The sequence below is a fragment of the Labeo rohita genome, chromosome 11 (assembly GCF_022985175.1).
Source record: "Labeo rohita strain BAU-BD-2019 chromosome 11, IGBB_LRoh.1.0, whole genome shotgun sequence".
In the NCBI taxonomy this organism is placed as follows: Eukaryota; Metazoa; Chordata; class Actinopteri; order Cypriniformes; family Cyprinidae; genus Labeo; species Labeo rohita.
The window spans coordinates 8,277,526-8,349,614 of record NC_066879.1 but is presented as its reverse complement, the minus strand read 5'-3'; the positions used below and the strand labels follow the sequence as shown (position 1 = coordinate 8,349,614).

The following is a 72,089-nucleotide window of genomic DNA, read 5'->3' as shown; positions in this document are numbered from 1 at the left end:
TAAAAGTATAAAATGTAAGCTTTCATAAACAGACCATATATGTGACCCTGGACCACAAAACCAGTCTTAAGTCGCTGGGGTATATTTGTAGCAATAGCAAAAAATACATTGTATGGGTCAAAATTATAAATTTTTCTTTTATGCCAAAAATCATTAGGAAATTAAGTAAAGATCATGTTCCATGAAGATATTTTGTAAATTTCCTACTGTAAATATATCAAAACTTAATTTTTGATGAGTAATATGCATTGCAAAGAACTTAATTTGGACAACTTTAAAGGCGATTTTCTCAATATTTGGATTTATTTCCACCCTCAGTTTCCATATACTGAAATAGTTGTATCTCGGCCAAATATTGTTCTATCCTAACAAACCATACATCGATGGAAAGCTTATTTATTCAGCTTTCAGATGATGTATAAAGCTCAATTTCGAAAAATTGACTGGTTTTGTGGTCCATGGTCATATATATGTTTAGACCCTGCTTTACATTTAAGTTTACAATTAGATCATTTTGATCTGAACTTAAGAATTACTGAAATCTGCTTAATATCAATAAAAAATAAAGTGCTTACAGGATTCCTAAAAAAAACAAAAGAATTCTAAAACAATAAAATAAATACAGATATTGGACATTCTAAGAACCTTTTTGTTCTGAGAATTTCGCATGTTTTGGATTTTGCAAGTTTTTCAGTTTATAATTATGCTCCGCGTGGAATCGCCTCAACTGCACAATACAGCCCCACCACGAGAGAAAGCGGCAGGCAGACGCACGGCTACTCCACCGCGCCTGGCGCCAAGGCCCTTTCACAGGGCGCGGGCGCCGCCTCGACTGCATGGAGCACTTCTGCTGCACAGACAGGTGGCGGCCGTGCTGCAGTTCCGCTGCTTGCCACGTGCTGGAGCAAATGTTACATTAAAAGCCGAAATGACGCCACACTTTACACTGAGGCGGGAGCAGGAACTATTCTTTCATCCTCCAATAGGGCTAACATTAGCCGCATGCCCTTATGCTAGTATTTCCTGTCACTGTTTAAGTTCAGAAATAAGAAGACTGCAATCTAGTGGTCAGCATATAAGCTCAAAACGAAGCAACTGTCATGAACCTTGCATGATTTTTTTAAATATCAATATTCCATTTTTGAGAATCGTTACGCCAAACAAAATATTGCGATACAAACGTGTATGGATATTTTCTTACACCCCTAGTTAGCAAGCTGGCTAACATCACTTACAGCATCTTTAAATGACATGATTTCCACTAGCAGCAGCCATCCTGATGAAAAATGTCACAGAAAATGATATGGAATGCATCATGTAGGATGAACGGCCAATGTGTGCCACATGATTCATATAATCAGCATATGTACTGGATTAACAAAAGGGTTCTTTTTACATAAAACCATATAATATAAAATTTCCACCATTTTTGTCAACACTCTTCAATCTGGTCCTGCAGGAAGCATGCGTTTTCCAGCATAAAAGTTCACTAAATTACTTTAATGTGTGACCTTCAGAGTCATTTACTGTTTACTGCCACCATAACTTTCAGTTCCACAAAATGCATTAGTGGCATCAAGATAAGGCCATTAGCTGCAGGAAGCGCAATTTCTCATGTTCCTTCATTCCAGTCAATGTTGTCATCAGCCGAGCAGCCTAAAACATATTCAGGCTGACCCGACAGGTATTTACACGTCAAACCCAAAGCAGAATTAATGGAGCAAATCAAAACAGACGCGAGCCATGTTGTTAGCGGAAGCCAGTTTCGACAGGTATTGATTATTGTGACCTTGATGGGGTATGTGCTGTTTTAGTACTGAGCGTTCTACACTTTGTGCTGAAATATCCCCCCAAGTGCATGAGTCGAACTTCATTGAACTTTTGCGTAACAAATGTGCATTTTGCTGACCTAAAAGCTAACCAGAACGTTAAATATGCATGACTGTACAAATAGGGCTGCCACCGTCTGGCAGTTTGTATATTCTCACTGCAACGGATAGCAACAAGCGCTCTAGAAGTGTGAAGATGTTGTCATGGTGAAGAGAGAAAACTGGAGACGACCCAACTGTGAATACTACCCCCCTGCGCTCAACAATCTGATGTTATGCCGCTTTCAACCATTCGCCTTCAGACTACGCAGTGTTTGATAAAACGCTTTGTATCTTCTTATAAATATGATGCAGTGCGTTTGCAACCTAAAGCTGAAAATCCTTATAAATCAGCAGTAATCCTCAATCATATTCGGAGGTGCTTTTGCTAAAGGAAGGCTCCGGATATTGGCTCCTACACACTGGGATTGGAAATGTAGTGGGCTGTGGGGTCGGCTATATTCACTCCATGCTCAGAGTGGGAGGACAGGGTTGGAAAGCCGCAGTGATCATGTTGAAGTCAGGCAGAAGCAAGTGTCAGAAAAGCAGGAAAACATTGCGAGAATGATACGGATGCAATAAGGAGAGTGTCAGAACACTCAGACTTAAAAGCTCAGCTCATAGTACGATCCTGAAAGTGTGATTAGAGAGTTCACTCAGTAGAAAGCACATCCGCAAACCCCTAAAGTATTAAACTGTAGTGTGAAGCAACATGATGTGCAATTATTCCAATAAAAGGACATTTCGCAGTAAGATACTGTGGTGAAGACAATATTGGCTAGTATCGAATGGCAAACCATGTACAGCCCTGTTAAATTTTCAGTAAAAAGAGTTATTTTTGGAAAAAAAAAATTACAATAAAATACAAGTGGGCCTATCCATAAACCTCTTAGGGTGTTTGTGTACTTTCATGAACTAAACAACATAAAACGCAATGTATAAGAAAACTAGAACAGAATTAAATGTGAAGCATAATGCATCACAACTTTTACTGTTTTTCCGTTGTAAATTAAAAAGCGACTTATATCAGTACTTTACTGTAAAACTACATGTATTTTGTTAAATATAATAAGGTAATTAATTACATTTTACAGTATTTTGTACAGTAAAATTACATGCAAAATGCTCTTAAATTTCTTTTGTAAAATTATACAGTTAACCAGTTAACAGTTATACTGTAGCATTCTTTTAACATAAAAATTTCCATCATTTTCTACATATAAATAGAAGCACAATAAAGTATGGTAACAACAAGTGTCTATAGACCTATCTGTAATCTGCCAATATTTGTACAGACGGTATGCAAACACTATTAAGATAACACATATGAAACTAAAACAATGCAATAAACATTAACTAAACAACATAAAACGTAAATAACCCTACTAAAAAATAAGACGTAAAATAAAACAAATATAACACATCCCAACTTTTACTGTTTTTCCAATATAAATTGCAAGGCGGTTTTTTTCTTACAAATTTATTTTAACAATATTTTACAGTAAAAGTGCATGTATTTCCTTTTTTTTTTTTTTAGGTATTTTTACAGTATTAAAATCTATTGAAATGTTTCTTTGTAAAGATTATACTGTACCATTATTTTAACATGAAATTTTCCTTCATTTTCCACATATAGTGTATTCTACTAAACACAGGCTGTTGTTATTACCGCATGGCATTTAACTAAATGAGATTCATTTTAGGTTTTAAGGTTTAAGAACATTACTCTATGGTTGGGCAGTACTTATGAAAGGTTGTTTCTTGTCACAAAATGATCTATTTAATCCATAACGATGTATTTTAGCCTTTACTGTTACACATTTAACGCTAAACCAGTGTGTCCCCTATACAGCATTTTCTTCCGTACAGCAAACACTTTGTGAATGAGATGGCGCGGTACCGACACTTCGTTAGTTATTGTTAGCTGTTTAGTTTACATCAGTATCAACCATAAAACACACAGGAATTGAAGAGAAGTGAATAAACGATGGGATTCTTTCGTAAAATTTCGTCGCTGTCGTTGTAGTCTGGTCTCTCGCAACTCACCAGTTCCGAGGGGTTTCCCCAGTCGCGAGTAAATAATTCATCACCAACATTTGAATAACGAAAAAAATATTTGAGCTTACTCCAAAGTGAGGGAGGGGATTTTCAGCTTGTCTCTCCTCTTCATCTTTAAGAAGCCCGTGAAGCACGATCAGGTGAAAACAAGCAGCTTGTTTCAGATCTCACGCGAGACAGCACAAAGTGCCCACTGTTTACACATCGTCGTTTAACATCTGCCAAACGACAGCGTGAGGTTTTCTGCTGCACGAGTGCAGACACTTCCTTAAAATAGACAAATTCTCAAGGAATACTTTTAGTTAAAGTGATGTCATGTTTCTAAGCGAAAGTGACTCTGGTAGGCAGAGCGAGTGAGAGATGATAGAGATTGAACGGTGCGGTCACATCTCCCATGTGATTGCTCAGGGGAGGTGAGCTTCAACACACAGGTGGAAAAAAACAGCACCACCAAAAAGCCCCGAGAGATCACTGGAAACTGTCATTTCAATATCTCTCCGACATTTTACTTTGATAACATAGCATGTAATTACAATTTTCATATCATCTGGGCAGCTTTTGTCCAATGAGCTGCTTGTGTGGCAAGCCGTTTTAACATTTATTCATTAGAACTCGTATCTGTTTCTTATACTTAGGGCCTGATTTACTATCAACCCTCATTTGGCGTCAAGATTTACTAAAGACATGCAGTGGTAAATTAGCGCGCACCTTATTGAATTTGCATTTGTAGAAGATTACTTTTCCATCTGTAAGTTTATGGCAGTAGAGTATTTCAATAAATCATGCAACGCGATTTACTAAGATTTGCGCTCGTCAATTCACTGGTGTTTGCGACATTATTTAACACACAAAAAAGCATGTCCTAAAGCAGGTGGCAATTTGCGCTGCTCTTGGTAGATTGCGATGGTCATTATGGAAATGATCTGGCTATGTCTGTGTTCTTTAATGTGCACCTTGTCTGTAAATCATCCGCAAAATTTTCCCCTCCCATCGGCGCTCTTATGGAATTGCGCTTTAATGCTAATTTGCCCTGTTTAGTAAATCTGGCCCTAATTCTAATTTTGTTTTATATTCTACTGTTGTTTAATACTCAATGCTGTGCTAGTCACCAGAGCTGGGTCTAATTATTTATTAGCTTTTCAATAAACTCACAAACCCTCTGCAGGTCTTTTACGAAATCGCGGTTTGGGAAACCTTGACATAATTTAACGTTTAATGCACTGTTGTTAATAACAAGGAATGGAATATATTTTCTGACTTTTTGTATTTTTATATTAATGTGGTACAAGATTATCCTATTTAAATTAATGTGAAAAACCAGTTATGTCACAAGTAATCTAAAAGTACTCAAAAAGTAGTCTGAATATATCAACTAAAATGTGTAATGTAAATAGTCACTTTCTTATAACTGTATTTAAGTTTTTAACTTTAAAAAATAAGTTTTAACATTTAAATATCACAAAGATCTGTTTTGGTATTATATAAGTTTGATGAACGAATACGAAATGTTTTTTTACGGCAGCAATATACTATGTATAATATGTGATATTCAAATTCAATTCAATTCAAATTTATTTGTATAGCGCTTTTCACGATACATATCGTCGCAAAGCAACTTTACACCAAACTGACATTTTTACAATATATGTAGTAGTAGCTTGATGTACATATGGTAGAGATGTGTGGTAAAGATCAATTCATGACGTAATCAAACAGACAAAGAACACTATAAATTAGTAGCAGAATTCGGTAGTGCTGTATGATGTTTCAGGGTTGGTATCATCTGAAGTCCTCTGTGGGGTTGGCATCATCTCTTCTTAAGTGTTCTGGATTAACACTGGAGTTTGTGAATTCCTAGTTACCAAAACAGGAACAGGCAAAAACAGAGAACAAATAGGAACATAATTAGTGTAGCTGATATGTTCAAACTAAGAAAAGAAAGATTTGTTAAACCAGAGCTAAAAGATTAATAATGAGCATTTCATCAGATATAACTGCAGGAAAAGTTTATGAGATACATTATTTGAATGCTTGGCTAAAAAGATGTGTCTTTAATCTAGATTTAAAAAGAGAGAGTGTTTCTGAACCCCGAACGTTATCAGGAAGGCTGTTCCAGAGTTTAGGAGCCAAATGCGAAAAAGCTCTACCTCCTTTAGTGGACTTTGCTATCCTAGGTACTACCAACAGTCCAGAGTTTTGTGACCTTAGGGAGTGTGATGGACTGTAGCGTGGTAGAAGACTAGTTAGGTACGCAGGAGCTAAACCGTTAAGTGCCTTATAGGTAAGAAGTACTATTTTATAGCTGATGCGGAACCTAATAGGTAGCCAGTGCAGAGACTTTAAAATTGGGGTAATATGATCATATTTTCTTGACCTGGTAAGGACTCTAGCAGCTGCATTTTGGACTATCTGTAGCTTGTTTATTGAAGATGCAGGACAACCACCTAATAGTGCATTACAATAGCCCAGTCTAGAGGTCATGAATGTGTGAACTAGCTTTTCTGCATCAGAAACAGGTAACATGTTTCGCAGCTTAGCAATGTTTCTAAGATGGAAGAATGCTGTTTTTGTAACATGAGAAATATGATTGTCAAAAGACAAGTTGCTGTCTAATATAACACCCAGGCTTTTGACTGTAGTGGAAGTAACAGTACATCTGTCTAGTTGTAAATTGTAAGTCAAAAGATTCTGTGTATTGTTTTTAGGTCCAATAAGTAATATCTCTGTCTTATCTGAATTTAATAGTAGAAAATTATTGGTCATCCAGTCTTTTACATTTTTAACACACTCTGTTAACTTCGATAATTCAGAAGTTTCATCTGGTCGTGTTGAGATATATAGTTGAGTATCATCAGCATAACAATGGAAACTAATCCCGTGTTTTCTAATAATATTACCAAGGGGCAGCATGTATATTGAAAATAGTAGAGGACCTAGAACAGATCCTTGTGGCACTCCATACTTTACTGGTGATAACTGAGATGACTCCCCATTTAAATAAACAAAGTGGTAGCGATCGGACAGGTAGGATCTAAACCATCTTAAAGCCTGCCCTTGGATACCTGCATAATTTTGTAGTCGATCTATTAGTATGTCATGATCTATAGTGTCGAACGCAGCACTAAGATCAAGTAAAACTAGCAATGAGATGCAGCCTTGGTCTGACGCAAGAAGCAAGTCATTAGTGATTTTAACAAGTGCAATTTCTGTGCTGTGATGGGGCCTGAAACCTGACTGAAATTCTTCATAGATATAATTTTTTTGCAAGAATGAGCACAGTTGAGCAGATACAACTTTCTCTAAAATTTTAGACATAAATGGAAGATTAGAAATGGGTCTGTAGTTTGCCATATAATATGTAATATATCTTACAACAGTGAATTACACTCACTGTACTGTAGGGGCTCCAAAGTTGCAAAAGTATACAGAACTACAAACAGTTGCTTTACACAGTTGTGAATCTCATATTAAGATATCAATTATTGACTTACAACTAGTCAATGAGGCACTAGTTTCATGTCAGCTGTTAATGTTATTTTTTTTTTTTATCTCAATATTTGCTTTTTTATTTGAACTTGTCTCATGTAATGACTAGTCAGAAAGCCAACTTTATAGTTAAAGCTATTAGATTAAAATTGTTACTAGTATCTGACTAGTAATAGATACTACAAGTAACGGAATTAATACATAGTATCTAATGAATTTTTACTACAGTTGAAGTTGAAGATAGTTGAAGTTGAAGAAGTCAATAAAATAACCAAAACAAATGTTATTAAGGAGCTGGTAGAGAACATCCATGCCAAACAGCGATGGAATTTACACTGATAAGACCAAGATTTCCAGTGACAATAAACTAGGGGTTGACCGAATATTTATGGTTATCGGTATTGGTCATTTTCACAACCAATTTGGCCATTAAATAATTTAAAAACATTTAAAGAAAGTTTTTGTCAGAGACCTTGTTATTCATTTGTTATTAATTTTCGATATTTTCGGTTCAAAATATCGTTTTTTGGTGTACTTGATGAGCCACTGGTGAGTCAACAATCAAACTTGAACCGATGATTGGTAATAGATACTGGATTTATTTAGTTATAAGCAGTGTTGGGGAGTAACTAGTTACATGTAACGGAATTACGTAATTTAATTACAAAATAAATGTAATTGTAATTCGTTACAGTTACTGAGAAAAAATATGTAATTAAATTACAGTTACTTTTGAAAAATGCCAGTGATTACAAAGGGGATTACATCTGAATTTTTTCACACAGCCACCTCCACTTACAGATTTAATTGACTTCTTTCATAAATTGCATTGACTGCTCTAAAATGGGACACCATTGTTTCAGGAGTTTAGGACACAGAATAGGACACATGCTTGTTCGATAATGGTTTTATTTCCGATTTGGGTTTATGCATAAACTTTATTTTTTAAGATTGTTTTTTCCAAGGCATTGTTAGATGCTAGTGTTTTCTGTCATAACTATGCAAACATTTGATTTCAAACCCTGATTGGTTCAAAATCTGATTGCTCATTCGGGGCAACTTAAGTCAGTGCTATATGCTTGATAATTTTTTCTTGGCGGAAGCTTTGTGTTTGCTTAGCTAATAAAATATTAAAGCTTAATTCAATATTAATTTCTTAATTCTGTCATCCTGGTATCGTGGACTCGCTCTATTGTTTCATTCAAACGCAGCTGCTGCCATTTTTTCTTTCTTTTTTTTTTTTTTTTGTACATTGTAATGGATTATAAGATAACTAACAAACTAGTACTACTTCCTTAATTATTTATGTGGTGAAATGTTGTGTAAGAAAAGTGGTATGACTGCACTGTGTCCCTAAAATGTCTAGTTTGAACTTGCCATTTGCTAGCAACTGATTTCTTCATGGAAGCTTTGCGTTCAAATATTTCAACTCAGATCAGTGTTTCGTGTCTAATTATTTTGACATGAAACATCTAAATAATCTATCAAGCAGTTGTGTAATAAGTTGGATAACGTTGTTGATAATGTAGCCAGTTGTTATCGCAAAATAAAGATGTATGTTATCCCTTACTTATAATTTTAATTCAAGTGATGAAGGATTTTGAAAGTCTGACAGTAATGAGTGTTGAGTGCTACTGTAAGGTTAACTCTGCCTGGTTTAAATGTTTCAAAATGATTAACAGTTGAAAATATTAGAAATTTAGAAAAGTAATCAAAAAGTAATTCAAAGTAATAAGTTACATTACTTTTATAAAGTAACTGAAAAGTTACACTACTTATTACATTTTAAATCAAGCAACTTGTAATCTGTAACATAAAAGACAAGACTTAGGCTATGTTCACACTTGGCGTCTTTTTTTAAACTGCCAGAGTCTGTTTTACATTATAATCCTATGGAGTAAACCATGTTTTCACAAAAGTCATGAGCGCTTTTTTAAATGCCACCACCGGCATCTTTTTCTGCAGCTCAGAGTGTCTTTTCAAGTTGAAAAAAGTTCAACTTTTCTGAAAAAAACGCCCTACACGAACCTCTTTTTGACAGCTGACCAATGACAAGTCAGTAGAGAGACCTCTCATTTCCATAACAACAAGAACAACAAGAAAAAATGGAGAAGGTGCGGGTAGATAGACTTTTATGTTACTGTTGTGACTGGCATTCTCCTCCCCGTTAACTTCAAATACTGACATGCGGTGCCGATAACCTAGTCGACATGTAGCATTGTTGCGCTTCCGGATTGGCCGTCTGTTTTTTGAGTCCCGGCTCGCAGACCCTTCCCGATCCCGTCCCCACTCTCTCTCTCCCACCTCGCTTCCTGTCTAAATACTGTTCTATCAAATAAAGGCAAAAGTGGCAAAAAATAAAAAAGCACCCTTGTCAACTTTTTCTTTTTAAAAAAGACACCAAGTGTGAACATATCCTTACTCCGGAATCCTGACAGTTTGGTTCATTACTAGTGATTAAATTTATGAGTACTAGTAACATAACAATAGATTTTAGTACATTTAGGGAATAAATGTTAAAATGGCTTGCCATAGCATACTTCAACAATGTGCCTCAACTCTGCCGTTTGATCACAGGAGGAAAAACAAACAACATTAGAAACCCTCAAAAGAGGGCACTAGAAACTGTCCCTACTGCTGGGGTCTGCCATTTGAATATCTATAAGACATTTTATCTCAATGCCTTGGCCTGTTATTAATGATTACAGTTTTCATGGTCAGGGCAGCTCTTGACCAATCAGCTGATTGCATCTCCTGGTTGCAAAAGCAGGCTTGCAGACATGCATTTGCACATACCAGAAGTATTGCTTCCTGGTTGCAAATGCTTACATCAATGCACTGAACTATTTTAACACTTGTACGTCCTTAAAAGGGTGCATGCAGTTTAAATCCTCCGACAAATATGTAATTGAAGTAGGTAGTTGAGTAGTTGAAGTAATATATACTTGGCTTTGATATTTCCATAAGCAGGAATTATGGTAAACATTTTGGGGCTTTCCTTTCTGTTCTCTTTCTCTTTGTGTTGAGGACTTGAACACTGCAAAATAAGAGAGAGCTGAGGTCTCTCAGTTACCATGGAGATGAGGACCTACCTTCTCCTCTCCCTCTCTTTTTTGCTGATTATAAATCGGTGATAAACAGAAGTGAACTCAGCAAAACACATAGAATGACTAACTGTCACAAGCACTTCTGTTTTTTTGTTTTTTTTTAAATAAAAAATAATATATTGGTGGTGCAATACAGCAACAGTAGGTTCTGATTCATTGCAGCATGACTACAGATTTGTATGCATGCATCATCATTTATAGACATGCTTTTAATAACAATAGAATTTTGATTATTATTGTGCTGGAATGAGAACGTTTTGAGCTCTCAGCACCTACTAAATGTCAATCAAAATACACATCACTGTCATGTTTTAATATTTTTGCTTGTGACGTAAGAAAATCACATTGTGAGTATTCAGAATATGATACTAGTAACTTATAGATGGTTAACCTATAGCAGGCGTTAATGTATTTTTAATATATTTTAACAGAGGTAGACATAATGTCAATACAAATTCTGACCACAAGATGGCGACAACATGTGACATATGGCTGAAAATCACACGCATCTTAATTTTTCCTTAACTTATGATAAATATGATATATTGACATCTTTATTTAATTATTTTATCTTATTAATAAATAAATCCAGAGTTACTTATTCAAGTTATGCATTTTCAGTCTTTATATGTGCAAAAACAGGAAGGTACTACAGATTTTGTTTTAGTTTAAAAAAAAAAAACAGATAACATAATTTGTAATGCATGTGTTTGTGTTAAACATTTCCAAGATTTAAGAATATTTAGAATTTTAATGTGAAATCAATCATTTTCTGCCATAAACGCTGTAAACAAAACATAAAACAAACAAATTATTGAAAATGTAAAGAAAATGTATATATGTAATAACTGGGAAATTAAGTACTGTAAATGTGAATTGGAATTCATTTAATTACTTTAATTCATTTTCTCTCTCAGTCAGAAAAAGAACAAAATTGATGGCAGTGCTTGCATGGGAACCTTAGTTTTAGAAATACACTATAAATGATTTTTTAATAATGTTTTTTTTCTTCTTCTTTTAACATAGGAACATTTTGCAAGTCAGTTGCGTTTATATTTTTTTATTTATTTTTTGACATTTGAATGAGTCAGCATCAAAGGAAGTGAATGTCACCATTTCCAGAAAAGCTTTCCATTGACCTTTTTAACAAACGTGCAGTCATCATAAACAAGACATAAAAGCATGTTTTTTGTGATCTACTTTCATTCTAATTTTGCATAAGCTTTGAAGAAACTTCAGAGAAGTTGGAAAGCTCTCCTCTCAGATGAGCACTCAGCGTACCTTCACTGCTTAGCTACACCGTTACTATTAATAACTCCAGGAAGCATTTAATATATCAGTAAGAGTAGCCACAATGTGTGGTTAAATAGAAGCCTTCCTATTCACCTCACCCACAAACACACCTATTAGAAGTGAAACCTAATTGCGCTAATCATTTGACAGAAACCTGGATGGTCAACTGTAAACCAATATGGTAAAATACAGATACATACAGCAGTCTAAAGAAGTACAGACGGAGTTGAAATGACTGTTATTTTAGCATCACCGAAATACTATAGCTACCAGTTTTGTGTAATTACGATACTATGATGTTTTTATGAATAATCAGTTTTTATTTGTATATTTTACATTTAAATATTAGTCATTTCATTGTGTTTTTGTCATTTTAGTAGTCTTTATCTTTATATAGAGAATAATCTTTATAAAGAGAAATGCTTTACACACACACACACACACACACTTATTTATTTCAATTAACATTTATTTTATTTCAAGTAATGAAAGTGTTTTTTTTTTAATGGTTTTAATTTTAGTTCAGGTGTAGTTTACTATAAAGAGAACAGGCACACAACAAACAAAGCAAAACAAGCAAAACAACAAAAAACAAGGAATTAAAATAACAATACAATATTGTATGTTTTCCATTTTAATGTAAAATAAAATAAGAATACAATAGTGTATATTTTCCATTTTAATTTTAGTTATTTATTTTAGTAATTTCACTGTTTTTATATTTTTAGTAGTTTTTTGTATATCTATCTATCTATCTATCTATCTATCTATCTATCTATCTATCTATATCTATCTATATCTATATAAATCTATATCTATACACACACACACACACACACACACACACACATATATATATATATATATATATATATATACAAATTATTATAGCAGTTTTAGTTTTAGTAAATGAAGTTAGACTACATTAAAAAAAAAGATAAATTTTGCTTTGGCAACTAGCTAAAAATGTTTTTGTTTGTTTGTTTGTTTAAACTATATTTTATTTCAAGTAATGTAAGAGTTTTTTTTTAATAGTTTTATTTTTTAGTTTAATTTTAGTTTAATTTTAGTTTAATTTAGCTGTAGTTTCCTATAAATAAGCCTGGAATTTCAGAAAACAGGCATACAATAAACAAAACAAAACAAAAAAGCAAAACAAAACAAAAAAGTGAAGCAAAGCGAAGCAAAACAAAACAAAAAAGTGAAGTAAAGCAAAACAAAACAAGCAAAGCAAAACAAATCAAAAAAGCAAAGCAAAACAAAACGCAAAACAAACAAAACAAAAAAGTGAAGCAAAGGTGAACAAAACAAGCAAAGCAAAACAAAACAAAAAAAGTGAAGCTAAACAAAACAAAAAAAGCAAAGCAAAACAATAAAAAGTGAAGTAAAACAAAACAGAAGTGAAGCAAAACAAAACAAAACAAAAAAGCGAAGCAAAACAAAACAAACAAAAATAAAAAGTGAAGCAAAGCTGGGGGTCTACCAAATAAGCCATGCTTATTTCAGTTAGTCTGACTTATTGTCACTTGATTTGGCTTAGAATAAGTCAGACTTACTGAAAAATGCCTGGCGTATTTGGTAAATCGTTTTATGAGACAACCCTCTGAGCAAAACAAAACAGAACAAAACAAAAAAGTGAAGCAAAACAAACAAAAAAGAGCAAAGCAAAACAATACAAAAAGTGAAGTAAAATGAAACAAAAGTGAAGCAAAACAAAGTGAAGCAAAACAAAACAAAAAGGAAAGCAAAACAAAACAAAACAAAAGAAGGCATTAGTAAAATAGCATTATAAAAGTAGGTTCAACTGGTGGTAGATGATGCATTATGAGGCATCATTACAGGTATTACTCCTGTGATGATTGAATGAAAGGGCATTTTTGCCATTGGTTTTTTAAGTCAAGTGTAAAGTATTTATAAAGTTCTAAGTTTTTTATTTGTTTTGAAGGGTTTGTATGTTTAGGAAGAGGGAGATACTAACAAATGAAAAGAGGATGTAGAAATGTTTCAGGGGTCAAATCCTGATTACTCTAAAGCACCACTTTACTGAAAGCCGCCTACGTCAGGTTAATGATAATTTAGTTGGAAAGCATTCTCAACAGGCTCCCACAATTAGGTTTATGATCTGTAAACAAGCCATGTCGCGTCTCAGTTCTGCATGTTCACATTTGAAGGTGAAGGCACAACATTTGGAGTGTAGCAGGTAACCAAATGTGCTTTTTCTCATGAAGTGAGAGAAGCTTCCCCTGCTGCTCTCGTGTTGTGGTTTGTGGTGTTGCAGTAGTTAGCACCTCATTCTGTCCCAGAAACACACATGACTAGTACGTACAAACTAAACACCTTCAGCTTACTTGAGTCTAGACGACTTCAGACCCAACGACTCTTAACATAGCGCTTTTCTGGCTACAATGGTCGTCTTCAACCACCTGTGTACTGGTCACGACTTATGAGTGAGGAGCTTTCTGAACACTAGAAGCGATGAGGATGATAGTGGCTGTGCTGGTGCTTCTTGTTTCTGTCAGTCTGACTGAAGGTATGTATGTCATTCACTTTTGTCTGTCATGGCTGATAGCACATATGCAACACCACAGAGGGAGATGATATTGAGATTAGATTGATAGAGTTTTACGGAAGTAAAGATATAGATTTCAGGCGACTGTAATCGTGCTTTCCTGTCAGATGGTGTGTAGATTTTATCAGAGCTGTGAACCTGTAAGTGCGCGTTTAACTAAACCACCATTAAACAACTAAAAAACCACAGGATGTAAACAAATTAAAGGAACGGCTTTTTTTTGCCAATGTTTTTATCATTACATCAGACCCATTTAAAAAGTCACATGCTTATTGACATGACTTCGAATGGTTATACGCTACTGGTCGAAAGTTTGGAATAAGTGAGAGGTTTTTTTTGTGCTGTTGAAAGAAGATTCTAATAGCTGCATTCATCTGATCAAAAATACAGTAAATTGTACAATATTATTACCATATAAAATAAGTGTTTTCTATTTGAAAATATTTTAAATTGCAATTTATTCCTGTGATGCAAAGCTGAATTTTCAGTATGATTAATCCAGTCTTTAATTATCCTTTACATGATTCTTCAGAAATCATTTTAATATGGTGATCTAGTGCATATTAATATTAATGGTTCTTATTATGTTGACAGTTTTTACTGCTTGAAAAACAGAATTCAATATATAATTCAAAAGAACAGCATTTATTTTAAGTAAAAATATTTTGTAACATTAAAATGTCTTTACTGTCACTTCAGATTTCTCACAAAAAACTACCCAGACTTACACCAAAAACTGTTTTCAACATTAATAATAATAATTATATTAGAATTATTTTTATCACGTGACACCGAAGACTAGAGTAATGGCTACTGAAAATTCAGCTTTGCACCACAGGAATTAATTAAATTTGACAAAGTATTAAAAAAATCTTTCAAACTGTAATAATATTACTGATTTTACTATATTTTTGATAACATATATACAGCATTGGGGAGTAATGAGACTTCCAAAAACTAAATAAATAAATATAATAAATAAAAAACGTACTTATTCAAAAATTTTACCAGTAGTGTATATATATAGTGTATATATATTTATATTTAAATGTAATTGTCTTTTTTTATTATTGTACTTATTTATATATATTGTATTGTGTTACACATTTTGGGTAATGTATTCTGACTACTTTTTAGATTACATTTAGATTACTTTTTTTAAATCAAACTTGTTTTAAACTCACCATCAAACGTACCATAATAATATAAAAAATATGTGAAAAAAAAAGAGAAATATATTCCATTTTTTAATATATATCAACATCATAAAATGCACTGAAATTATATTAAACCAAAGTGGGCTTAATGTAAGAACTGCAGTGGGTTTGTGAATTGCTAAAATGCTTATAATTAATTAAATCATAAAAATGTAAAATAAAAATGATTTCAACCCTTCAACAGTAAATATAGAAATATTTTATTTCTTTACCTGCATGTTAATGTGACCACTATTAATCATATAACTGTTAACATGCAAATAATTAAAATATTAACTTCCTCAGATATATTTCAAGGAAAAAGGGGTTTGGCTGACAAAAAACGAATTTGGGAATCCCAGCATTATGAGCAAATATTAATAAACATAAAAACAATGACATGACATGGTTAAAATCTTCCAGATTTGAAATATTTTATGGCCAGACTTGGTACTTGGTCTAATTGCATAAGACATGCTATTTTCCATCAAATTCATGAGCAGGGTTTGCAAATTTCAACATCTGTGAATATATGTCAGAACTAAATGGTATGACACAGTAGGATTTTTTAGAAAGGAAAATTTAAAAGAGAGAAAAATGAAAAATTATGAACAATTCACTGCCATTGTGTGAATAATATGTATAAAAAGTAACATTCTGATTACCAGCATTTTAAAATGTAATGTACTCTAAGTACAAGTACTTAATCTTTGGAATCTGATACCTAATCCAGCGCTGTCCTTATGTGTGTATATACTGAGTTACAGTTAAATTTACACAATAAACTTATATATGTTGTTTTTCTTTTCATCCTGTAAATGTTCTTAAAGCAGCAGGATGTGTGTCTACAAGTAGTCCACGCTGTTACAAAAAATCAACTAGAGGAGAAGAGGACTTCACTTGTGAATGGGACAAGAGAAACCCTGAGAAGAATCAAATACACACTGTTTATGTATGGTGAGTTCAACTCACATATTCAGCAAAGTCATGAAAGTAACACAAGCAAATCATGTTGTCATTATAGTTGCAGTAAGTAAACATTTGAAAGGCTGTGCTTTTTATTGTGCATAAAAAACCTAAGTATACTTTGGGTTTAACAGGTACTGAGGCTTAATAATGCATGTCAGTTATCAGAAATCTAACAGGGTTTCTGCAGGTTTTATGAGGGTAAAGACTTTTCAAAGGCCTTTTTAAGACCAACTAAAGAAAATTTAAGAGAAAAAAAAATCAAAAGGAAAACAATACAGCAATATGTTCTTTTAAGTATAGTTCGAGTTTTACTTTCACTTTCAAATTAGCAGCAGTTCAGCTCTAGCAATTGTTTGTTTTTAGTTAGTTTCCGTTTTCTCTCTTTTCCACGCTTTCCTTCAGTAAAAGCGGTGTGCACATTTTACTTTCACTTTCAAATTAGCAGCAATTTGGTGTCAAGCAATTGTTTGTTTTTAGTTTGTTTGAGTTTTCCCTCTTTTCTTCACTTTCCTTTGGTTTTAAGTAGCTTGTAAAAGCATTGGGCCTCATTCATGAAACACGAGCAAAGCGTCACTGTCACTATTTACCCAGCCTAAATAGAGGAGTAGTCAATACTGGTTAGTGCTTTTCATATTTAGTAAAATTCTTAAAAATGAAATGCTAGTAATATGTTGTCGCCGTGGATATCCTAAATCATAGCAACCAAAGCACCTCAGCTGTTCTCAATTGCACCACCGGCTGGCTGTTTTCAGAAGAGCGTCTGACATTTTTTGCATCTGGCTAAAACTCTTTGGTCGACACCAAGCGGCAACCTCCTGCTCCCTCCATTGAAACCAACACGGAAGTGACTTAAACTGCAATTCATCGACTGGCCGCTAGAGACTGGCTCCAAAAGGGAGTCAATCCCATAGAGTCCCCATGTTAAAATGCCTAATTTTACAGCAGAAAAAAATATGTTCACAGCCTGGTACAAAAAGTGGTTTTGGTCTATATAGCTAATTGTGCCCTTTATGTCAACTGTGAGGGGAGTGATTTTTTATAACGCATCCGTTTAAATTATATTAAGCCTATATTAAGTCTTGCATAATTTAGGGTGCGGCCACTTGAGTGACAAGTGAATTGCCACTGCTGTCACCACCGTCACGCTAGGCGGGCGTGGTTTCAGCAACCAGCTCAGCCCACGTCCCGCCTCTTTGCCCATTTTCGATTATCTGGGAGTGACGTGCAATTCCAAGATGGCGACAGCCGATTCCCGCTCACTAAGAGCTTCAGAAATGCTCTTCAGAAACCTACGGGTGACGTCACGGACACCACGTCCATATTTTTACAGTCTATGGTGGATACAGGTTATGGTGGATCTATATATATATATATATATATATAAATATAATATTTATGAAAGTGATTTTTACTACTATAAAAAAAAATTCTCTGATTTAGGTACTTTTGAAGGCTTTAATACACAGAAAAGCGATTTAAGACTTTTTTAAGACCCGTGGAAACCCTGTCTAACTCTTAATTTCTGGTGTGCACAGGAACAGTGAAAAGAAAAATCTTCTTACACGTGTGAATGCTGGCAATCAATCACAAACAAACATTCTCTTGGAGGAACTAGGAATCGTAACAAGAAAGACAGACATATGGGTACAGACACAATTGGGCAACCTCACCTGCAATTCTAGCAAAATCTCAGTCATCCTTGAATGCATGGGTAAGTTTATGCCGGTGCTTAAAAATATATTGGATATATGATAATCAGGATGACATTTTGCTAACGTATACTCATGTTGTCAACAGTCAAATACAGTAAACCTCAGATTATCAGAATGAATAGGTCAGCTGGAATCCTGGATCTCACACTGGACAAACCACAGGATGGGAAAAGTGCTACATATGAGATCAGATGGAGGGAAAGAGACTCTGAATGGCAGAATGTAAGACATTTCAGAAAATCTGATATTTTAAAATCTTGAAATTAATCTGGTACTTTGCTAATATGGTGTGTTCTCCGATTGTAGGCAACATTTGAAACTGAGCACTGGAGAATCCCAGGTTAGAGTCCTTATTCTGTTAATACAAATTATACATGTGCCGAAGAAGGTAGTCTGAACAGTCTGAACAGTGATTTGTCCTTGTGTTTATATATAAAAAAATTACTTAAAATGCATCATTCAAATAATGGTTTAAAGGGGTCAAATCAAATTCTGTGTCTCTCTTCTTTTAAAATCTTTTTAAATAAAAGAATTCAATATACTATGAAAACACTGTAATTTCCACAACTCACATTTTATATTTTTATAAAATATAATCTTATTAATAGGGTTTGGTATCATCAGAATTTTATCGATTCTGATTCTGCTTATCGATTCCGATTCTTAACGATTCCTAGTTTCGATTCCAATAACAAAAAAATTAAACATTTTTATTCTGTATTTTTACAAAGCTTTCTGTTCCAGCTGAATACCATGAGTAAAAATCAGCAGCCTACAGAACACTTAAGCCTAAGAAGAAATTTTGCCTATGGTTTTAACAAAGGATAACACAGCAAAAACTAGACTAATATAAGTTTCAAACATTAAATTGTTAAAGACAACTAAATGGTCAGTAATAAAATAGGAATAAGCAAATAACTTAGCAATAGCATCAATAAATACAACTGAACAAACTGCAGGTACAGAAATTTAAAGTTTAAAAAGACTGCATACACTGTCAACTTAAAATAATTTGTAACCTGGCTGCCTTAAAATTTTAAGTTCAGTTAACTCAAAAAAAGTTTATTCAACCTGAAATGTTAAATTATACTAAGTGACAACTTAGATATATGAGTTGAATCAACGTAAAATTTTAAGGCAACTGGGTTACTTACCCATCTGTTAAGTTTAGCAAACACAAATATCTAAGTTGTTACTTAGTACAACTTAACATTTCAAGTTGACTGAACTTATTTTAGTTGACTGAACTTAAAATTCTAAGGCAGCAGGGTAACAAATTATTTTAAGCTGACTCAACAAATTGTGTTTTTTATTTCTTACAGTGTAGTTCTCTTTTCATAAATAAAATATAGATTAATCCTCATTGACGTTGCAGAAATATTCAGTCAAGATCAGTGAATGATTTTTGTTCTTGTATTAACATCAGTGACAGGCAGCATGTTTATTAGGCTGCTGTCTCTTCAACACCGAACGCGCGCGGATCTAAAAATACTGTTACACATGCGTTTTCTTTCTCGTCTGTTTACTTTCACTTTCACTTTCGACAAAAAATGGCTGTGTTTATGATGATATGCTGACATACTTTTGTGCATATTGTCGGTAAATGTGAAAGTGAAGTCAGATCCATCCCGGAACGACCTTTTATGCAGTGGAAATGCACAGAACGGTTCGAGAACGGACACCGGGATCCTGCATCGGGACCGCTGTTCACTGTGCTGACACTTCAGATGTGCGCGTTGCACAAAAACAGTGCGCAAGTTCTTACATCGTTTGATTTCAAACTTTAAAATCACATTAAAATGTTATCCTTTTCCACATTTTCTGGGTTGGAGATGCACTGGGAACCCAATTATAGCACATAACAGAAAAAAAATCTGATTTTCATGATATGTCACCTTTAAATTATTAAATTAAATTAAAAAATACTTTAAAAAAAGAGATTGTTTCTGCAAATTCATACTCCACACTGCAAAGGTCAAGTCAAGTGCATCATGGGATACTCGTGATTTCAAAATAAAAGCTCAAACACTCACTCTGAGTTTACACGTTTTGATGTCCACATATTTAAGAAATTACAGTGGCTGTAGCTTTTCTATCATGCAGAAATGGCCAAATATTAAAGATTAGGTGGAATTAAATGTTGGTGAGTCAATAATAAACACTATAAGATTGCACAGTAAAGTGTAAAAACAATCGTCAGGCCGTTGGCGCCCTCTGCAGACATTTGTTACAATGCGAAACATACATTAGCTTTATTGTTTATACTAAATTACGTATTTTAATAGTTATGTTCAATAAAACCATATTACTTGCTTTTGAACAAATTAATATTGCCTAATTGCTATTATATATACTTTAAGTCATTTTTAAGGCTATTGTTCACTTATGTCTATACTTATTACTACAAAAAATTATCTAATTATAATTATCCGATAACTAGATGGATCGTCAGAATAATCAACAGATTACTTGATTACTAAAATAATCATAAACGACAGCCCTAATAAAAAAAGGTATGTCACTGTAGTTTCCAGGTGAAATGAACACTACAGGCAACTTTTCTTCCTTTTCACAGAAATTATGATTACAGGGACAGATTTGATTTATTACTGATTTAATGTTTATTTTTTCCCATAATGTAGAGAGAGCATTTGCTCACGGTTGCCAGGTTTGGAGGATTAAGTAAAGTCCAATTGGGGTATTTAAACTCTTGAAATCTGGCAACCTCAGCTATGAAAACTTCACATATTACTAATAAGGGTGAAATTTTGTATCCATCCATCCTAAAATATAAAAAAACCTGATTGAGATGAATGTGTTTGTAGTTTTCAACAGTTCCTACCAGATCCAACTGAGGCGGCAGGCCAAAGTGCAGTCACCTCTATGTAAGGACTCACTACATGCTCTCTGGAGTGACTGGAGCCCAGTGGTGGATGTTCCCTTAGGTTCGATTTCAGCTATATCTGTCAATGAATGCTGCAGTTTCACAGAGCAAATCTATTTTAATTGTAAAAGCATCTGAAAATATTCAAGTAACAGATGTAATACCTCTCTACAGAAATCAGGAACCGTCCTGTAATACGCTGGGTACAAACAAATCAGGCAAATGGTACCAGGCACATTAAACTTTCCTGGGATGTAAGTATGAAAGAAACAGCTGGTTAAAGATGAATAAAATATGATTTAAATGACATTAAAATGTAGTTTTCTTTAGGCACCACCTGCTAATGAGTCTGTAGGGGGTGTAAGTTACACTCTAAACCTCACAGTTTGGCCCTGTAAAAAACACAACAGAATAAAACACTCAACTGTGAATCAAACCTACAATACATCAATAACATATTCAAAGGCCAGGATTTCCCTTATTACAACTAACAAGGTTGGAAGTTCACCACAAGGGAAGCTCTTCATTCCTGCTGTGAAACATCTGAACTGTAAGTGTTAGCTTGGGTTTTCAGGTAGAGTATGTGTGTTAGAGTGCATGCACTTAAGTTGTGGGGTTTTTGGTGACTGAGAGTCTAAAAGTGATGTTAAAAATTACTCATATTCAAAAAATGTGTCACTGTTTTTTTTTTTTTTTTTTTTGAAAACAGTAAAGTGGAAACTCATATGAATTTTTGACTATTTTCAGACTGTGACTATGACATGCCCTCACATGTCACCAAGGCTAATAAGAAAACCTGCTTAGAATGGTACAAGCTGGAAGACGGTGAGACCCGACCAGAGACAGTAAACCACTCGTCCAATTATTCATTCAAGGACATTAAAAATAGTAATGATCAAAGTCATTCATCCAATTTAAAGCATCATATTCTTGTGTCGTATTAGCATGTGCTAACTTGTGTCTCTGGTTTTAATTACAGCGGTGGATAAATTTGTACGTCATTATTACTTTCTTCACACCAAGAGAAAGGGCCATTATCAAACTGCCATTATGTGTCCTTTTTACTCAAAACAGAAAGGTAATGAATGCTTTGGAATACATACCTAAGGATAGTCTCCTAAAGAAGACAGTCAGCAGATTTCATGCTGAAGTTAAAATATTTCTGTAAAGAAAATGTACTGTACTAAAATCATATCAAATCAAAGCCATAAGCCTAACACCATGTCCCAACCAGACGTGATGTGACAAGATTCCAGTGGCAAGCAATTGGGCTGTCCACTACAGTATGGAAGGCCAAATGGTTCAAAATGATATGCGTAAGATTATATAATATTACGCATATATAAATTATATGCGTATTTCACGTGTGAAATAAGTGTTGTTTGCACATAAAATAACAGCGCATTAAATACGGGTAAACAACACGTATTTAACACGTGTCATTTGCCATTTGACCTTCCATACACAACCAACAATTTACAAATAATTTACTCACCTCCTTGTCATCCAAGATGTTCATGTTTTTCTGTTTTCAGTCATAAAGAAACTATGGTTTTTGAAGAAAGCATTTCAGGATTTTTCTTCATATAATGGATTTGATTGGTGCCCCGATTTTGAACTTCCAAAATGCAGTTTAAATGCAGCTTCAACGGGCTCTAAACGATCCCATCTGAGGAAGAAGGGTCTTATCTCGTGGAACGATTGGTCATTTTTTTCAGAGAAAAAAAATTTGTATACTTTTTAAGCACAAAAGCTCGTTTAGCACAGGCTCTGGGATGCGCGTTCACGATGCTACGAATTAGTGATGGGTCGTTCTTGGACAAATTTTTTGAACACATTTTTAATGTGACTCGGGAAGAACGAGTCGTCTCAGGGAGTGATCGTTCAGTCGTGCATGCACAACATCCTGTTAGGTTCTGTACTGGAATTAGTTCACCTGTTTCGAGTCTTCTGGTTTTTCAAGTCGTTCGTTCATCTTATGGGGCTGTCACGTGATGAACGAACGACTCGAACCCAAAGACTCGAGAGATGAACTAATCAATTGTTTTTCCAGCTCACACTGCATTGGTTGAGCTCATGGGGCTGTCACTTTATGAACGAACGACTCAAACCCAAAAAATTGTCAGATAAGAGGTGAGGTGAGCTAATCATAGACTATAGACCCAGGTAAACAATGAATTAATCTTTTCTGTTTCTTATAGCTTTATAGTTTTGTCTTGTTTGTAGTGTGATCAACGTTTGTGTAAGCAGTAGATGTGTTAGGGAAGTAACATGTAACATTTTAATTATATTTTGCTAAAATGAACGAAATGACTCGAAAAAAGATTTGTTCATTTTGCTGAACGAGACTCAAAGGTCAGAGTCGGTAAAATGATCCGAACTTCCCATCACTACTACGAATCATGTCTAAGTTCATTGTCTGTGTACTCCAGCTCAAAAAGGTAGAGTATGGTGAAAAACTCCATCTTAATTTCTCCTACAACTCCAACATCGTTGTACCTTTTTGGTTGTAAACAGCATTTGACTTACTTGCACTTTCTTAGTCTTTGCTCGTTTGCTTTGTAAACACTGGGTCTGTAATTCCGTGTGACCTTTCAACGTGATTCAATAGTACGTTGTGAACGTGCATCCCAGAGCCTGTGCTACACAAGCTTTTGTGTTTAAAGAGTATACCAATTTTCATTTTCCGAAAAAAATTACAGATCGTTTCGCTAGATAAGACCCTTCTTCCTCGGCTGGGATCGTTTAGAGCCCTTTGAAACTGCATTTAAACTACATTTTGGAAGTACAAATTTAGGGCACCAATGAAGTCCATTATATGAAGAAAAAAAAAAAAGCATAATTTCTTTACGACTGAAGACAGAAAGACATGAACATCTTGTATGGACATACAGAGAAATAAAATTGCGTTACTCTCAGACCCTTGGTGCATAACAGATAATATCAAATACAAAAGGTAGAATTTTAATTACGAATAAATAGTTATACATATAAAAATACAATATACAAATAAGGGCACATGGCAAAGAGTGCAAACCAAACAGAGTAGTGCAGATGCGAACAGTATAGTGCAAATGGAGCTTCTAAATATAATTAAGGGACAGAGAGCAGTCTTATAACAGACAGAGAAGTAGGCATGAGGTAGCTAGCAGACCAATGCTGGACAAAGCGACTGGTGCAGGTCTGTGAGTGTGTGTGCATGTTTGCGTGCATGTGTCTGAGTTCAAAAAGTGCATGGGGAGGAAGAGGGGAGTGGGGGCAGAACCGGAAGAGAGTTGAGCTTCCTGACAGCCTGATGGATAAAGCTGTCTTTCAGTCTGCTGGTCCTGGTCTGGAAACTCCGCAGCCTCCTCACTGATGACAGCAGGCTGAAGAAGCTCTGCATTGGGTGGGTGGTATCAGCTGCTATGCAGAGGGGTTTTCGGGTGAGACGTGCTACGTGCATTTTGGTTGCATACAGCATAGGAGTGGAAGGCAACCCCCTAGGCCTACAGTAATGCTCAGCAGCCAATCACACTCACCTGTTCAAACTGGTCAAGTGGCCAGATGGATCAAAATCATGCGAATTGATGCCTGAGATCACAGGTCAAATATTGATTACATTTATTTGGATTACATGACATAAACAACAGGTAAACAACACGTATTTTATGCGTAAAACAACACGCAAACTATGTGTCCTCAACATGTTTTTTACCTGTTGTTTACGCATTAAAAATTGACACGTAATCCATGACAAATAGATGTAATCGATATTTGACACGTGATCTCAGACATCAGTTTGTGTGATTTTGATTCACCCGGCCACTTAACCACTTTGAATGGGTGAGCGTGATTGGCTGCTGAGCGTTAGGGTTAGACCATTTCTGTAGGCCCAGGGGGTTGCCTTCTATCGCCACTATCACTGTTGCATAACAAGTGTCTTTTTAGTTAGTTAGTGTGCATAGCCTCTGCCAACTAGACAGGCTCTTTGCACTTAGTGCAAATAGACACTCTGTTATTTTATTTATAAGTATTTTGTTTTATACTCTACACAAGGAGGAAGAAAAGCACAGATTAATAAGTGGATCCTTAGCACGTTACATGCGTTTTGGTGGCATAGAGTTTAGGAGTGGAAGGCCTAAAGTAATGGTTTAACCCTAATGTTCAGAAGCCAATCACGCTTACCTGTTCAAACTGGTCAAGTGGCCAGATGGATCAAAATCACGTGAATTGGCGTCTGAGATCACACGTCAAATATGTGTTGCTTGCGTGTTGTGCGGATCAAATACAATTACGTGTTGATTTTTTCAGACGCAAACAACGCGTCCTTGACGTCGTGTGTAGTTATGACACGGTGACAGGTTGAAGTTTAACTTCAAGCGTGTGTTAGATGACACATAAATATAAAATTATTGGAAATTACACTATTAAATATTCAATATTGTCTAACATTGATCAATTAAAAATATAAGCGATATAGTAGCAAGTTTAGACTATTTAGAGTAGGTTACTAAAAAAAATGAAGACCTCAGTATAGATATAGTCCATAATGATCTCTAATTTTCTCAGTGGAACATTTACATTTGTTTCAGCGCCTAAGAATGGTCCAGACAATGAACATTTGAATATTTCTGATATAACACATGAATCAGCTGTTGTAAGTTGGCTTCCCATTCCTGTGGTGGAGCAGCAAGGATTTCTACAGCATTATGTCATTTGGATATCACGACAGGGAAACACAAGTAAGCCAAAGGTTTACAGTATTACTAATAATTTATTTGCTATGTTAGTCACAGCTGTAGATATTTTTTTACTTGTATGATGAACAGCCTAACCCATTACAACATATCAACACTAAGGAGAATAAGAGGAGTAACATCTCTTGCTTTCTGTTCCTCTTGTTTTAGAATTCCATAAAGTTCCAGCAAATACAACCAGCTTCCTGATCAAGGAGCTCCAACCAGGGGCTTCTTACACCGTCTCTATAGCCGGAAGTACAGAAGCTGGTAATGGGCCGAACTCAACGGTGAACTTTGAAACAAACTCTAAAGGAAAGGGTACTGAAACACAATCATTGCAAAATGAGAAATGATTATGCAGAACTGAAACGTTTTTTTGAATGGTGGGCTTTTTGTTAAAGAAACACAATGAGGTGTGAGAATATACCCGCCTACAGCAAATATGTTCTGCCATTTCATTCAGGCTTATCATGGCAGGACCGCACCATCCTGGCCGTCTGTGTGCTTGCCCTCTTGGGTACTTTAGTCTGCTCCGTAGCTGCCAGGAGGTGAGATCACCATAACCCACAACAACTGATTGAGGAGCAAGATATGTTATATTGTACATAACCTGAAGCTTTACTAAGGTCATGGTTTCGATTACCAGGGAATACATGCACTAAAAAAAATCTGGCTTTATTCTAATTATATTATCGTATTGCTGAATCTTTTTTCTAATCATTTTGACTTTATTCTCAAAATATTATCAGAAATATATGAACAATACAATTTTGACTTTCTTAAAATGTTAAATCTTCAGTCGTGTATTGGTGGTAATTTTAAATTTACTCTCAAAATATTACAACTTTATTCTTGTAAATTTGAATTTATTCTTAAAATATTACAACTTTAATCTCAAATTGGTCATAATTTGGACTTCATTCTCATAATTTTGACGTTATTTTTAAAATGTTAAAACTCTTTATTCTTGTAATTTTGACTTTATATTACGTATTACGATTTCATTCTCATATTACTGCAAGTTTATCTCATCATTTAGACCTTATTCTCAAAATATTACAAGTTCAATCTTGAAATATTACAAATTTAATCTTGTATTTGTAGTAATTTTATTTTATATATTTTTTTAAAAATAGTACAACTTTAGTCTCATATTGGTCGTAATTTGGTCTTCTCAAAATTTTGACTTTATTTTTTAAATATTACAGTTGTATTACTGTAATTTTATTTTGTTTTTTTATTTAAAACTCATTCTCATAATTTTGACTTTATTCTTAAAATATTACAGTTGTATTACTGTAATTTTGTTTTTTTTAATTTAAAACTTATTATTCTCATAATTTTGACTTTATTTTTAAAATATTACAGTTGTATTACTGTAAATTTGAATTTATTCTTAAAATATTACAGTTGTATTACTGTAATTTTGTTTTTGATGTTTTATTTAAAACTCATTATTCTCATAATTTTGACTTTATTCTTAAAATATTCTTAAAATATTATTATTATAATTTCACATTACTGCAGCTTTATCTCAATTACAAAATATATTAAAATATTACAAATGTAATCTTGTGTTGGTTGTAATTTTGAGTTTATTTTCAAAATATGACATCATTTTTGTAATATGATGACTTTGTTCTTAAAATATTACAACTTTAATTTTGTATTTGTAGTAATTGTTGTACTGGTTGTAAATTTTGACATTATTTTCAAAATATTACAACTCTATTCTTGTAATACTATGACTTTATTCTCATGCTTTTGACTTTATTACAACTTTAATCTTGAATTGATAGTAATTTTGGCTATTCTTAAAATATGAAATATATATTTACACTTCTGTTAAATGTAAATGTATTTACCAGTAAAATTTCTTTAACTGTGTCTTTGTTTTGCAGAGTGAAGCTGTTACCTGAGGTACCCAGTCCTGTGATTGATACAACAGAATTCAGATGTCCGGAAGAGCAGGTTAGCAAAAACAAACTGCTGGAGAATCGAAACCTATAGGATTTCCAGTGAAACAGCGTCAATATTTTAAAAAGGCATGACTATTTGTGCTGAACATTATAATGACCCAAATTCTGAAATCTTCCTTCACTGTTGTGGTGAGGTCAAACTACCAACCACAACACGTCACGTCAGCACAACTGCAGTGATGTACTTTAAAAGTAGCTATCAGACAGAGAAAAAGAGTGAAGAAAAGCTAAACTGCAAAATCATCTCGCAGAACTCTGATGTGATTTACATAAATTACAGACTTAACCTACTAATGAAAGTGAAGCAAAATAAACGGAGGGTGTAATTAAATCAATCTCATTGTGCATGAGTCATCAGCGCATGCTATTCCAAATGAGAAAATGTTTGTGTTGCAGGACCTGAGCCAGGTGATGGAGGAGGTGCATGAATTCGTTCTCCTGCTGCGTCAAGATCTCAGCAAACCCAGGGAGAACATGACCCCTGAGCAGAGCACTTTACTGCAAGACTTTGGGCTTGTCGTCTTTGACGAGGAAGATGAGGAAGATGAAGAGGGTGAAGTTACTGACTTCAGCTCTGTGAAATCCTGTTTCTATCCAAATCCTAGTTACAGAGGACAGACGCTACATCTGCCAGAGCCTTTCCACATGACAGACAGCACTTCAAAGGACAATGTGGACACAGAGTCCACATACAAAAATGGCCTGTTCTTTGAAACAAGAGTCCTGGAGTGTGACAAAATGTCACTACAGTCGTAAACAAGCCTGAACAAACCTCCTCTATCTGCTGCATGTGTCTTCAGTACAAGCAGGTGCAGTCAGTTAGGGCATCTTCAGCTTTTCTTTAAAGTGCACCTGAGACATAATACTGGAAATAACCCAGTTCTGAGAACACTGTGCGATTCTCAGCAGTTACTGAGGTTGCAAACGCATCCTCACATTAAAGCTTTGTTGTGGTCAGTGACATCACACTCTGGATTCTCACTATGTCTATGTATGAAGCCAACCGCTTATTAGTGTTTTTACTAATAAAATTACGGTAATGTGCTCATTACATGCAGGTACCTTACTGTTCAAAAGTTTAGGGCTAGTAAGACTTCTTCAAAGAAATGAATATGTTTATTCAGCAAGAATGCATTAAATTGATCAAAAGTGACAGTAAAGACTTTTATAATGTTACAAAAGATTACCATTTCAAATAAATGCTGTTCTTTTGATCTTTCTTTTCATCAAAGAATCCAGGGAAAATTCCCCTCAGAAATGTATCACAGTTTCCACAAAACATTAAACAGCACAACTCTCTAAAACATTAATAATAAAAAGAAATGTTTCTTGAGCACCAAATTATCACAATACTTGACTTATGGGCACATTACAAGTATTTATTTTTTATAATAATATATAATAATAATCATTTATAGTATATAAGTAATACACAGCTGAGTGGTTATATATCCTGTTTCCTCTGAGGAAGCAAGGGAGGCAGTGTCTCAGAATATTGATACCATTTACCAAAATAAAACCATGCCAATATTACAAAATATAACATTAAAAAAAGTGTATAAATCACCAATTTTTCTAAAGAAACATTGTTACAATGTACCCCACATACAGGGCATGTTGTCACTTTTCACTTCCTTTCTTTTGAGGTAAATAACGAAAAACGTATGCAGTGTAATTATGAAACTAAGCTGTGAAAAATGTGAAATTAACGTGGATAAAAAATCATACTCTGAACCTCACATGGATTTACAGAAACTGAGAGATTCAAAAAGTGTTAGGTTGTGCCCCGCACTCCCCTAAATCACAGTGTCTGTGAGCAATATTTACCCAGCTTTGATTCCTGATGATTCGTAAATTTTCACCCCCTTGTCATCCAAAATGTTCATGTCTTTTTTTCTTCAGTCGTAAAGAAATTATGTTTTTTGAGGAAAACATTTCAGCATTTTTCTCCAATAAGTCCCATAAGAACTGAAATGGTGCCCTGATTTTGAACTTCCAAAATGCAGTTTAAATGCGGCTTCAAACGATCCCAAATGCGGTTGTAAACAATCCCAGCCGAGAAAGAAGGGTCTTGTGTAGTGTAACAATCGGTTATTTTAATAAAAAGAATACAATTTATATACTTTTTAATGCCAAACGCTCATCTTGTCTTACTCTGCCTGGACTGTTTTTGTTCCGGTTCATGACAGTTAGGGTATGTTGAAAAACTCCCATCTCATGTTCTGCCTCAACTTCAAAATTGTCCTATATCGCTGTTTTACTTTTTTGTTAAGTGTGTTTGATCTTCTTTGCATGTTCACATTGCAAAGACTGGGTCAGAACTTCTGCAGTGATGTAGGATGATTTTGAAATTATTTTTGAAGTTAAGGGAGAAAATACGATTAGAGTTTTTCAACATACCCTAACTGTCTTCAGCCAGAATACACAGAGTTCATGGAGAGAGAGGCAAGACGAGCGTTTGAGATTAAAAAGTATTTAAATTTAATTTTTTAAAATGAAAATAACCAATCATTTCGCTAGATAACACCCTTCTTCCTCGGCTGGGATCGTTTACAACCGCATTTGGGATTGTTTGAAGCCGCATTTAAACTGCATTTTGCAAGTTCAAAATCGGGGCACCAAAGCAGTCCATTATATGGAGAAAAATGCTGAAATGTTTTCCTCAAAAAACATAATTTCTTTACGACTGAAGAAAGAAAGACATGAACCTCTTGGATGACAAGGGGGTGAGTAAATTATATGTGAATCTTTGTTTTGGAAGTGGACTTCCCCTTTAATAAGAAAAGCTGATAAAACAACTTTGAGGACTTTGCCTCCTCATATTAGAACACCACACATACCACTGATACCTGTCCTGGAGGCCCCCCTGCACATTTTGTATGTCTCCCTCATCTAACACACCTGATTCAGATCATCAGCTTATCAGTAGAGACTGCAAGACCTGATTTGGGTGTATCTAATAAGGGAGACATACAAAATGTGCAGGGCAGGGTGGCCACGAGGACAGGTTTGAAAACCCCTGCACCGATACACACACACACACACACACACACACACGTCTGGTTTATTATCCTTGTGGGGACTCTCCATAGGCGCAATAGTTTTTATACTGTCCACGCTGTATTTTCCCCTAAACCTAACCCTTACAGAAAACTGTAGGGTTTCATGTTTCCTCATGGGGACCTAAAAATGTCCCCACAAGGTCAAAATTTACTGGTATTACTATTCTTGTGCAGACATATGGTCCCCATAATGTGATAAATACCAGGTACACACATCACACACACACACACACATACATTTACAGTTTTGTCCACTAGGGAGAGCAGTTCAGTCTATCTGAAAGGAGACATGACAATCTGAGAGTCTTGGGTTTTACCATAATAACCATAGTTACTAGAGGTAATGATGCTACTGTAAAACCATTATATATCTGTATGGAATGTACATATATGGTGCAATAAGCTGATTATGAATTAACTTTGTTTTCCTTTCTTTTTTTTTCTTTTTTTCTTTCTTTCTTTTTAAACATTTTTAAATACTGACAACTAATTTTGGTACTTATTATTTATTTAAAAATATTATCAATATTATATTAAAGGAGTAGCTGACTTCCAGAATAAAAATTTACAGTACTCACCCCCTGTCATCTAAGATGCACATGTCTTTCTTTCTTCAGTTGTAAAGAAATTATGTTTTTGGAGGAAGAAAATCAGGATTTTTCTCCATATAGTGGACTTCTATGGTGCCCCTAAGTTTAAACTTCCAAAATGCAGTTTAATTGCAGTTTCAAAGGGCTCTAAACAGTTCCAGCTGAGGAAGAAGGGTCTAGTGAAACGATTGGTCATCGCAGAGCTAGACAAGATGAGCATTTGAGGTTAAAAAGTAGATACATTTTTATTGTAAAATTCAAACTCACAGGCACCATATAAGTCCATTATATGGAGAAATATCCTGAAATGTTTTCCTCAAAAAACATAGTTTCTTTAAGACTGAAGAAAGAAAGACATGAACATCTGTTGAGTATATTATCTGTAAATGTTTGTTCTGGAAGTGAACTACTTTTTCTGTGGCGTGACAAACTCAGAGCACATATTTAATATTGCTTTACACAGACTTATTATTTTATAAATCACTTTATTTTGTATTGCTACAGACATTACTTTAGGTGTTGATGACATAATATGAAATGTGTTTAGAACAGCATGCTGCCGTGGCTACACATTCTCTCTCCCAAAGTGATGTGCTGCTGCCCTCTGTCTTCACAAAAGTACTTTTGTTTGTGATTGTGTGCAGTTGCTGCCTGCTACCTGTCTGTACTCCATCCAGATGACTGTTCAAATATACAGGAATTAAGATCTCCACCTCCTCAGAATCCAGGATTAAAAAAAGAAAAAGTACTTGCAGGTATGAGTGTGGGATAAAACATTTAACAAAAACAGAAATAAACCATTTAACTTAAAATAGTGCACAACAAATTGATCAAAATAGCATAAGATCAAGCTTTCACATTAGTAGTAGAGTGACAACCCTTAAAGAGTTACCATGGAAATAATCATTTCCACCAACATAACCATTACTACAGTTATTGTATTCTGTATTATGTACATTTTAATAGTAAACTTGATATTGGCCACCACTATAAACACATTTTTAGAAAAATGACATTTACTAAATGATAAGATTACTTATTTAGTAACAAGTATGAATGTTACACTTCAAGTAAAAAGATAATAACACATTTTCCTCACAGCTAGTATGGCTGGACAGACAGACAGACAGACAGACAGATAGATAGATAGATAGATAGACAGATAGATAGACATACAGACAGATAGATGGAAAGAAAGAGATAGATAGATAGATAGATAGATAGATAGATAGATAGATAGATAGACGTACAGACGGATAGATGGAAAGAAAGAGATAGATAGATAGATAGATAGATAGATAGATAGATAGATCAACATACTGACGGACAGACAGACAGATAGATAGATAGATAGACATAAAGATGGATAGATAGAAAGAGATAGATGATAGATAGATAGATAGATAGATAGATAGATAGATAGATAGATTAACATACAGATGGATAGATAGATGATAGATATATAGATAGATCAACATACGGACGGACAGATAGATAGATAGATAGATAGATAGATAGATAGATAGATAGATAGACACAGATGGATAGATAGACAGAAAGACAGAGATAGATAGATAGATAGATAGATAGATAGATAGATAGATAGATAGATAGATAGACAGATAGATGGATAGACAGATAGACAGACAGACACACAGACGGATAAATAGAAAGACAGAAAAAGATAGATAGATTAGATAGATAGATAGATAGATAGATAGATAGATAGATAGATCAACATACAGATAGGTAGATAGATAGATAGATAGATAGATAGATAGATAGATCAACATACAGACGGACAGATAGATAGATAGATAGATCAACATACAGACGGATAGATAGACAGATAGGTAGATAGATAGATAGATAGATAGATAGATAGATAGATAGATAGATAGATAGATAGATAGATAGATAGATAGATCAACATACAGACGGACAGATAGATAGATAGATCAACATACAGACGGATAGATAGACAGATAGATAGATAGATAGATAGATAGATCAACATACAGACGACAGATAGATAGATAGATAGATAGATAGATAGATAGATAGATCAGCATACAGACGGACAGATAGATAGATAGATAGATAGACAGATAGATAGATCAACATACAGACGGATAGATAGATAGACAGATAGATGGCTTTATAAACACACCATTTTGTTTCTCTCATGGAAAGATGGAGTCCATGAGGAAGAGGTTGTTCTGTGGACATAAGCGCTACCAGCTCAATCTCTCCAATTTCTCCACTGTCTCCTGCGTCCCGTGGCCGGTAGGGGGCAACAGATTACATTAGCATGAAGGAGTGGGGTAGGTCAATATGAGTGAACGCTGTAGTATTCAGGGGGTGCAGATTACTTGTGAAATTTGACTATGAGGACTCCACGAAAGGTAACAGCAGAAATGCACGCTCATTTTGTGCTTTTCAACAGCGTGGAAATAGCGAGGCCGTTGAAGAAAAACTAACAGGACTATGAGGACGAGAAACCGAGAGCCAACAGATACACTAGACAAAGGAGAGCTCCATTTCCATAAAAACACTCCATAACGGAGCAAACAAAGCACAACAACTGTTTTGACACTTACACTGCTGTATGGTTATCGCCATTTAAACAGGACAGACTGGACTGAAACCGAGCCTGCGTGGATCAGTTGGGAAAGAAAGCTGGAGTGGTTGAAATTCACTGATTTACTTCTGTGAAAATGGGGTGAGTTCACTCTCCTTTTACTACAAATGTCAGAAAAGCGACGACGATTGGTCTCAAACAGCTTAGCTAACCTCTTTCTGAACATGTAGAGTTAACACTTACCAGTGTGTGACAGTTGTACATTGAGTGTAACTTTAGTTCGGATCCGTATTTTTTGGACGGCGTAAGTTTGGAAAAGACGACTGCGAGCTCACATTCCTGCTGTGTTTCAAAATCTACTGCGCTGTCTAAGTAGACAGCATATTTAGTCATCTTTGTCCATTTCGAGCCAGCAGAAAATATCCAAAGTCAAATACCCAAAAAATTCTGCACGTGTCTGCAATTTTCCAAAATGTTGTCTACTAGTTAGGCAACTCGATGGATTTTGAGTCCGTCTCACAGCTCTGTTTAGTTGAAGAATTTCTATATTATATCCCACTAAAATTGCTGTATAAATATTTAATTTTGTGTAGTGCTTTCTGTTTCATTATTGTTAAATAATGCATTATTAATGCATTTCTGTGACTAAATTGACGCATGTGACATTGTACATGTCATCATATCCAAATTTTACTTTTCTTAAAAGCTTTGCATTCGTTCAAAATTCAACTATGGAACTACATGAACGCCACAATCACGTTCCCTGTTCAACAATCATGTGTGTTAACCTGTTTGCAAAACTGAGAAGAATAACTAGAAGGTCTGAGACAGCTTATCTAACACCTCTGGCATCTTTAAGTTTATATGTTTTTAACAAATGGTCAGTGAATGGTTGTGTTCAGAAAATGTTTCAAAAAATTTAAGGTGAACATAACATGAAATTTTAAATGCATCTTGATGACTGTATATGTTCAAGTTCTTGCCTTTTTTTTTAAATCAAAATCATCTGATCTTCTGGTGACGTATGCCAGAGCTCTCCAGTAATAGAGTGCTGCAGCCGTGACGTCAGAACTCAGAAGGCTAATTCGCCTTGAGATTTTCCTATGGGTTTTTATAATTTGTTTTCTCAAGTCATGAGTGTGATAAGGTCTGTGGTTAATATAACTTGATGATACTTGGATGTTTTGTTGCACAAGGCAGACGCACTCACATCCCAGACGTTCTCATGTAGTTGCTTATTGCAAACATATTTTTTTAAAAAATAAATATAACCACCTTGCTGTGTAATTTATGTAATTTAATTTATGTTATAAAGTGAAACATCCTTTTCAAAACCATCCAAGTTTTGTCAATTCATATTGACCACAGACCTCATTTCACTCATAAAATTGAAAAAAAGAAGGAAAAAAAACAAAAAAAGAAGAAGAAACCATAGGAAAATCTTGAGGGAACCCATGGTGAGTTAGTTTTGCGGGTTTTGATGTCACCTCTGCTGCAGTCTGTTTAGTCCACTTAAACTCTGCCCCTTTCTTAAAATTGACACTAAGCTCTCATTCAGATCTGCCTCCATCCAGTCAACGTCTGATGGATAAAACCTTTTTCAATAATCCGTTTCACTAGGATGTGCATCACAATACAGAAGAAATGATCTGTCACTACTTCCGTTATGGAATATGGAAGAAACGATATGTCACTCACTACTGTTATTTTCTATTCATTTTCTGTGTTTTGCAACTTTTCAACCCTGTTACCAGTATATTTTAGCAATAAATATTAGATAAACACCAAAACTTTCGACAGTCTGATTCAGATGCACATCACAGTACAGAAATAATGATCTGTCACTGCTTCCATTTCATTGCAACTTTTTTCTTCAGGTTTTGCAACCTTGTTATCAATATATTGTAGCAATAAATATTAAATGAACCAGAATTTCGATAATCCTTTTCAATCAGATGTACGGCACAATATGGAAGAAACGATATGTCACTACTGTTATTTTCTATTCATTTTCTGTGTTTTGCAACTTTTCAACCCTGTTACCAGTATATTGTAGCAATAAATATTAGATAAACACCAAAACTTTCGATAATCTGATTCACTCGGATGCACATCACAATACAGAAGGAATGATCTGTCACTACTTTCATTTCATTGCAACTTTTTTCTTCAGGTTTTGCAACCTTGTTATCAATATATTGTAGCAATAAATATTAAATAAACCAGAATTTCGATAATCCTTTTCAATCAGATGTACGGCACAATATGGGAGAAATGATATGTCACTACTGTTATTTTCTATTCATTTTCTGTGTGTTTTGCAATTTTTTAACCCTGTTACCAATATGTTGTAGCAATAAATATTAGATAAACACCAAAACTTTCGATAATCTGTTTCAGTTGGATGCACATCACAATACAGAAGGAATGATCTATCACTACTTCCGTTTCATTGCAACGTTTTTTTTAGTTTTTGCAACACTCTTGTCAAAATATTGTAGCAATGAATTTTAAATAAACACCAGAATTTTCAATAATCCTTTACATTGACGTACGCCACAATACAGAACAAATGACTTGTCGCTACTTTTATTTTCTATTAATTTTCTGTGTGCTTCGCAATTTTTCAACCCTGTTGCCAATATATTGTAGCAATGAATATTAAACAAACACCAAATTTTTTTTTCAAAAATCCTTTTTGTTCGGATGTATGCCACAATACATAAGAAATAACATGTAGGTACTGTTATTTTCTATTAATTTTCTGTATACTTTGCAATTTTTCAACCCTGTTTCCAATATATTGTAGCAATGAATATTAAATAAACACCAAAAATTCCGATAATTTGTTTTGCTTGGATGTACATCACAATACAGAAAAAATGACAAGTCGCTACAGTTATTTTCTATTCATTTTCTGTATGCTTTGCCATTTTTCCACCCTGTTACCAATATATTGTAGCAATAAATATTAAACAAACACCAGTGTTTTCATTCAATCCATTTCACTCGAATGTATGTCATAATACGGAAGAAATAATATGTCACTACTATTATTTTCTGTTTATTTTCTGTGTGCTTTGCAAATTTTGCTATAATTTGCAAAGATAATAATTTTAGCTATAATATTAAATAAACACTTACATTTTCGGCAATGCGTTTCAGTCGGTTTCCCGTCACAATACAGAAGAAATTATGATATGTTGCTACTGTTATTTTATATTAATTTTCTGTGTCATTTGCTATTTTTGCAACCCTGTTACCAATATATTGTAGTAATGAATATTACATAAACACCAAAATCTTCAGTAATCTGTTTTACTCATGCACGTCACAATACAGAAGAAATTGTCACTACTGTTATTTTCTGTTAATTTTCTGTGTGCTTTGGACTTTTTGCAACCCTGTTACCAATACATTATAGCTATAATATTAAATAAACATTTACATTTTCGACAATGCGTTTCAGTCAGATTTCCGTCACAATACAGAAGAAATTATGATATGTCGCTACTGTTATTTTATATTAATTTTCTGTGTCATTTGCTATTTTTGCAACCCTGTTATTGATATATTGTAGCAATAAATATTAAATAAACACCAAACTTTTCGGTAATCTGTTTCAATTGGATATACATCACAGTACAGAAAAAATGATGTCACTGCTGTTATTTTCTATTATTTTTCTGTGTGCTTTGCAATTTTTCAACCCTGCTACCAATATATTATATCAATAAATATTAAGTAAATGTAAACAAATATTAAGTATGTAAACACCAACATTTTCGACAATGCGGTTCTGATGTATATTTAAACGTATGCTTGAAGGTGCATGGCGAGCTGCCTATGTTGAAATGGATTCAGATGCTCCTTTTCTGAAAAATGAACTGAACTGAGATGGGCCGTTTTCAGATGGGCTTGAATGGCAGTCTGTAAATACATTTGACGCTATTGGAGATTTGCTAGTAATTGGGTCAGAGGATCACACAAATCAGATGTGAAATTTTAGAACAGCATGCTATTACCCAGCAGGTGACTTCTTCTTGACAGAAAGACTTGTTTCTTATTCACCCTGTTTATTATGTGGTCTGCTGTTCCTACTTTCAGTATTTGCAGGATCTGATCATGCCTTTCATCTTAGAGGCTTAAAATGATTCTTGGGAACCATCCAGGAGGCTCAGTCTCTGAATGAAGACCTTGGCTGTGGTGTGAAATTACTGTAGAAGTTGGAGAAGAGACCTTTTTATATATTTATATATATATATATATATATATATATATATATATATATATATATTGCACTGTGCAACAGAACTGCTTGATAAACAGTTTCTGCATAGAGCACCTGTACTGCCTTTTCCGGAGGTGTTCTGTCCTAGATAACCTTCCCAGAATGCCAGAGTGATTAAGCATACCAAAATGTCACTTTGGCCTCTGGAGGTTTAATTCAGGAAAGATTGATGGACCCAGAGTTTGCTATAGAGCCACAACACTGATGACACAGGTGTGACCTTCAGTCTTGTGTGGACAGGGCTGATATGAATCTGATCTCCTCACTGGACTGATGGGTAAAATTCAATGAGAGATTACTCACTGACTTGCTATTAGCATCAGCCCATTACTTTTTGGCAGTGGGATTCCGGCTGGCAGGGAGCGGATCAAGAGGGCATCGACGTACTAGAGATTATTCTACACTTGAGAGCACTTTGAATCTAGTGTTTTAAAGTGATAGTTGACTTTCTTTCTAAGGCAGAACACAAAAAAAGAAGATTTTCAGTGAAAGTCAATGGGATCTTTCGATGTCAAACTGATATTTCATGCTGGAATTCGTACTCTGCTTTTCTAAACAGTCAACTTTGATTTGACTGGCTATCTCGATCATTTTGACATTGACAATCGCTATTAGAACGCTAACGCTAAAAATTTTACTTTTAAAGGTTTAGTATGTAATATTGACAGCTGGCTGATAAATTGAATACTGCAGTCCAAAATTCAAAATACTGGGGTGAGTTGTTTCTTCTGCCCACTCCTTTTCACGCAGGTTGCCAGATTGAGTACATGCAACAGGAACAAACACAACTGACAGTGGAAGGCAATGAGCCATGAGTTGATTTATTTGTGTTTTATTATGCCTCTGGTCATAGAGATTTTTAGATGGATGCTGTGGCCAAAAACAGACACGGAATTCACATTTACAGTAAATAAAAATAATTGGCTGTAGCATTGTTTTTCAGAAAAACACACTTTACAGTTACGATTACGGTTTCAAGTTCAAAACCAAACATTTATTTTGACGGGTTGCTGGGAGACCTTTAAGTTTCTGTGACATGACGATAATTTTTCTCAAAAGAAATGGTAAAATGCTCTGAGAGTCATGAAGTGACTCTCAGAGCAGTTCTAGAGATTGTTTATGTGTTCATGTGCTTATATATTGAGGCAGCAGAGACTGAAAACACCACAAATATCATGCACACTTCAGTATGTGTGTAGTAAACAAACCCAAAATATGCAGGATTCATATTCAAATGGTATTTTTGCAGTTTGATACTCATAGACACTAGTCCATATCATGTTTTGTTTTAAGTGTACTGACCTACTTTAAATGAATTAATCTAAAATTTGGCAATTTCCATGACATTCTGCATTATGCAATAAATCCTGTTTTTATGACTGCAATCTGTTTTCTGCTTTACACAAATCATAGGGGAATGTTTCGGTGGTTACGGCCCTGATTGTGACGCTTTGTGACAATGTGAAATTTAGCTTTTGTGTTTTAGTTTACATACTTGCATAGAATAAGTTCATAGGTGTTATAAATTGCATTCTTACACATTTGTAAAAACTGCTTACTTACACATTTCTATTTTTCCTGCTAATAAATTATATTTTTAGTGCAGTGTTTCTGGAGCAAAGCATGCACAAAATGGATTAATGTAAACGTACTATACTGTAAAAAAATAAAAAACACAATTTGTTGAGTCAGCTTAAAATAATTTGTTAACCTGCTGCCTTAAAATTTTAAGTTCAGTCAACTAAAATAAGTTTATTCAACTTGAAATGTTAAGTTGTACTAGGTAACAACTTAGATATTAGTGTTTGCTAGACTTAACAGATGGGTAAGTAACCCAGCTGCCTTAAAATTTTAAGTTGATTCAACTATAATTTAACATTTCAAGTTGAATAAACTTGAGTTGACTGAACTTAAAATTTTAAGGCAGCCAGGTTACAAATTATTTTAAGTTGACTCAACAAATTGTTTTTTACGGTGTAGGGGTCAACTCATACGTGCTTTTCAGAGGTGATGTGATGCTAATTATTACAAATCAGGTATACCAATAACCAATATTTTAAACCGATATACATCTGGTGTAAAAATGAAAATTAATTTCAAAATGAATAATAACAAGGGCGCTAACAAAAATTTTCTTGAAATGCTTTTAAATAATTTTATTGGCAAATCGGTTTTGAAAATTACTTAAAACCATAAAAATGCTTAATATCGGCACCAATAATCGGCCAGGTCAATAATCGGTATATATAAAGGAGAAGTCCACTTTCTGAACAACAATTTACAGATAATGTACTCACTCCCTTGTCATCCAAGATGTTCATGTCTTTCTTTCTTCAGTCATAAAGAAATTATGTTTTTTGAGGAAAGCATTTCAGGATTTTTCTCCATATAATGGACTGATATGGTGCCCGAGTTTGAACTTCCAAAATGCAGGTTAAATGCTGCTTCAAAAGATCCCAAATGTGGTTGTAAATGATGTAAACTACATTGCAGCGATGTAGGATTATTTTGAAATGATTTTTGAAATTGAGGGAGAAAATACGAACTGTCTTGAACCATAATACACAGAGTTCAGGCAGAGCAAGACAAGCGTTTGAGATTAAAAAGTATTTAAACTGTATTTTTAAAATGAAAATAACCAATCGTTTCACTAGATAAGACCCTTCTTCCTCGGCTGGGATCGTTTACAACCGCATTTGGGATCTTTTGAAGCTGCATTTAAACTACATTTAAAGGGCAACATAGCAGTGTACTACATGGAGAAAAATCCTGAAATGTTTTTTCTTTACAAGAAAGAAAGACATGAACATCTTGGATGACAAGGAGGTGGGAACATTATCTGTAAATTGTTGTTCTGGAAGTGGACTTCTCCTTTAATTAAATGCTGTTCTTTTAAACTTTCTAATTATTCAGCAGATACATCTATTCACATGCCTTGCTCAAAGGTTATCCCATTGTGTTCATCAGCAATGAACAGTCTAGAGTCAGAGCCGTTTTCACAGGCCAGAAATTCATCTTTGATTAATCCGTCCATAATCATCTCATGTTGATTTGGTGATAAGAGGGTGAGGTGATGTGTCAGACAGTCCAGGCTGGGCCTTTCACAGCCTGTTAGCACGGCCGTGCCCCTCCATAATCAGATCTGGCTCTGATGTCCCACACTTGACCTTGCATTAGGTGCTCCTCACTCCCGTCACAAGTGCTGCTGTTAACACCTCTGATATTATATCGACCTACATCAGCCCCAGAATAATGTGTCTGGTGGCATCCTAATGGAAAATAGAATTAAATAATGCAGAGTATGTTATGAATATATTATTTTTTTCCCTGGAAGGGAGCAGCCACTGTTCAGCATGAAGGCACACGTCTTCCAGATTGACCCGGCCACTAAACGAAATTGGATTCCGGCCAGCAAACACGCCGTCACAGTCTCCTTCTTCTATGATGCCGGCAGGAGCGTTTATCGCATTATCAGCGTAGGGGGGACTAAGGTGAGAGACCCCGTCTACAGGTCGTCCAACAGGTTGTGCAGTTTTATTGATCAAAGGATGCTGTTTTTGTTGTTTGCACATTGATGTTATGAAAACGGGCTATTTTTGTGTTTTGCTCTAATGCAGGCGATTATTAACAGCACCATTACACCTAATATGACTTTCACGAAGACCTCACAGAAGTTTGGCCAGTGGGCGGACAGCAGGGCCAACACAGTATACGGTCTTGGGTTTGCCACAGAGCAGCAGCTTCAGCAGGTAAATGCATGTTGCAGCACAGTTTTATTAAAGGGATGGATCACCCAAGAATGAAAACTGTCACCATTTACTTCCCCACTTGTAGGGGTGTAATGAAAATGTTTAAAATAATGTTTTTCTGTAATAAAAGAAAACAGAGAGACATTTACGGGCAAAATTATTTAATTTATTAGAACACAATAAGTACACTGGGTTTTAAAATATTATCTGTAAGTAATTATTTTCAAACTTTTAAACTGTTTTAAATGTTTCTTTTTCAAAAATATGAATTTAATGTCCTTTATTTTTAACCAGGTAAAAGCTTTCTGGGATTAAAATCTCTTTTACACAAGTGACCTGGCCAAGATGCAGCACTACATTATCAGGAAAAAAAGTTTAGAATTTTAGAGTACTGTTACAGTATTGTAACAATTTTTAATTTTGAATGTTAAACGTTAAATTTTACTTTTTAAAAACATCTTGTCATTTTTAAACTTTTTTTTTTTTTTTCAATTTAAAATTCAAAATTTAATTTTTTTTTAAATTTAAAATTTATTTTAAAATTGTATTTGTTTATTTTTATTTTTGTGAATACTGGTGCCAAAATCGTGGGATTGATTCCACACAAAAATGACCGTACTTGAACTGATAAAAATATAGGCCTTTAACACAGTAAAATAAAAGCGTCAGCCAAATGCATAAATGTAAATAATAATAAGTAATTGAGAACCTTATATAACAAAATACATCAATTTTAATTTTGGGTCAGCGCAGCTGCCGTTAACCATGAAATGAGGGACAATGTGACCTGCAAACAAAAATACATTTATAATAGCAATGAGGCAATAATAATTTGTTCAAATAAAGTATCAAAATCAAGTAAACATATGGTTTTATTGAACAAAAAGCTAATGTACATTCTGCACTATTACAAATGGTGGCAACGACCTGACGATTGTTTTTAAACTTTGCTTTGCAATCTAATCCTTGTTTAATATTGACCAACCAACATTTAATTCAAATGTCCACTTAATCTTTAATATTTGGCCATTTCTTTTTAACAGAAATGGTACAGCCACTGTAATTTCTTGGATATTTGGACTAGAGGTCTTCTCGGGTCCAAAAATTTGTATCCAAACCCGAAGAGACCCGTAAATTTGTTGCACAGGACTGACCCGGTACTTAATTTGAAAGTGGGACCTGAACCCGTGCAGACCCCAGAAATGCCTTAAATTTACTACCTGGACCCAACGTCGACCCGGCTGTTACTCGTAAATTGGAGACACAGACCCGACTGCATTCGGTTGGTGCATATTGCACAGCAAACTGCTATTAACAAGTCAATAAACAAGTTGCTTTTTGGTTTACCTATTGTTAGTAGCCCTGACTGCGATCAGTCCTCCTTGACACTAACATTTCCATCCATGTTAGGCTGTTCCTGTCCCTGTATCCTTCAGAGTTTAGTTCCAACCCTTAAAAAAAAAAAAACTCACCTGCCTGTAGCCCTAGTAATTCAGGTGTGTTTGGTTAGGGTTGGGGCTAAACTCTGCAGGACAGCAGCACTCCAGGACCGACGTTGCCAATCCCTGATCTACAGCAACAGCAGTGGCAATTCAGCAGTGTAGTACTTCTGTTCTGCCAAAACCAAATACATTAACATTGTCACATCCATTACCATGCTAAAAATGTCATGACAGAAATTTGTTTAAAAATTTGGTGAAGTTATTATGAAACTTTTAATTATGTCTCTATAATTGTGTGTGCAGTTCTCAGAGCAGTTTAAAGAGTTTAAGGAGGCTGCACGGCTCGTTCGGGACAAATCACAGGAGAAGTTTGAGCTGTTGAGTCCTGGCCTAAACATCTCTTCCCCACAGGTAAACACAGGTTAATCTCTAACTCTTTAAAAGAGAGTGAAAACAACACACCAGCTTAATGTAATGATTAAAATGTAGACGTGTAACAATCCATGTCATATTTCTCAGCTGCTCGATTTAGATATCATGCCAGAGCATTTCATTCCATCGCTATTAACGCGCTAACAATAGCGCAGAGGAGCGACTGGCCTCTAGTGATATGATACCTAACACATGGTACAATGTATCAATTTTGATAGCAGTCCCAGAAGAGAGGTGTTCCACTGTGCTTGTTGTTTTTTTGAATTCTTGGGAAGTGTGAGTCACAAAGCATGTCCTCGCATGCCAGGAGGTGACACAGGAGGTGGTTGTGGCCCGTGTAGAGTTACGTAACTCAGTCACCCGGGGAATTCAAAAGCCTTGTTCGTTTTATTTTACAGTTGGCTAACCTTTCTCATTCACCATTTGTGACACACTCATCCCGTAATGATCATGCCTATTATAGCGGCCTGAGAGTATGTCAGAGTGTACTTACTCATCAAATTAGGACATTCATTTATATAATACGTTCTTTGATTAAATTGCTCATTCTGGTTTGACTTGTTTGCCATGAGCTGTGCAGTAATATTATTTTGTCAAAAACATGTTCAGGTGATATTTGATATTTCATCCCCAAATCAAAAGAAATAAATTGGAAATTGTTGCACTATATTTCATTTAAGTTTATATTTAAGTTCATTTAAGTATATATTTATGCTAAATTAGAGTTGATGTATCATGAAAATCTGACTTTTTCCATGTTATGTGCTAAGTGTTATAATTGGGTCCTTGGTGCATCTACCAACCCAGAAAATGTGAAAAAGATCAACCCAGGAACTTTGTTTTGGTAAGCCTTTTTCTGTAAGCATGTGAAAAAACAAACATGTCAGATTTCGCTCCCCCATGACGTAAAAAGGGGATCTTATTATAATATAAGTGCCCCTTCATCTGCACGTTTTCACTCACGGCACCGTCGTTTAGTTTTTCGCAAGCGACAGCAGTGTACCAGTACTAATGCCATGGCAAAAGTTCGAGCAAAGCACTATCCCAGCCTCAGAGGAGGCAAAAGAGCAGTGAATTTATTGATTTATTTAGTGTATATTACACTGCTGCCACACAGATCTAATATAAGCATGCAGTTTGTTTACTTTCACAGACATAACCAACTGTTTTTGTGTGTATTTTACAGTTTAAGCGCAATAAGACATGAAAGTGTCTCAATGTTGTGTGACAGCCGCTTTCTTTGCGCATGCTTCGGATGTGTCTGAAGTTTAATCTGATATGCCATTAAAACACATAATTTCAGAGTGATAGACATGATAATCAAAACCAAACAGATGTTTTTTGGCAGAGTATCTGAGGTATGAGCTGTAAAGGCACAGCCCTATTCTGGAAAAGGGGGCGGGGAGTAGCAGCTCAGTTGCATTTAAAAGAGAGATGCATGAAAATGGGGTGTTTTTGCTTCCACTCAAACTAGGCATTTTCAAAATGATCTGTGGGATATTTTGAGCTGAAACTTCACAGAAACATTCTGGGACATCTGAGACTTAAATTACAAACAAAGGCATAATATGTCTCCTTTAAATGGAATAGTTGAATTAAAGTATTTGTATACAGTTAAAAAAAAAAAGACTATTAATTATAGTCATAATTCTCATTACTATGGTAAAGGCAAGCACCAGTGAGAGAAATTGGGGTTTTGAGGAAAAAAAAACTGTGTGATTATGGTAATAAGAATTTGTTGAGAAAGTGTTCTTAATTGTCATGAAAAATCTAATTAAATAAGTTATATTTTGCTTGGAGAAAAAAAAACTGTTTAGTATTTTATATATATTATTTTAGATATTTTAAGATTGTTTTGCCTTGTGACAGTTGCCAACATCTTTCTCATTCCAGCAATCACAGATCATTTCTGAATACCCTAGTAAAAAAAGTAATATATTTAAAATGTATTTATTTTATACTAAGTATAGTTTAAATCTATTAACATATTTATTGACCTATCGCTTGAGACTTCTTAATATAAAAATTACAATTAAACTTTATTTGAAGTACTACTAGTGGACAATGCACATTTCTTAATATTAAGCATAAAGTGTGTTTTAACGTCACTGTTGATGAGGATTGTATGATCTTTGAATAATATTGTCTTTAAATGCAAGATACTTCAAGTGTACCTAAAGTATACTTGCAATAGTTCCACTTTTGCACAATCAAATATACTTCAGTATATCTTAAGTTATACTTCAGCACTACTTCTGTGCAATTAAAATGCTTTAAGTACAAAATTAGTTGTTCCAATTTAGCAGACTTTAGGTATAGCTGTTTAGTACACTAAAAGTACAATTGCAAGATTTTTTATTAAGTACATAAATATGGAAATGTATTTGTAGTGTACTTAGCATAAAATAAATATATTTCAAATACATTTTAGTATATTTATTTTTCGCTAGAATAGGTTTTATTGATCATTTAAATTGGGGGAACATTTACAGTATTTTTAGACAGTAAAAAGCATGTCCGGATACTATGTGGTAATGAGCATTTTGAAAAAAATTTAGCTTAATTTTCAATAAAGTAATCTTGCAATCCACAATGTTTTAATCCTTGTGAATCCTTAGGGACATTTTTTTGTCTTTTTCTTTTCTTTTCTTTTTTTTTTTATTGTTTTGGCTATGTTAAAAAAGCATAGCGATCGTAGCGATAAGACCCTTATTCCTCAGCTGGGATCGCGTAGAGCCCTTTGAAGCTGGATTGAAACTGCATTTTGGACCTTCAACCCGCTTATTTTCCTCAAAAACATTAATTTCTTTTCAGCTGAAGAAAGAACGAAATGAACATCTTGGATAACTTGGACATTTTAAGAAAATTAATTTTATTGTGTAAGTGAACTAATCCTTTAATAGTACTGTAATAGAGTTTATGTGTTGTGTGCCCATATGCAGTATGAGCACACGATACATGGTGTCAGGGTTTTCATCCCATGAGCTCTTTGTGTTCAAACGTGACTCTCTAGAGCGAATGAAACAGGCCACAGACTGAGAGCTATTCATTATTTAATCAAACGTAAGTGTTCGGAGTTCAAAACGGCAACAGTGCGTGCTGAATAATGCTGCCTTTATTAATTAATAAAGTGTTTTTGGGGTCTTTCCGTGAATCTGGGGGAGATGGAGGAAGAATGGAAGTTTATAAATAAGTCAAACAGAGAGATGTGCTCTTTGATCACTGAATCTATATGTGTGTCTCCTAAGTGCTTTCTGGCCAAATCCAGTATTCTGTTTATATAACGGCTATTTTAATATCGAAACATCAGTGAATGTCTCTCGGATGTCAAAGAATGTTTTTAGTCAGTCTGTTTTGTCACAGTTTTGAATCTTTTGCAAGAAAGTGTGTGGACTTGCCTGTGCAGTAATCGTAATTAATGAAATGCTTGTGTCCTCTTTCTTTTCATGTCTTTTCTATGGTGATGGGTTTGTCTCTCTCTCAGCTGTCTCAGGTAAGCTGTCAAACTACCACCTGTGTCCATTTCCACATACAATCACACACCTGTGTCTCCTGTGCAGCTGACACCATTTGCTAATGTCACAGAGTTATTCAAACCCCTCAGGAAGCCCTGGATATGAAACACTGTCATGCAGGATGACATATTCCTGCTTTTGTCCCATTTTGTACAGAAGACATTTTTGTAAGACCTTGGGGACTCAGAATTGGTTGTTTTGTGGCTTTTTTGAGGCCATGTATATGGAAGTGTACTAATAAATTATCAACAAAATTATAAAATTAAACAGAATATTATTTTTGACTCATTTAAGAGTCTTTTCTTAGAAAAAAAAAAAAAAAATATATATATATATATATATATATATAAAGATTATTAAAAAATATATTGATGACGATCATCTTGAACTCAGGGCCATCTTTAAAATTGTGTCAAATCAAACGCTATATGAAAATGTTTGACTTAAAACTTTAAAAAATGTTGCCTTAGTAAACAACATTAAATAAATAAACAATAAAATGAAAGCTAATATAAAATTTTAATAAATAATATAATAGTATAAAAATTATGATACTAAAAATAGTGTTTCCACTAATACCTCCTACATCTAACTAAACTGACTGACTAAACTATTTAAAAATAAAATAAAATATAAAATAAAACAAAAAATAAATAATATAAAATAAAATAATCAGCCCTTCAAAATGTCCTGCTCTAACTTTACTTGATTTATTTTAAAAAATACGTTGTTGAAATATATCATCTTGAACTCAGGGCTGATATGCTGGTTAATGCCGGTTTTAGCTGATTTATGCTGGTCCTTAGCTGGTCATGTGTTGGTCCAGGACCAGCTTAAACCAGCAAAGAGCCAGCATGAACCAGCAAAGGACCAGCTAAAACCAGCATCCCAGCATCAAATCCTACCTAACCAGCATATGCTGTTTTTTTTTTCAACAAGAAAACAAAACAAATTTACAAATATAAAAGACTTTAAAATATAAAAAATACTCTAAAATATAAGAAAATATGAAAACTGCTATGTTAACAACATGCTAATCATGATGGCAACATATTAACATGCTAATCACTTTAGAAACATGTGAATTATGGTACAAACATGCAAGCAACATGCTAATCATGTTAGAAACATACTAGCAACTGGTTAACTTTTTTACGAACAACATGCTAATTATGGTAGAAACATGCATAACATGCTAATCATGCTAGAATTACGCTAACAACATGCTAATCATACAAGCAACATGTTAGAAACAAGTTAATCATGCTAAAAACAATGTTAACATGTAAATCATGTTAAAAAAACATGCAAATCATGCTTTTATACAAATATAAAAGACTATAAAATATAAAATATATTTATAAACTATAAAATATAAGAAAATATAAAATTAAAAATATTAATAAATATTCTAATAATATAAAATAATTATACTAAAATACACTGTTCCCACTAATACCTCCTCCATCTAACTAAACTAAACTATTGGCTATTTAAAAAAAAAAAAAAGGTAAATAAATAAAAAATAAATAATAGAATTAATTAAATAATTAATTAAAATATAATGAAATAAATAAATATATTTAAACAATCTTTGTTGAATGTATTTATTTAATATATGTGTATATATATATATATATATATATATATATATATATATATATATATTCAGACCAAAAATAAATAAATAAATATAATTAGCCAAATAAATAAAAAATTAATCAATTAAAATATATATATATAAAAAAAGAATATAACCACTTCCTGTTTCAATAAAAACTTAAAGTAAAATAAAAAAAACTATAAATATAAAAATAATATTGATAAATACTCTGCTAGTCCACTAACTAAACTGATTTAATTCAAAATTTCAGATATTTTTTTTTTTAAATTTCAGCATGTCTCGCTCCAACTTTGTTTCAATTAAATTGAAAACTGAAAAATATAACAGTACAAGCTAATCCAAAATAATATGATAAATACAAAAATAGTATATTAATAGTAATATCAAAGTAAAAAAATGAAATTATTTACAGGGAAAAAAAAAGATGAATCCTTCGTTTTGTCATTCGATATTTGGAAAAGATTGAGGTGATTTAATTTGAGCTCTTTCTAATAGTGTTGCTTAAGTCCAATATCATTTTGCTATGGGTTGACATGGCTCATGATAAGAGAGGAATATTCTGAAAATCTGTAATCCTTCATTAAAAATGTAGAAATCTGCAAGATGCATTATTGAAGGAATAGAGCTCCCGAGCCGTTGACTATGAAGTGATGTTGTGTCTTTGATTCCTCTTGCTCTTCTTTTAAATATATTAAACACACAGAAAGCTCCATCTCAAGTTCCATACACCTGGCATGAACCGCTATAGAGAAACAAGTCATCGGCCTTAGTGGTTGCATTAGAAATAGAGTGTCTTCCTTTGGGGAATGCTGAGTTTGAGATTGATGAATTATACAAGATTTTCTGAGAGCGTGTGTGTATTGCTGCAGAGAAACACTGTACATGTTTGTACCGCCTGCTGTCGTACAGTATAAGCAAAAGAGCCAAGTTCTTTCTGAAGTACTCTTCTGGCTTTCTCAAGTCTACATGAACAGCAGGTTGAAATAAAGTGATGTCCTTTTAAATCTCAATCAAAGAACGACACCATATGTTGCCCTGTTTAGTCACGTGTGCAGATGCTCAAGTGTTTCTTCAAACAGACTGAGAATGTGTTGTTTAAGTTCTTTTTTGATTCTTTTACTGTTGAATCATAGGGTAGAAAATGTGAGCTCTCTGGGACTGTCCTTCATTTTAAATGTGGACATTTCCTGTAAACACCAAATCAGATGCGGCATTTAAGAGTAGAGATTGCGTAAATATTGCAAATGCAGGAGCTTGAAAAAGCCAACTTGCTGATCTGCTATTTAAATATTATTTTTCTAAGTCAAAATTTAAACAGTATCTCCTCCTATAGCTTTAAATTTACAACCACCAAACTTGGGTCAGACCTTCAAAGTGGTCTGATTTGGTGTGTAGTATCTTTTGTAACTGATCCGATATACGGTTTTCATAAACCAGGCTATTAAACCCAGGCTAATCGTGTTAACAGGTTTTAAAGTGGTTCTGGCACCTTTTTAGCTGGTTAGGCTGGTTTTAGATGGTAGACCTGCTCAAAGCCCAACCAAGATTAAACCAGCTACTTCCAGCTTAGAACAGCCAAGACTAGACAATCAGTTTCTTTTTTTGTTGATTCAGCTGGTTTTAACTGGTTGTTAACTTTTTTTTTTTTTTTTTTTTACGAACAACATGCTAATCATGCTAGAAACATGATATCAACATGCTAATCGTGTTAACAACATGCTAATCATCCTAGAAACATGTTAGCAACACATTGGTCATGCTAAAGCATGTTAGCAACATGCTAGCTACATGCTAATTGTACTAGCAGCATGTTAACAGTAATCATGCTAGAAACATGTTAGCAGCTTGTTAATCATGTTAAAAACATGTTAAACATGTAAACAAAATGTTACCAACATGCTAATAATGTTAACGACAATGTTAATTACACTGACCAAAATTATAAAAACAACACTCTTTTGTTTTTGCCCCCATTTTTCTAAGATTTTTTTCTATGTACACAAAAGGCCTATTTCTCTCAAATACTGTTCACAAATCTGTCTAGTGAGCACTTCTCCTTTGGTCTACTCCTCTTCAACGGCTGTGCGAAGTTGCTGGATATTGGCAGGAACTGGAACACGCTGTCGTATATGCTGATCCAGAGCATCCCAAACATGCTCAACTGGTGACATGTCTGGTGAGTATGCTGGCCATGCAAGAACTGGGATGTTTTCAGCTTCCAGAAATTGTGTACAGATCCTTGCAACTTGGGGCCGTGCATTATCATGCTGCAACATGAGGTGATGGTCGTGGATGAATGGCACAACAATGGGCCTCAGGATCTCGTCACGGTATCTCTGTGCGTTCAAAATGCCATCAATAAAATGCACCTGTGTTCGTTGTCCATAACATATGCCTACCCATACCATAACCCCACCGCTACCATGGGCCACTCGATCCACAATGCTGACATCAGCAAACCGCTCACCCACACGACGCCATACACACTGTCGGTAAACAGTGTATCTGCCCTGTACAGTGCCCTGTACACCTCTCCAAAGTGCCAGACGCCATCGAACTGCACATTTTAGAGTGGCTTTTTATTGTGGCCAGCCTAAGGCACACCTGTGCAATAATCATGCTGTCTAATCAGCATCTTGATATGCCACACCTGTGAGGTGGAAGGATTATCTCGGCAAAAGGAGAAGTGCTCACTGACACAGATTCAGACAGATTTGTGAGCAATATTTGAGAGAAGTAGGCCTTTTGTGTACATAGAAAAAGTCTTAGATCTTTGAGTTGAGCTCATGAAAAATGGGGGCGAAAAACAAAAGTGTTGCGTTTATAATTTTGGTCAGTGTATGTTAAAAATAACAAATAATGCTAGCAACATGTCAACAACATGTTGATCACATTAGAAACATGTTAGAAACAAGATAATCATGTTAAACATGTTGGCAACATGCTAACTACATGTTAACAGTATGTTACCCAGCCAATCAGCTTAGGTCATCCAGCCTGGTCTTAGCTGGTCATAGCTGGTCAGCAGGCTGGTTTTAGAGGGATTTTGGCCACTTCAGGCTGGAAGACCAGCCAAAACCAGCTACTTCCAGCTTAAACCAGCTAAGACTAGCCAACCATCTTAGGCTGGTTTTAGCTGTTTTTTTCCAACAGGGTAAGGGCCGGTGTCTTGCAGAATTTAGCTCCAACTTGCTTCAACATACCTGCTGGGAAGTTTCTAGTATGCCTAGTAAGAGCTTGATTAGCTGTACTCTTAAAAATAAAGGTTTCAAAATGGTGTTTCTGCAGTGATGCCATAGAAGAACCATTTTTGGTTCCCCAAAGAACCTTTCAGTAAACAGTTCTTAAAAGAACCATTTTGAAGAACAGTTTAAAAATCTAAACCTTTTGACTATGTAGAACCTTTTCTGCGTTTGAAAGGTCCCATGGATGTTCAGGGTTCTTCGTGGAACCATTGATGCCAATATAGAAGCTTTATTTTTTAAAAAGGGTGGTTCAGTGTGTCTGACTGGGGTTGGAGCTAAACTCTGTAGGACACCAGCCCTCCAGGAGCAAGTTTGAGCACCCCTGCTTTAAATTGTAATAATATTTCATAATATTACTCTTTTTACTGTATTTTTGAGCACACAATTGCAGCCTTGATGAACACGAGACATTAAAAATGTTTAAAATCGTTATATTATCTATCAGGTGCTGTCAGAGGACCGTCAGTCTCCTCCATTGCTTGGTGTCAATGGCTCCAGTGAAGACAAGTTGTTTCGCAGCAAGAGTGCTGACATGGAGGAATCCACAGAGAAAGAACAGATGAGGAAGATGCTTTCTGAAGGGTAAAACATTCAGATCTCCCAGACACCCATCAAATATCATCAAGTTGTCTTTTACGATAATTCATTTCTTGGAGACAAACTGCTTAAAAATCATTTTGCCAGTTAATGTAACCACACTGACTCACTCAGATGCACGTCAATCTAATCAATCCGCCTGACGTACTTTTCCTCCTCAGTAGTTTTCTGGGGTAATTGGCAGCGAGTTTGTCGTCAAAAGTTTTACGGATTCAAGCATGAAGTACTTCACCATACAAAACACACACTGAATATGCTGATGCAGATCGGCTAAAAACATCACAGAGCCACAGTAGCTGCGTTTTCATTCTCTTTCAAATTGCGCAAATTGAACACAATGAAAAAACATCAGTTTCGCAAAAACACTTATATATCACCAAAAAGGTTTCAAGCTCGCTTGAGGTGGTTTTTCAGGCAATCCGAAAAAGCAATATTTTGCAAAATGGCAATGGGAACAGTTTTGCGAACCATGATATATAAACATCCACTATTTGCCGCATCATCCACTAGATGGATTGCACGGTTAATGTACCACTGAATTTACTAATTTATGACGTCTGAACCAAGGAAAAAAATGTGTGGAAACTGCTAAATCATATAGAAAAGGACTTAGTAAGCAGAAAAGGGCATTATATTTTGACAAACTGAATTTAATACAGGACTCAATGCTAAGAAGCGATAGTGTTTCCTTGGTTACTGCTGTACACAAAGCTGTGCTACACTTATTAACACTGCTTTATAATGCATTATAGAGAGGCTAAATGTATCAGAGATGCATTCATATATTTTGTGCATTGCGAACAGTGAGATTGATCTGCCTGCTACAGTATTTTCTCCTCTTTATGTCCGTCTTCAGTGCTTCTGGCCTCTGTTAATAGCCGTTTAGAGACTAAATGTAATAATAACGTAATATTTCCACTAGGGATGCACCGATAGGATGCATCATCCTTCATATAGGCTATATCAGCAGAGAGGCGGTGATGATGCTGAACGGCACAGATGGTACTACAGACTATTTAAATTGAGCAGTATAGCTTTTTATATTTCTTTAACTATTTTATTTTGATAATGAACAGTTAGCAACATCACAGAGACATCTATTTGACATCTGTATTTACATCTGGAAGAGGTGTTTTTTTTTGCTCATCTGCAATACGTCTGTAGGACGTTTCCTGTCAGATGTCAAATAGACGTCTATTAGATGTCTTTAAGATGTTTATGATTTAGAAAGTATGTAAAACTGACATCTTGTAGACGTCTGTCAGATGTTCGTGCACAGCAGATGCTTTACAGATCAAGTGATCTTTAACAGACATCTTGCAGATGTACGTATGCTGTCTGGGTTGGTCATACAGATAGAAGCAAAACATCATTCAAAACTGTAAAGCTTTTGCAAAATAAAAAAAAAAATGTCTTTCTGCCATTAGGTTTCCTTTCTGTGAACTTTGGAGCATGTTACAATCATCTAAAACTCAGTGCAATTTTGTCTTTCGTTTTGTTAATCTGTTAATAATTTCAGTCAAATATATTTTGTGTATAGGCCTATATATATCTTTTTATGTAGCCTATAAAGTGTTATTCTGTTTTCTCCATTCACATAAGCATTGCAGGTGCATGATGTGGCCTTGTGTGAATCTTACACTATCCTGCCATTTTTCTTGGTTTCAAACACACAAAAGCTGCATATTGCCTGCCATTCATATTCACTTAAAGGGGTCATCGGATGCCCATTTTCCACAAGTTTATATGATTTTTAGGGTCTTAATGAAAAGTCTATAATATACTTTGGTTAAAAATAATGGTTTTGTAAAACAACACCCTCTTTACCTGGTCAAAATGAGCTTTGCAAAAATCATCTCATTCTAAGGGGTTGTTCCTTTAAATGCAAATGAGCTGTACTCACTCCGCCCCTCTCTTCTTTCTGTGGAATGACGAGCCTGTTTACTTTAGCCACATTTAGCTGCGTTTAGTCGGTAAACTTCCTAACTAGCATGTCATAAGGAAAGGCGATCGCAAGGATTCATTAAAAAAAACCTTATACGCACTTCTGCTGTAAGTGAAGCTGGATCATGAATGATTCGTGCAAACATAGACGGATATTTGTAGATCGGGAGGTGCATTCCCTTCACAAACAAACGTAATCCACTGCATCTTCAGCTGCTCAAATGTCGGGAGTAAATGACGACCACTATGTTCATTATTACATCCAGCAACACAACACCTCAATCACTCAATCTAACTTACATCCCTGCTCAAGGAAGGTTACTGGACTGTGACAGTTGATCTGAGGTAAGATGCTCATGTCAATTAACTATTGTGGAAGTGGCCTCTGTGGGTGTGACGCCATTTGAAAAAGGGGATATTATTTTTACAGATTAATTAAAAACTACTGCATGGATTTGTATCATTATAGGGTAGATTTGTACATACACTGCCAACACACATTAATGTTCAAACAACATTAAAAACTGAACTTGGCATCCGATGACCCCTTTAAGTGTAGGTCTAATGCATGGCTGAGCCGCAACAGCCGACTTCAGGATTGTTGATGTAACGTGAATACGCTTTATATTTAGCAAGATGCTACTCTCTAGAGTTAATTTTTCTAGCTGACTAACAAGTTTAAGGTCACTGAATATGTTTTTTTCTGAGGTAAATGTGACACATTGTTTACAAGCTGTTATATTGACGTCTTTGGCGTGGTTGAAACACTCATTGACTGATTACATGGATTATATGGAGACAGGATACGGATTTCGGTAAGTTGTACTTTTTCTTTTAACATTCCATTGGATGTTTATTCAAGTTTACCTTGCGCTGAAACTGATATTGAAGTGGAGAAGATGATCAGTTCGCACGCGCTTCCCACTTTCGCTTCTCCTGAACTGAGGCGCTACAGCGATCTGTCACTCCACATTAAACAACGCCAAAACTGTTTATTGTTTGAATACTGTAATAAAATGGTCAGAATTTGAAGTCAAAGACTCTCTTTCAAATCAAAAGCAACAAAGCACAAAGCTTATTATGATTTATTGGATGGGAGTTGCGCTACAACTTTCATTGACTAAAAACAGGCTAGACTAATCGATTCATGGGATTTAAAGGGGTCATCAGATGCTAAGTTCACTTTTACATGTTGTTTGAACATTAATGTGTGTTGTCAGTGTATGTAAAAAAATACCCTGTAATGATAAAAATCCATGTGGTGGTTTTTAATTAATCTGTAAAAATAATTCCACTTTTTCACATCAAGCCATTCTCAGATGCCTGTCGTTGTGGTGTCACATCCACAGAGGCCGCTCCGACAATAGTTGATTGACATGAGCGTCTTACCTCAGATCAGCTGTAACAGTCCAACCTCCATGTTTTGATGCCGGAGCAGGGATGTAAATTAGACAAGAATTGAGCGTCTGAGGTGTTGTGTTGCCGGATGTAATAATGAACGTAGTGGTCATCATTTACTCCCGACATCTGAGCTGCTGAAGATGCAGTAAATTACGTTTGTTTGTAAAGTGAATGCGCCTCCCGATCTACATAAATGCGTCTATGTTTGCGTGAATCATTCATGATCCAGCTTCACCTACAGCAGAAGTGAGTATAAGGTTTTTTTTTTAATGAATCTTTGCGATCGCCTTTCCTAATAATGTGCTAGTTAGCAAAGAAAACAGGCTCGTCACTCCACAGAGAGAAGGGAGGGGCGGGGCGAGCAGAGCTCATTTGCATTTAAAGCAGCCTCGTCCAGAATGAGATGATTTTTGCAGAGCAGATTTTGGCAAGGTAAAAAGGTGTTGTTTTACACTACCATTGAGAATTTTTAACCTAAGTATATTATAGACTTTTCATTAAGACCCTAAAGAGTCATATCAATGGGCATTCGATAACCTTTTAAGAATCAAAATAGTTTCGTAAAATTGAGAATTGATTACAATTGAGAAATTTATATTTTTTTTTTACCCAGCCCCAGTGAACAGCTTACTTACAAAATAAGATGAAATCAAAGCAGCTGTTAAAACATGCTTATCTTTTAAATCCGAAATCTGGCAAGGGACATCAGTAATCATTTGCACACAGTCTGTTTGTGATTCACTTAAATATAAAGGTAACACAAAAGAAATGACATTTCAAAACTCAGCCATATGTGCTGTGTTTACCATCTGCTGCCATTGGACTGAAACTGTTCAACAAAATTTGTCTTTACCTCAGCTTCCAGAAGGAAAGATCTAAGTATAATTGAAACCCAGATGTTGGTTTGTTCACAGGTCGATATGCGAGAGAAACTCGGAAGCCGAGCTGTTTTCTCTTCGGGACAGCAACGCTAAGCTGGTCGCCGCTCTTCATGAAGCTAACAGCAGCATTGACCAATGGAAAAAACAGTTAGCAGAGTATCAGGAGGAAACGGATCGCCTACGAGAGCAGGTAAGGAACGCTGAGGAATGTTCTGTTGGACCTTATTGACTTTCACAGCATGGAAAAAATGTAAAAAGGTTTTGTAATTAAATATTCATAAGTGGATTGGGAAATACAAGAGCTGTTTTTTCACTCTGCTGCTTTTTTGAGGACCACATAAGGATAAGATCCACATTTGGACGTTGTCATGTGTTAACAATTTGTTTTAGCAGTTGCTCAAGCAAGCTGAATATTTTCCCTTTGGCACTCTTCAGCGTTTTTACATAATCGTGCATAAAGGATTCCACAACACTTTGAAGGTCTGCTGAAGCAAACATCAACCAGGTGACGTATGTAGTTCAGGTCTTCGGAGAGCGTGCGGAGGGATATTTATAGGAAAAGACAATACGCCTTCATTGTCCGGAACAGAGGGAAGACAAATGACCGTGGGGAAAATGGGACGGCTAAGTTTCTCCCAACACAAACTGGAAAAATGGCTCAGAGTTTTGACAATCCTAAAAGCTCCAGTACAGGAATGGCCTGCTTTACTTTCCTCAGGGTGAGCATGAGAAAGTGCTGCCTGTAAATTATAAACACCTGAAGACGAGAATGTGTGGAAAGTAAAAGCACAGAATACTGGATCATGTGCTATTTTATTTTATTTTATTTTAAATTTATTTTAATTTTTATTATAAATTTCATTTATTAATTTCCAGTGGGGTCCAAAAGTCTGAGACCACATTGAATTACTATTTTTTTTTTTTCTCCTGGAAATAAACACAATTTTCAGTTTTCAGAATTTTTTACCTATAATCAAGAAAAAAATATTTAAATATATTCTGAGTTATATTTGAGTAGTTTGGCATAAAGTTTTATTATTATTTGTTAGACCAAAAATAAGCAATGAAGTAGTTCTTTTTTATTAAAAATTGAATTGAAAAGTCTTGTTGTGTGGAAAAAAGCATAAACAGGAAGTTATATCATATTGAGATCTCATGACTAAGTGTCAAGGCTCTTAAAATATCAAATAATTTGACTTTTTTTATTAAAAGAAAAAAAAAACAGTTCTAGTTGCTAAATGTCATGTGGTGCAACTACCCAAAAATGTAGTTATATTTATGAATTTATATCTTACAGTCTTAAACAAATGATATCTGTGAATTAATATTTCATGGTGTTAATCTAATTGTTTGTGAATTCAGTTTTTTTTTTTATAATAAACTAATGATATTTATTAAATAATATTTTATAAGATTAAACAAATTGTTCAAATTACAATTTCATATATTAATATTTATGAATTTATCATTCATAACGTTAAGCTGATTTTTCATATTTCATATTAAACTAATTATATTTGTGAATATTGCATAATAATAAATAGATGATTTATAAAGTAATATTTCTTCATATTAAGCTATTTATATTTATGAATTAATATTGTGTAATAAATATGATTTATAAAATGTTACAATATTAAACTAATGCTATTTATGAATTAATATTTTATAATGTTAAACAAATGATGTTTGAATTACTATTTCATATATTAAACTAATGATATTTATGAATTAATAATTAAGAATATTAAACTGATTTATTAATGTAACATTTTGCAATAATATTTATGAATTAATATTTCATATATTAAACTAAAGATATTTATAAATATAACATTTTAAATTATTAAATTGTATTTATGAATTACTATTTAATAAACAGATTTATAAAATGTTTCATATTAAACAAATGATGTTTGTGAATTATTTTATATTAAACTAATTATATTTATTAATGAATAATTCATAACATTAGACTGATTTATAAATATTATAAATATTTCATAATATTGATAACTAATGATGTTTTGAATTAATATTTCATAATATTAAACAAATGTTGTTTGAATTACTATTTCCTGTATTAAACTAATGATATTTATGAATTAATAATTAAGAACATCAGATTTATTAATATTACAGTTCACAATATTAAACTAAAATGTATTAATTAATATTGCACAATATTATTTCATATTAAGCTACTGATGTTTATGAATTAATGTTATAGTATTAAATTGTTTTAATTACTGTTTCAAATATTAAACTAAATATATTTGTTATATAATTAACAATTCATAACATTAAACTGATTTATAAATTAACGTCAAAATATTAAACAAATCATATTTATGAAGTTCTATTGCATAATATTAAACAGATTTAAATAATAGTATTTCATGTTTGTGAATTATTATTTCATAATATTAAACAAATGTTGTTTGAATTACTATTTCCTATATTAAACTAATGATATTTATGAATTAATAATTAGGAACATTAAACATATTTATTAATATTACAGTTCACAATATTAAACTAAAATTCATGAATTAATATTGCACAATATCAATCAATAATATGAAGCTACTGATATTTAGAAATTAATATATTATAATATTAAACAAATTGTTTGAATTACTATGTCATATATTAAACTAAATATATTTGTTAATTTGTTGTTATGAAGTAATATTTCATGATATTTGTTTTAAAAAACGTTTACTTTTATAAATAGAGTGAAATTTACACCCTGTGGCATTAAATTGAACCATTTCTTGAAACTTTCTACAAAACCGATAGATGAATAAAAGAGAACTTTTCTAAGAACTTGGCACGTGTTTTTGAAAGGTAGAAAGCGTATTATTACACAACATGTCTCATTCTCCATTTCTCTGATGGTTTTATGCAGTAGGGCTCAGGCTGATGGTTCGGCCTCAATTTGATGACAGATCTTGTAATAGCTGTGTTCTGTTGGTGTGATGTTTCAGGTTGCAGATCTGGAGGCTCAGAGCGGGGTTTCTGCTTCCAGCGAGACGGGCAATGATGAGCTCACACAGACTATGGCAGAGATGGAGGCTCTTATCAGAGCTAAAGATGAGGTAAAGATTGCTTAATATAGTAACAGCGCTAACTGACACTGTAACAGACTCCATCTTGAGACTCACCATGTCTACACTTACAGATCGATCCCATTATAATGTCCAGACTGTAAGCTGCACAGATGCTGCATTTTCAACGTCTATTTAATACCTAAAGATTTATTTACAAACACAATCATCTATAAACGTTACTCATACATGTAAATACAGCGACAGCTTGAGATGTGGCTTCTAGATATTTAGATATTTATATACGTGTGTGTGTATCAGTCCAACCAGGATTTAGCATAGATTTTTGGGGCCTACAATTCCTGAATTTGCTGTGGCCTTTCTCTCAATTTATGGCGATTTATAAAACGGATCGTTCCTGTCCTTGATGCTGATTGGTTGAGCTGCGTTCAAATCTGTTGTAAATTTACAAACTAGTGTTGCGTGATATACCGGTATGTTCTTTAAACATATGTTTTTTTTCGTAGTATCGGTTCAGTAGTAGTATCATGACATTTTCAGGTATCGTATCAAAATTTTGGTATTTCGTGACGACACTACTACAAACATACACCTTTGTGAGTTCCTTGGCAGCCACTTTGTTGCAACCACGTTTCTGAGGAACTACACTGTTTGGCGGAAGAATAATGTTTTTATTAATATCATTACACTTTTTTAGCTCTGTTTTATTTTGTGAAACCGTATATGGAATACCATTTTATAAAAGCAATAAGCCCTGTGAAACAATGGTTTACAGTGTATCTATAACAGCTAAGGGGGTTTTAGGCACTTCGGTTCACATCGTGCTTAACAACGCCCCTTAGCTGTTATAAATTCGGCTTCTTGGGGCTTATTGCTTTCATTTGCATTTTTCGTGCTGTTTTACACCCACTGATAATCATGATGTACTTATGTAATTGGTGTTAGTGACACTAAGAGTACAGCTACCTTTTGTGCATAATTACTGCAAGTACTTCTGTGCATAATTACTGAAATTGTGATCCAGGTCCCCTATGAACAAGCCAGTGCATAAAACCATACTCATAAATCTAAAAAAAAAATACAGAATTGCTTAAATATTTTTAATGAATTAGTATAGAAACCGTGATGCTGGTTATATACTGCACTTTTTAAATGTTACAAAATTATTATTTTTTGTTTCAGTCCATTTTTATATCAGTGAATTTCCACTGAAAGAAATAGATGTACTTTTACATTTTGGTTATTACAGGAAATAAAGATTCTGCGAGGCAAGAAACCAGATTTAAGTGAGTTGGAGAAAGAAAGGGAAGAGGCCTGTCAAAGGATACAGGTAAAACCCTTTAACTTTACTGATAGTTGGGTAAAATAAGTATTTTTTTGCTAGCTTCAGACCAGTTTTATTTTAGTATCATTTATAGTTTATTATTAATATTTTAAATTAGTTTTTATTTTTAGATTTTCAGTTCTGCTTAATTTTAATTTTTCTCTTAATTTTAGTTCGTTTTTTTTTTTTTTTTTTTTTTTAATAAATTTTAGTTAGTTTAATACATCAAGTTAAAATAAAATTAAAATGACAAGATGTTTTTTATTTTCTGTAGTATTTCATTTACAGTGCCCTCCACAAATATTGGCACCCTTGGTAAATATGAGTAAAGGCAGCTGTGGAAATAAATCTGCATTGTTTATCCTTTCATTCTTTCATTCAAAAAAAAGCTCAAAATTTGAACCTTTTGTTGAAGTAACACAATGGAAAGTGAGGAGAAAATCTCATTATGAAATAAATGTTTTTCTCCAGTTCACGTTGGTCACAATTATTGGCACCCCCTGAAATTCTTATGAGTAAAATATCTCTGAAGTATATTCCCATTCATATTTACATTTTTGTAGCACACCAGGGTGACTAGGAACATGAAATTGTCCAGCCATGACTTCCTGTTGCACAGGATTATAAATATGAGGAACACAAAGGCCAAATTCCCTTAATCATCAAACCAAAGAATATAGTTCTGAATATAGTTTCAAGAGAAATCCTGCTCACTCATCCAAAAAAAAAAACTCCAGCATATTTAGTCATTAGACATGACTGGAGCTTCAAACGGGACTGGCTTCTATAGTCAGATGAAACTAAAAAAATACCTTTTTTGGCAGCAAACACTCAAGATGGGTTTGGTGCAGACAGGGATAAAGAGTACCCGATGCCCACATTTAAATAAACTGCTGGATCTTTAATGTTGTGGGCCTATTTTTCTGCCAGAGAATCCTGGACATCGTGTTTAGATACATGGCATCATGGATTCTATCAAATACTAAGAGATAAAATAAAAATCTAAACCTGATTGCCACTGTTAAAAATCTTATAATGGGCCTTGTTTAGATATTCCATCAGGATAACAAACACAAAAATGTGTCACTGAGGACAAAATGAAGCTTCTGCCATGGCCGTCCCAGTTCCCTGACCTCAACCCTTTAAAAAATGAGTGGGGTGAACTGAAGAGGAGAAGAACCAACATGGAGCTGGGAATCTGAAGGATCTGGAGAGATTCTATATGAAGGAATGGTCTCTGATCTCTTGTCAGGTGTTCTCCAAACTCATTAGGGATTATAGGAGAAAATTCAGAGCTGTTTTATTGGGACAAGGACGTTGCAATAATTGGGTGCCAATAATTGTGTCCAACGTGAACTACAGAAAAACATTAATTTAATAATGAGATTTCCCCCAAGCTTTCTATTGTTTTACTTCAATGAAAGGTTAGAATTTTGCAACTTTTTTTAAATGAAAGATCAAAAGGATAAACAATGCAGATTTATTTCCACAGCTGCCTTTGCTCATATTTACCAAGGGTGCCAATATTTGTGTAGGGCACTGTATATTCATTTATAGTTAACATTTAAGTAAAGAACTTTTTATGGCTACTTTGTTTATGAACCTCTATAATATTGTTTCTTTAAAGGAGAACTCCACTTCCAGAACAACAATTTACAAATAATTTACTCACTCCCTTGTCATCCTTTCTGTCTTCAGTTGTAAAGTAATTATGGTTTCTGAGGAAAGCGATCTGTCTTTTTTTTTTTTTTTTTTTTTTTTTTTTTTTTTAAATAAAAATTTGTATACTTTTAAGCACAAAAGCTTGTGTAGCACAAGCTCTGGGATGTGCGTCCACGATGCTACGAATTAGTAATGGGTCGTTCTTCAATGATTCTTTCATTTTGAACGAATCTTTAATGTGACTCGGGAAGAACAAGTCGTCTCGGGAAGTGATTCGTTCAGTCGTGCATGTGCAACATCCTATTAGGTTCTGTACTGGAATTAGTTCACCTGTTTTGAGTCTTCGGGTTTTTTGAGTCATTCGTTCATCTTATACTGCTGTCACGTGATGAACGAACGACTCAAACCCGAAAACTTGTCAGATAAGAGGTGACGTGAGCTAATCATAGACTAAAGACCCAGGTAAACAATGAATTAATCTTTTCTGTTTCTTATAGCATTATAGTTTTGTAACACGTAACATTTTAATTATATTTTGCTAAAATGAACGAAATGACTTGAAAAAAGATTTGTTCATTTAGCTGAGGTCCGAGTCGGTAAAATGATCCGATGTAAATGATGTAAACAGCGTTTACAAACTTACTTGCACTTTCTTAGTCTTCACGCATTCGCTTTGTAAACACTGGGTCTGTAGTTCCGCGTGACCTTTCGATGTGATTCAATAGCACGTAGCGTTGTGAACGTGCATCCCAGAGCCTGCGCTACACAAGCTTTTGTGCTTAAAGTATTTTAAAAAAATTATTTTGCAAAAAAAATTTCCGCTCGTTTCGCTAGATAAGACCCTTCTTCCTCGGCTGGGATCGTTTAGAGCCCTTTGAAGCTGCATTTAAACTACATCAAAATCGGGGCACCAATGAAGTCCATTATATGGACGACTGAAGACAGAAAGACATGAACATCTTGGACGACAAGGGGGTGAGTAAATTATTTGTGAATTGTTGTTCTGGAAGTGGAGTTCTCCTTTAACGTAATTATGTTAATTTCCTTTTGCTTTGTTTTGTTGTTATTTGCTTTTGTTAGGTCTTTGCTTTGCCACACGATTGTCTCCTATTTCTTGTATAACAACCCTAAGATCCTGAAAGGCACTATTTAAAGAAGAAATATTATTTTATTAGTTCACTCCTGAATGAAAATTGCCTAATAATTTACTCACCCCCCATGTCATCCAAGATATTCATGTCATTCTTTCTTGAGTCAAAAAGAAATTAAGGTTTTTGAAGAAAACATTCCAGGATTTTTCTCCATATAGACCTTTTTCCTAAGTAAACAATGAGTGCCGCTATTACGAATTCTAACGTCCGATTGGATGCTCTTCTGTTCCGGTCTCCATAGGAACCCATTCAAATAGCGCCCATCTGTTTTTAATGTAGCTAACGTCAGCAGCTTTGTGTCAACTACACACTCATTAAACTTTGATGAGTGAGGCACTGACAAATGACGGTCATTGCGACATTGCAAAGTGATGGCGCTATGGAGCCATGTGATTTAAAAAAACAACAACATTTTAATACGTTTAACATTAGATTATCAGCTCGGAATATTAACATCGGAGACTAAAACTGCAAAGGATCCTTCTGGGTGAGAGTCAGGCGTGACTTCCGCGTTCAGGAAAAACATCTATAGTGTGGCCAATGGGTTAAAGGCCCAAGCTACAATGTAGCTTCAAAGGGCTCTACACAATCACAGCCGAGGAATAAGGGTCTCTTCTAGTACAATTGATCATTTTCTTAAAAATTTTTAAATGTATATACTTTTATTCACAAATGATTGTCTTGCCCTAGCTGGACTTCAGGCATTACAATAATCACGTTGGAAAGGTCACGCAAGGTTAGTTCTTCATCTTTGTACTTTGGTTCAAAGGCAGGGCATGTAGAGCCCTTTGAAGCTGCATTGAAGCAATTTGAACCTTCAACCTGTTGATCCCTATTGAAGTCCACTATATGGAGAAAAATCTTGAAATGTTTTCCCCTAAAAACCCTAATTTCTCTTCGACTCAAAAAGAAAGACATGAACATTCAGGTTTTGGTGACTTAAGATGACTACTGGTTATAATGCTTGTTTGTCTTGACATTAGGATCTGGAAGCGCAGAACTCCGAGTTGGAGAAACGAGTGCGAACGGTAGAGAACGCTTTATCTTCATCCCAGGACGCCCAGACCAGAGCGGAGAGCGCGGTGCAGAAGGTCATTGAAACTTTAGACGTCAAGATCTACGACTTAAGCGACCTGAGACAGAACCTAGCCAAGCTCCTGGAGAAATGACCACTGCGCTCAGACATTACAAGGTGAAAAAAGAGAGGCAGATGAGATCTCTCTACTGGAATCTTCCCAAGCTGCACAACTCAACGGTTCGTCATGGTACTAGGCTAGCATGAATTTAGGACACATTCATTCCACATTCGCTTCCTGAGAGCTACGGGTGCAACTTACCGATGTTTCTCGCACAAAACTGGGTCTGTTTGCTTGAAATAGTCACGAGGAAAATCATAAACAGACTCGAACTGTTTATTGGTACTAGATATCAATATAGTTGAAAGTGTTGTTGAGATCTGTGATTTGGTTGTGACTAGTTTTCTAGTTAGAATAAGACTTTAAACAGAACGTTCTGTAGATTTAAGCTACCGTTCGATGTATTTACCAGTATTATTGTTAGATGCATAACTAGAACTGAAGAATGGGAATATCTCACGATTTACGGACACCAGCATGTCTGTTAGGACGTTAAGTGATTTCAAAGCTCAAAACGGTTTCTCTTACATGCATTTGACAACTAGAGAAACAGGGAAATCAAAGCACATAGCACTAACAAAACATGATATTTCTCTTAGTAATAAACGTGAATGGTTAACTTTAACTTTTCTTTTTCATGAACTAATTTATTCATTATTTTAACTGTTCTACTGCCATCTAAATATTTAATTATAAGGATCAGCTGTTTTGCTGAGTACTTCAATTTAATCAGATTCTATTAAAATGGCACTTCTTAATGCAACAACCCTTTAGGAAAAACACATATAGACCACTATTGTTTGCAATACCTCAGCATGCATCTTTATACCATGCTTTATATTATATAGTTTATCCTCTTTTTAAAAACATGAACTTTTACTTTAGCTCTTGCTTTAATTTGATCTTGCCCTGTAACCTCAAAGACATTTGCACATGCTATTTTTCTATGGTGTGCCTGTTGTTGTTGGTTTTATATGAATTACCAATAAAAGTATTTGCTTCATGTGTATATGTCTTTCATTTAACCATTATTTATTCAGTTTGACATGTAGTGCAAATTAATGAAGGAATAAACTGCTGCACTGATTGTGTTAACCATGTGATTTGGTGTAATATTTAATTATGATAATTATGGTGCATTTTGAAGCAGTGTTGCTATGGTTTTAAATAAAGTGGGAACCATAGGAGCTTTTTTGAAATTTAATTAATAATAAGTAAATGTTGTGTTTCACTGTAAAATGAGGGGAAAATATTGAGGTAGTTCTTCTCCTTCTCTGAAATATGATAAATTATGTTAATTGTGTTTAGTGAAGCTAATATATATTTTCAGTCAGTATTCTTATAATATTAATATGAATTTGTTTAATAATTAATCATTTAGAAAAATGCAGGTCTAGTACTCTATTAGGTTTTCTGTTACCCTGAAAAGTATTGGTCATGTTCAAAACAAAATATTAAATGTTAATTGGCATTTGCCAAAAAAAAAAACAAACAAACAAAAAAAAACAAAAACGCACATCTATATACATATAGCCTACTTGTATATTTAAAGTTGTGTGATATTTGTAAATACTTTTTTGGCCTCCATGACTGACTCAATACTGCCATCTAGTGAAGAGTGAGAGTTCTATTTACTTCACACTTCTAAATGCAGAAAGGGAATGGTTTGATGCTGACAGGTTATCACTGAATGTAAGTAAAACTATGATTCTAATACTTTATCGACAAATCGTTAATCTTGCGAAAATTAGGATTAAAATAATTTTTGGGTTGCCATAATGGATCATAAATTCTGCATTGAAAATCACGTTAATGTAAAAATTCCCTGATGGCACACATACATCACAGAGATGGAAGACGTATTTTTTAGATTGTTTGTTCATCTGCTATATGTCTATAGGATGTTTCCTATCAGATAGTCTGATAGTACGTCTATTAGATACCTTTAAGATGTTTATATTTAGAATGCATGTAAAACTGACATCTTATAGACATCTGTCAGATGTTTGTACACAGCAGGTGCTTTCCAGATCAAGTGAACTTTAACAGACATCTTGCAGACGTACGTGTGCTATCTGGGTTAAAATGCTGCAGTATTTCATAAAACTTAAAATATAGGCTACTGAATTAGAATTCGCTACCCAGATAGCACACGTACGTCTGCAAGATGTGTTAAAGATTGCTGTGTAAAAACATCTGGCATATGTCTGTAAGATGTCAGTTTTACATACATTCTAAATCACAAACATCTTAAATACATGTAACAGACACTTATTTGACATCTGATAGGAAATGTCCTATAGATGTATTGCAGATGAGCAAAACAAACAAAAAATACATCTTCCAGATGTAAATACACGTCAAATAGACATCTCTGTGATGTATCTGTGCTATCAGGGTATGCACCTTTTTCAAAAATGAGTTTTGTTATTTTTTAGATTGTTTGCTCATCTGCTATATGTCTATAGGATGTTTCCTATCAGATAGAGTCTGATAGGATGTCTATTAGATGCCTTTAAGATGTTTATGGTTTAGAATGTATGTAAAATACATCTGACATCTTATAGACATCTGTCAGATGTTTGTACACAGCAAATGCTTTCCAGATCAAGAGATCTTTAACAGACATTAGAATTCGCTACCCAGATAGCACACGTACGTCTGCAAGATGTCTGTTAAAGATCGCTTGATCTGGAAACATCTGATGTGTACAAACATCTGACAGACGTCTGTAAGATGTCAGTTTTACATACATTCTAAATCACAAACATCTTAATTACATCTATTTGACATCTGATAGGAAACGTCCTATAGACGTATTGCAGATGAGCAAACAATCTAGTTCTCTCATAGGCCCCCGTTAGTTATCGTGTGGAAATTTGGGAAACGATTAAAATGTCCACTTTATATGCTAGAAAAGAGAGCTGTAAGGATTGTAAATCAATTTAAAAAAAAGATTACTTACAAATTACATGACGAAAATTGTAATGACGTAATCCATTATATTAAACATTTTCGGTAATATAATCAGACTAGTTTTAGATTACTTTTAGATTACTTTTGACCCAAGTTTATCACTTGATTTAAATAGGATAATCTTGTAACATTTTGATATTCACCTTGTTTTTCAATGCGAAAGCAAGCTGTTTTTTGGTAATGTGTTAGACTTCCGGTTCATAAGCCTCTGTGGGAAAATAACGAGAAGAAAAACGAAGTGCAGTAAATGGTAAAACTGTTTGCACTACAACCCATTGTGTTTATAATTAAGATAATACATTAAAAAAATGGTAAGACACACCAGTTTGCAATATCAAGCAGCAAAACAAGCTGTTTTATACAGCTAAAAATAGCTAGGTAAGACACACCCATAAATTTTACAAATGGCTGCGCCAATTGGGAAGAAAAAGGTGGATAGATCTAAGTCAGGTTAGACGCCATATTGTATATATTTAAACGATAATGGCGGAATGATTGACAGGCGCATCTCAGCTGCCTCTTTATGACATCATACGCAATACTTTCTTCTTTTCATTTGTGACAAACTTCTGCCCTGTTCACTTGAAGAAGACGTTTAGACCACACATTTTTGGACTTTTACAATCTGTTTACTTTCTCATGAAGCTGTGAAAATGCTTAGCTCAAGAATCTCAAATTTACCTTTCTTGGATGGAGCAGACGACATGTACGCGACAACAAACAAAAGCCACTTTAAATTAGACACCACTGTCATGTTGAAGCGAGATATTATCCTTCAGCCTGTCTCACCACAGTTCCAGCATTGTGAGGAGAAATACCTGGGAAAGTACCGGACGGAGACGGCGCCATCCTTGCCGTCCCAACCACCAGTCGCTGTCATCCAGCCAAAACAAACCCACCTCACCATGCAGAGGACCAACTTTAAACTGCATTCAGAGGACAGGTGTGGAGACTTTGAGACTACTCAATCCGAGTTAAAGCAGCTGCCGATGTGTGCAGCCAAAAAAATTCGTCCCACCACTGCAGTCAGGACAAGCCTGCCAGAGGACAAATATCCTGAACCCATTTATAGGTCTTCCTACATCAAACATAAAGTGTCCCGGAACCTCAGAGCAAAGCAATCGGCAAAAACAGGTCAGAATTGCACATCCACACTGTCGTTGATGTTTTGTTTTTTAGAAGTTGATAAGATGCTTTTGTTGTATCAATCAGGTGTTGGGTCAAGTCTAATTATGGACAGAAGGGACAGATTCAGATCCAGTTATCATGAGCAGTTCCAGTACAGATGGTTTCCTCATCCTCCTCAGTCTGCAGAGAAGGTAATTTTGTATAATTTGGCCGTGGTTTCAAAAAACACCAACTATATTGCAGTTCAGTAACATCTTTTTGTCTTTGTTTTGGCAACAAATGCAGTATTCATCTGTGGCGATGGGAGATCAAGAAGAGACACTGGACAAAAAACCAACATATTCTACCTCATTCAGACAGTCAGGTGACCACAGGTGTGACGCAGCCAAAACACACATGTACATTTTATTGTTGTACTACATCTGACTGTATTAAACCTTATAAGAAAGCTCTATGAATAACTTTTTATAACATCTGCTGTACACTCATATTAGGATGAGAGAAATCTAAAACGATGCGGAGAATCAGAAACATTTGTTTTTTTGGTTTTTTTTTCAACAGCTCTGCTGAATTCAAAAAATGTTTGCTTCCTAAGATAAATAAATATCGGCCCATCAACCTTCGAGAAATTCCTGATGACCAATGGACAACAACCTCTTCTGAGGAATTTTGTCACCACAAATATGGTGTGTATGATAATTGTATGCGGTGTACTTTTTGTTCATTTTACAGAATATGGGGCATGGTTATTATAGTTAATAATGGAATACATTTATTGCAGTATTTATTAATGTTTGTGAATGATAGTTAATAAAAATGCAGTCATTCCTTGTTAGTTCATGTTAATTCACAGTGCATCAATTAATGTTAACAAGCACAACATTTTGATTTTAATAACGCATTAGTAAATGCTGAAATTAACGTGAACTAAAATGTGCTGTAGAAATATTGTTCATTCTTAGTTCATGTTAACTAATGAACCATATTGTAAAGTGTTACAGTTAAATGGAACTAAAACTAAAAGTAAAAGCATTAAAAATATTTGATACTAAATAAAATAATGTTATTAATGGTAACTAATCTTATTTAGTTTAACTTGACATAGTGAAATAACTGAAACTGAAATTAAAATATTAAAAATTAACAAAATTAATAAACCATTAAATAAAATTTAAATGACTGCGAAAAATATAAAATATTAAATCTGATTCAAAATATGAATAAAAACACAAAAATAATAATGTCAATGATAGTAAAAAAAAACTAAATAAACTGTAAATAAGTGAAAGCATTAATTTATAATTGTTTTAATGCATTTATCACATATAAAATTATTAGTTTTTAATTCAGCTTTCTAAAGACTGAAATCATCCCTTGTGAAAAAAATCACTAAAATGTATTAAGGAAATTAGCTTAAATAAAGTAAGTGTAGTTGTTGTGTTTTTCAGTTAAGTAACAAAAAAAAAACAATAAAAAAAAAAAAAAATAATAATATATATATATATATATATATATATATACATATGTATATGTATATTAATCTTTTTTTAGCATAGGATAAAATCACTTAACACATTATTACACAAAGGGCATTTTTATGTTACCTGCAGTGTTTTTGCATTGAGATACTATTATAGTTTTGTTAATATTTATTCACTTTTATTTATTGTATATATTTTCTGATTTCATGTTAACTCAAGTTGAAATTTTAGTATTTTTTGTGTTTTTTAAATGTTTTTATTAGTTTTTAAATTTGTATATTGTTTTTATTAATTTTTATTTCAGTTTAATTTTAGTTATTTTAGTACATCAAGTTAAACTAAATGAAAATAAGAAATGTTGCCTTGGAAATTAGCTTAAATAGAGTAAGTTTTTAAAAATATTTACATTACACGACATCAAACACATTTTAGGCTTAAAATTAAGTAATGTGCATTGTGCACAAGTAGTTCACTGTCACTAAAATAAGTTTAGTCAACTTGAAATGTTAAGTTGTACTAAGTAACAACTTAGATATTTGTGTTGGCTAAACTTAACAGATGGGTAAGTAACCCAGCTGCCTTAAAATTTTAAGTTGATTCAACTCAAATATCTAAGTTGTCACTTAGTATAATTTAACATTTCAAGTTGAATAAAATAATTTTTTTTTTTTTAGTTGACTGAACTTAAAATTTTAAGGCAGCCAGGTTACAAATTATTTTAAGTTGACTCAACAAATTGTTTTTTTTTACAGTGTACTCTAAATAAAGTTTAATTATAATTTTTATATCAGTAAGTCTTTATCTGTAAGATTTAAACTATACTTAGTATGAAATTAATGTATTTTAAATATATTATTTTTTTACATTAATTCAGAACTATTTACTATTTCAGAACAATTATTATTTCATTCTGATCTTGTATTAACCTGTTTATGTTTGTGTCTCACATTCAATGCTGCTATTC

General features: G+C 34.3%; 4 protein-coding genes across 10 annotated transcripts in view; 3 read left to right on the top strand and 1 right to left on the bottom strand.

The window, feature by feature from the left end:
- mast3b (microtubule associated serine/threonine kinase 3b) overlaps positions 1 to 4,317 on the bottom strand; it is a 43,648-nt gene extending 39,331 nt beyond the window's left edge. For 2 of the 4 annotated variants that reach the window (XM_051122284.1, XM_051122286.1), the window contains exon 1: positions 3,995 to 4,317. In XM_051122284.1, coding sequence (XP_050978241.1) covers positions 3,995 to 4,038 — 44 coding nt within the window. In that variant the 5' untranslated portion in view covers positions 4,039 to 4,317. The remainder of the gene's footprint in view (positions 1 to 3,994) is intronic. The other 2 variants (XM_051122283.1, XM_051122285.1) reach the window with 1 other exon arrangement.
- A 9,805-nt stretch (positions 4,318 to 14,122) lies between these two features.
- il12rb1 (interleukin 12 receptor subunit beta 1) lies at positions 14,123 to 29,705 on the top strand. Of its 2 annotated transcripts, none has more exons than XM_051122296.1 (15): positions 14,123 to 14,342; positions 16,411 to 16,534; positions 18,082 to 18,257; positions 18,344 to 18,480; positions 18,565 to 18,598; positions 21,084 to 21,203; positions 21,317 to 21,396; positions 21,473 to 21,692; positions 21,890 to 22,030; positions 22,122 to 22,220; positions 25,717 to 25,866; positions 26,032 to 26,181; positions 26,327 to 26,411; positions 27,765 to 27,834; positions 28,239 to 29,705. In XM_051122296.1, the coding sequence occupies exons 1-15, from the start codon at positions 14,288 to 14,290 to the stop codon at positions 28,596 to 28,598; spliced, it is 2,001 nt and encodes a 666-aa protein (XP_050978253.1). In that variant the 5' UTR covers positions 14,123 to 14,287; the 3' UTR covers positions 28,599 to 29,705. The 2 variants fall into 2 exon arrangements, with proteins under 2 accessions (XP_050978253.1, XP_050978252.1); XM_051122295.1 differs by having other exon boundaries at positions 16,408 to 16,534; positions 28,239 to 29,703.
- A 4,106-nt stretch (positions 29,706 to 33,811) lies between these two features.
- homer3b (homer scaffold protein 3b) lies at positions 33,812 to 65,643 on the top strand. Of its 3 annotated transcripts, XM_051122308.1 has the most exons (10): positions 33,817 to 33,899; positions 34,125 to 34,216; positions 41,701 to 41,857; positions 41,984 to 42,115; positions 43,861 to 43,968; positions 52,819 to 52,955; positions 57,230 to 57,386; positions 60,187 to 60,297; positions 61,517 to 61,597; positions 65,388 to 65,643. In XM_051122308.1, the coding sequence occupies exons 2-10, from the start codon at positions 34,212 to 34,214 to the stop codon at positions 65,571 to 65,573; spliced, it is 1,074 nt and encodes a 357-aa protein (XP_050978265.1). In that variant the 5' UTR covers positions 33,817 to 33,899; positions 34,125 to 34,211; the 3' UTR covers positions 65,574 to 65,643. The 3 variants fall into 3 exon arrangements, with proteins under 3 accessions (XP_050978264.1, XP_050978265.1, XP_050978266.1); XM_051122307.1 differs by having other exon boundaries at positions 33,812 to 34,216; XM_051122309.1 differs by lacking the exon at positions 65,388 to 65,643 and adding an exon at positions 64,088 to 64,244 and having other exon boundaries at positions 33,817 to 34,216.
- Positions 65,644 to 69,169: 3,526 nt separating this feature from the next.
- si:dkey-13m1.5 (uncharacterized) overlaps positions 69,170 to 72,089 on the top strand; it is a 5,266-nt gene continuing 2,346 nt past the window's right edge. The window contains exons 1-5 of the mRNA XM_051123391.1: positions 69,170 to 69,257; positions 69,381 to 69,650; positions 69,729 to 69,834; positions 69,917 to 70,018; positions 70,206 to 70,330. Coding sequence (XP_050979348.1) covers positions 69,170 to 69,257; positions 69,381 to 69,650; positions 69,729 to 69,834; positions 69,917 to 70,018; positions 70,206 to 70,330 — 691 coding nt within the window. The remainder of the gene's footprint in view (positions 69,258 to 69,380; positions 69,651 to 69,728; positions 69,835 to 69,916; positions 70,019 to 70,205; positions 70,331 to 72,089) is intronic.

Coding starts and splice junctions, on each gene's coding strand:
- il12rb1 (XM_051122295.1), top strand. CDS start 14,288: ATGAGGATGATAGTGGCTGTGCTGGTGCTTCTTGTTTCTGTCAGTCTG. Junction 14,343..16,407: donor TTCTGTCAGTCTGACTGAAG/GTATGTATGTCA, acceptor ATGTTCTTAAAG/CAGCAGGATGTGTGTCTACA. Junction 18,481..18,564: donor GAGACTCTGAATGGCAGAAT/GTAAGACATTTC, acceptor CTCCGATTGTAG/GCAACATTTGAAACTGAGCA.
- homer3b (XM_051122307.1), top strand. Junction 52,956..57,229: donor AGGAAGATGCTTTCTGAAGG/GTAAAACATTCA, acceptor GTTTGTTCACAG/GTCGATATGCGAGAGAAACT. Junction 57,387..60,186: donor CGGATCGCCTACGAGAGCAG/GTAAGGAACGCT, acceptor GTGATGTTTCAG/GTTGCAGATCTGGAGGCTCA.